The following is a 72,089-nucleotide window of genomic DNA, read 5'->3' as shown; positions in this document are numbered from 1 at the left end:
CACCACTTAGCATATCAACACTGCCACGGACTCTAGCCATTTCAGTTGAGTTCCGACCCTGAATCCACAGTACCCAATTATCCACACACACAGCAGCACTACAGCCAATGCACCTGCAATGCCCCTGCACAAGTTCTGATAGCAGCTACTCATTCTGAACCTGACTGCAAACATTAACGCCACCTTCTCGGATTCATACCTTGCAGCTCTGCAAATTCCATTTGAGCTCAAACTAAACCCACACATCTTCAGACTACCACTTGCTCAAGTCACTGAATTGCAATACCTGCACTTAAACTTAGACCAATACCAGCTACTCATTCATTCACAGAAAATCCATTCTCTGTCTCAGTTTCGTGTTCAAACTGCAAGCAACGCCAACAGCTCCTGCACTTCATCTCCCAGACATCCATCATCTTCAGTTGCAGCTGCAGAACCAATTTCAGTCCACCAGAATCTGAGCTGCAACTGCAACTCACTCTTGAATTCAACCAGTGCCATCAATCCCAAGCAACATCAACCACATCAATCTGTAGCATCATGTCTTCACAGCATAAGCAAACCATTGATTTCTCTTTCAAGCCAACACTTCCTGCATCCGGCTCAGGCCCCTCATACTCCAGTCTTCCATTTCGAGCTCCTCCACATCTCAGCGACAACACAACAAGTTCATCCTTAACGAGATAATCTCGTTTCCATGGAAACTCAGCTTGGCTCAGTTCAACCACCTGTAGTCACAAACAAGACCACCTGCAACAACATTTATCATTTATTGCCTCAGCAGCTCAGGCCTGTCCTGCACTTCTCTTCAAATTCACCGCAGCACCAACAACATCTGACTACCTTCTACAGCCTTGTAATCTCCATGGCATCATCAGCTTCTGCTCAAATTCATCACAGAACCAAAACCCTTTTCATCTCTATCAAAACTCATTATTTCCTCTCTGCACCAGAACCAATCTTCTCTTCCCTGTTTACAGAATCATCACAAACCCCATCATCTGCGCCTCTATACCACTGTAACTTCCTTGCTCAGCTCATTAATACCAGAACCTCACTGCAATCCAGCTGCACGGGCTCATTCTGCAATTTCCATATCTCAGCAGCTTCAACTCATCCCAACTAAGCACAAACCACCTTCAATTACATTGCTACTCCCACTGCAAAATAGATATTCTTCATCTCTGCCTCAACAACATCACATAGCAAATCCCATTTGGAGCTTCTCCTGTAATGAACCTGTCAGGCCAAATCAGCTACAGCTAGCACCGTAAATAGCAGCCACACACAGATTCTGCATCTTGTTCAACACAATCGACCCAATTTGTTACCAAATTCTCAATTCAGAAACCCAAATTCACCATCTCAACCACTCATTATTTCAGTTCAACTTGCCTGACTTCTCAAAACCCCAATTCGTCTCAGACCCATCTTCTATTCCTTAACAAACTCTCAAATAGTCATCAATCTCCTCACAAACCAACAGCAAACACAAACCCTAGATTTTCTTTTCTTCGTCTCTGAAATCGAGTTCAACCTCATCATCACAGCACCAGTTCATATTCTTCTCACCCTTGAAAAACAACCACAAGAACCCATCACCTAATTCTTCTTAATCATCTCTCAATTTTCAGTTCAGTGGAATCGCTCGACAACAGCAATGGAGCCGCCATTGGTTTCAGGGAGAGGAGATGAAATAAAAGCTAATCTCTCGGACTTTTGGGTTATGTGTAGGAAAATGAATTTATTATTGGCACCCCTCTTGATGATTAAGGGCTAACAAGCTCATACATGGCTTGTCAGTTTCAGAGAACCGACAGCCTAATTCCTTGTTCAATTGTGATTCTAAGAGACTGCCAGTTTAATTTCCTGCATAACTCCTCTTGCACCACCTATCTTGCTCCAAATAATGCCTGTGAATTGATCTTTTTGCTCTTTTCACTCCAAACGGCTAATTTCTCCTTCTTTTGCTCCATATGACTCCAAAGTACCTAATGAACTCAAAACCAAACATAATATACATATTTTACAACAAACTCGCAAAGAAAACATAAACAATAGATATAAAACTAGGTGTTTTACAACACCTATCACTTGATCTCATAGAATAGCAATAACTATATTATCTCATTACTCCGATTTCATGATCGAATCCACAACTGGTCTCATAAATGGTAATAGATAAATCTTAATTACTCCGATTCTATGGTCGAATCTATGATCCCATGGAATGGTAATGCTCACTTTATTATTCTGAATTCGTAGTCGAATCGTCAGCTGATCCTATGAATTAATAATAAACATCTTATTACTCAGTTTTGTGAATTATTCTCCACTGGATTCCACAACTAGTAATAAATAATCAACAACCGGGCGTCTGAGATACCTCTAAGTAAGCCCCGATTCAAATGGTGAAAGTGTATTCAACAACGATACACTAACAGTCACCGCACGAACGAGTATTTCAAAATACAACGAAACGATGAACCTATGCAAAATAGGGAAGAAAATAATAAATAATTAAAAATATTGACCAAGGTGCTGGGAACACGGACACACGACCTACCGACGTGCCGTGGTCAGTTCCACGCCAGTTTTATATTTTTAATACATTTTTATTATTTTCCATGATTTGATGAAAATTCTCTCATCTGATCAAATCTCCTTCGTCTCGAGGAAGTTCCTCGGTTTCATGGTACTTCCATAAATCCATAACAAATAATATAAAATTAAGGAAAGGAGTGTGGGGCGTGACCGTTGGCCAACCGACCATGCCTTGGTCCCAGCCGGCCCCACACCCCACGGTTCCCTATTATTTTATTATTATTATTATTTCTCTAATTTCATGAAAAAACTCCTTGATTTCATGGTATTTTTTGCACAAATCATCATATAATAATAAAATAAAATAAAATTATGAAAACTTGTGGGACCGGGCCACTAGCCGGCCGGCCATGCCCTAGCCAGTCCCACACTCCCTTTGTTTTATTATTTTATTATTATTTATCCTATTTTTCCTTGAATTCATCAAATTCCTTGATTTTATGGTATTTCTCTCAAATTAGGAAAAATTCCCTCAAATCATCAAAAATACCTAAAAAATATTAAAAAATTATGAAAAACTCATGGGACCAGTCCATAGCCGGCCGGCCATGCCTCCACGGTCCCACACGCCCGTGTTTTTATTATTTTAATAATTTGCTTCCATGAACTCATGAAAACTCCTTCAATTCATGGAAACTCCCTAAATTCATCAAATTTCTCAAAATTCATGAATTTTTCATAAAATCATCAAAATATTATAAAATTAAGGAAAAGGCACCACGGGACCGTGGTCACGACCGGCCGACCATGCCTTGACCACGGCGGTCCCACGCCTCCTCATTCCTTATTTTATAATTATTTTTCATCATCTCATGGTGTTTTCCTCAGTTTCGTCGAAACCCTAATTTTGGCATATTTTCTCGAATGGATGCTCAATTGCACGCCAGAAAATATCAAAATTCTCAGGACTGAGACGGGGACGCCTTGGAGACACGAGCACGCTATCTTGACTGACCAAGATTGGCTCTTTGGCTCACGGAAGCCGGTCCCATCAATTTTCACAGTTTTGACCTAATTTGCACAATTGCTCGTATTAGGTCCAAAAATCTTCCAAACACTTTGGATTTTCATGAAGTGATCGTCAGGCGGTCACGTGACAACCCAGGGCCAGTTTCATGACTCCATGGTCGGTCCCTCGCCTCGTCATAATTAATTAGGTTTTCTCACCTAAGGCTCAGACGAGCATTTTTGAATAAATGATTAAGCCAGCATTTAATCATTCTCCCACCAACAAATCGTCAACTCTTCAGGAGTTCTTCGTATTTGCTCACGTGAGCATATGGACACTACATGCTTGATCCACGGTCCCATATAGTCGCTCCCTCCTTCGTCATATGGTTAAACTTCTGACGAACCATGAATTGATCATCAATTGATCAAATTAGGGTTTTTGAATCCAAGGATCATCATTCCAGATTCCAACCTTAATAATTTTACGACGACCTCACGGTCATTAAATTTATTAATTATGCTCGGTTCAACGACCAGTATTCTAATTAATATTTTTGGTACGCTGCCAATAATCCATCAGATGAGCAACACATGCTCAGACGATCAAATATTCAAAAATTCATCACATGAGCAACACTTGCTCAGATGATAAATATTTTCTCAAGCCAAAGAATATTGGTTCAACAACCAATATTCAACGATCCGTCGAATGAGCAATACTTGCTCTCTTCATCGTAAGAACTATAACTCTGTCTCATGACATGTTCAACTCATGAGTTTCTGAACATCATGTTCAACTCAGCAACTACATGGACTCATCGTCCCATCAAACCACGAAGTCATCAATTGACTAACATACCACGAGAGGTCAATCGTGTCACTTTGGGGGATATCACTTAGGGTTTTGGTCTGGCGGTCTACGGCACGTGTTTCAAACACACGATGGAATGTGAGCAAGTTGTGCAATCAGTTGAAGGAACTCACGAGGTAGTGGGTGGAAAATCGACCAAGTCTCCACACGTTGAGCAACTGGTTTCAAACACGATCTCCACTTCCCCACTTCTTGATTCCATCAACTGTCACACTTCATGGGATCATGGTGTAAAAATTCCAGCAATATAAATAAGTCTCTGAATCATGATTGATTCATCATCAGTATCATCAATCTCACGTCAAACTGACAACACGAGATCATCAGCTCATCAATTGAGCAACTACTCTCAATTGAGAAATTTCAATCATTCAGAGCTTATCATATTCAGAATTCACACACCCACAATCTTTGATTACCATTGATTCCACGCATTTCTCAGCTTCCCTCATACAGATCAACCCATCCTCTCTTGTGAGCGAATTTACTCTGGAACGGTCATTGTCTTGATTTAGGCGGAGTACTACAGATTGATCTCTCGAATCTAAAGCACCCCCTTTGCAGCGGTGCATCTGTGTGAGGTTTAACATTTCGCTCGGTTCGAGGAGTCTCCTCCGTACGGTCGTCTCCTTAATTCCTTAAAAACCAGCAAATCGTTTTTCCGCATCTACAGATTGGAGACCACAGTGGGAGACTAATCTCTCGGTTGCAATCTAACAATCTCACAAGATGGTTGGTTTTAGGACTAATTCAACTAATTCAGATCAGAATATTTCAAACGACAACATTCCTCATGTTACACCTGGTGGCATGGAAGGCAGAGGGATCCCGACTTTGGCAGAGTTGGCTCAAATTCTAGAGGTCCATACCAGGAACATGGACCTGATGAAGTAGACGATAAACCACATCCTCGACTTTCTCATCAGATTAACATCCGAGTTAGGCGGTATCTCCGCTCCAGAAGCCTCAACACCGGGGATTGGAGCGTCATCTGACCCTCAAATCAATAGCTTCACCACATACGAGAAGCCGGTGGAACAAGAGGTCACACATTTGATTGAAAATCTATCTGAACTCCTGCACTTCTCCAGGGATCATCGCACAGACACATTTTCAGCACTCAACCAGATATCATCCTGCGTGCAAATAATGCCACCAACACCATCAGTTGAAGAAGTCTCCCTAGTGCCTGGGCATTCGATCGACAACATCTCTTTTGGAGAAGAAGATCGCATGACGGATGAAGGACACAACCGAGTATTGTATGTCACTGGTTTCATCAAAGGCACCGAATTTAGAAGAGCTCTTGTCGACACCGGCGCTTCCACCAACATTATCACTATGATGACTCTCAGGATGGCCAGTTTCCCACAAGGTAAAATCGTTTGCTATCTCATCCTAATGACAGGATTTGAAGGAAGTCAAAGCCATACATATGGATATGCATACATAGATTTGAGGGTGGGGCCGATTCGATCGAAAGCAAAGTTTCATGTGATCGAGCAAGAACCTGACTACCACATAATACTGGGACGCCCATGACTCCATGATAACAAAGTGGTTCCTTCAACATATCATCAATGCATGAAGGCTCTGCTCGACAACAAGATCGTTCTCATCCCGGCTTCATCATCTCCTTATGCTCCCGTCTATGATACTGAGTTCCTTGAATCTCAAAAAGGCATCCCGGAACCTCCAAGCAGGATTCGCAGTGCTCCACTTCCAAGCTGGAAGACTATCGAGAAGGCTGATAACGATCCGTCATCCTCAGCTGCTAAAATGATCAAGTCACCTACTACACCGACTAAACGCCATAATGATCAAGTCTTAACTCCAGGGTCAAACTTCACGACCGATCGAGACGTAGAGGGGAGAGTCATTTATCGCCGACGGAAAGATTAGCAATTAATCGGGGAGAACGATGAAAAGTCTCCCCACCATGAGGAATCGTGTTAGAGTGAGCTATCACTTGAAGGAGAAGTCCAGGACGCCCCACGACAACTGCAGGACGACACTGACTCTACCACTGATGATCTTGAAACAATCAACATTGGGACTGAAGACGACCCAAGGCCAATCCTGATCAGTTCAGCACTATCACCAGAGGAGCGGACCGAGCTGATAAAATTATTGAAAGAATATCAAGATGTCTTCGCCTGGACGTACGAAGAAATTCCAGGTCTGGATAACAAACTCGTCACCCATCACCTGCACATCGTTTCTGGTTCCAAAGCTGTCAAACAATCGCCCAGAAAATTTAGACACGAAGTCGATGAGCAAATCAAGGTCGAAATCCAGAAATTGTTGGCAGCAGGGTTCATCAAGCCTATTCTTCATCCAACGTGGCTAGAAAATGTGGTACCTGTTAAGAAGACAAATGGTCAAATCAGATGATGTGTCGACTTCAGGAACTTGAATAAATGTTGTCCAAAGGATGATTTTCCTCTACCCAACATTGACATGCTCGTCGATGTAACCAGTGGTCACGGTATGTTCTCATTCATGGATGGCTATAGTGGGTACAACCAGATCAAGATATATGAACATGACGCAAACAAGACTGCGTTCCGTACTCCCATTGGGAATTTTCACTACACTGTGATGCCCTTTGGATTAAAGAATGCTGGTGCCACCTATCAACGAGCCATGACTGCCATATTCCACGACATGATGCACAAGCAAGTAGAAGACTATGTTGATGATGTAGTGGTAAAATCGAAGACTCGAGCATCTCATCTCGAAGTTCTAAGGCAGGTATTTGAAAGATGTAGAGAATACAAACTAAAAATGAATCCTTTAAAGTGCGCATTCGAAGTTTCTTCCGGAAAATTCTTAGGATTCCTGGTCACGGCTGAAGGGATCAAATTCGACCCAGACAAGGCAAAAGATATTACCACCATGCCTCCTCCACGAACTGTGAAGGAACTACAGAGCTTTATGGGCAAGGTAAATTATATTCGACGCTTCATTCCTGGATTAGCTCAACTCATTGCTTGGTTCACACCTCTGCTGAAAAAAGGAGCAAGCTTCACATTGACAGTTGTTCAACAAGAAGCTTTCCATAAAATACAACAGATATTATTGTCGCTGGCCGTCATGAGGTCTCCAGTGCAGGGACGAACTCTGATTCTTTACACAATCTCCAGTGACGTCGCCATCGGTGCACTCCTCGCTCAGGAAGACGACGAAGGCGTCGAACGACCGATTTACTACTTCAGCCGCACAATGAGAGATGCTCAACTCCGATATCCAAAGGCTGAAATGGCATGCCTGGCATTGGTACATGCAATCCAGAAGTTCAGACATTACTTACTATCTAATAGGGTCGTACTCATCTCCAAAGTTGATCCCATAAAGTTCTTGCTATCAAAGCCAACCTTGATAGGGAGACCAGCGAAGTGGCTACTCCAGATGTCAGAATTTGACATAGCTTGCACGCCACCTAAAGCCATCAAAGGTCAAGCGGTCGCAGACTTGCTCGCTGCTTTTCCAGGGGAAGACACAATAACACTACATGAAGAAGTGCCCGGCGAATTCCCAGACATCTTGGTCATCAAGGAAGAAACATGGCTTCTATACTTTGATGGATCTGCCACCCCTAGTAGTGATACCGGAGGAGCGGGCATAGTGCTGGTGTCTCCATCTGGTGAAGTTTTCTCACATTCGTTCAAGTTGGATTTCCACTGCACCAACAACTCAGCGGAATATGAAGCCTTCTTATTAGGATTATCCTTGGCCAAGCAAGCAGGAGCAATACACCTCGAGATAAGGGGAGATTCAAAATTATTGGTCAACCAGATGAATGGAACGTATTCTCTCAAAGAAATTACACTTGCTCCATTCAGAACCGAAGCTCAGCGACTGTTGACCTATTTTGCTGACGCAACGATCGTCCATACTGGACGGACTAACAATAGGCATGCTGATTGCCTAACAACTCTCGCCTCCAAGCTGCAATTCGAAGGAGCACAGAAAACGATCACTGTACAGAGGCGTACGGTATCTTCAACTTGGCTCACTCAGATCGAAGACATTCCAACGAACGATTGGCGAGCACCCATCATTCATAAATTGAGCAGCTCTATTTCAGAAGGACAAGTCAGCCTCAAGGAATTGAAGAACTACTTCTTGCTTCATGGACGACTATACTATCGAAACCCTGATGGATCTCTATCACGATGTCTAGGGAGCGACGAAGCGGAAGAACATCTCAAGCGCATACATGAAGAAGTCTATGGGCAAACGTTAGTGGTAACACTTTACATAAATCTTCAAAGAATGGGGTACTACTGGCCATCCATGGAGACTCAGTCAAGAGCTTTACAAGGATCTTGTCCTGATTGCCAAACACCTCCTCATCACTTGGAGGTTTTGACGGTCCACCACACTGGGGACTGGAGGGATCCTTACATCAAATACCTCCGGGACAATGAACTACCACTGGAAAAGAAGCAAGCAGTCAAACTCATTCAGAAAGCTAAGAGATTCGTCTATCTCGATGGGATCCTATGCCGCAAAAGCTTTGGTGGAAATTTACTGAGGTGCTTGGCCGAACATGAAATCCCTACAATCCTGAAGGAAGTACATGATGGAGAACATCAAGGAAAGAGGAAACTATTTCTTCAAATTCATGAGAAGTATTATTTGCCGACCATGGAAGATGATGCAGCCGCACACGTTCAGAGGTGTCACCAATGCCAAACCCATGGTAATCTCATCCACACTCCTTGTCTCCCGTTGAATTCAGTGAATAGTCTGTGGCCTTTCTACAGCTGGGGACTAGATATCATTGGGAAGATCAATCCAGCATCTTCAAAACAACATGAATACATCATCACTGCAACAAAATACTTCACCAAGTGGGTCGAAGCTATCCCTCTTCGAAGCACCACTGGAGTTACGATTGCTGCCTTCATCAAAGAGCACATAATATGCAGATTCGGAGTTCCTAAGCACATCATCACAGATAACGGAAATCCTTTTGCCAATCAAGATGTTGAGAAGCTGCTCAATAAATATGGGAGCAAACAAATCTTCTCTACGCCTTACTATCCACAAGGAAATGGTCAAGCAGAAAGTACCAACAAGACTTTGATCAGGATTATCAGTCGGACAATTCATGACCATCCTCGATCGTGGCATGAGAAATTACCCATGGCTCTGTGGGCTTACAGAACTGCACCAAGGAGCTCGATCGGTACTTCACCATATTCCCTCGTCTACGGAGCTGACGCCATACTTCCAGCAGAAATCAAAATTTCCTCAGCCAGGATTGCAGCATCCAGTGGCGTACAATGGGATGAGGCTGAAACCTCCAAATCAAGAATCGCTGAATTTGATATGCTTGAATCAAGGAGAGCCAAGGTGGAAAAATATGTGGAATCTTACAAACATAGGATCTCCAGAGCCTACAACAAAATGGTAAGACCTCGAACATTTCAAGTAGGAGATTTGGTATTAAAGACGGCAAAGCACATTCAACAAGACATGTATACTCCTAAGTTCTCACCTAAATGGGAAGGGACATATGTTATTATCAAAGCAGTGTCTAGAGGATACTACAAAATTTTAGCAAACAATGGAGGAAAGGAAGGAAACATCATCAATGGCAAATGGCTCAAAGCTTATTATGCCTGATCCATGAAACACACTACCTCTTCGTCATTTCAAGCATTTTCAAAATGTAATTTCATTCCTCCAAAGAGCATGTGAATGCTCCTTTGTTCATTAAACATTTCATAAATGAGCAAAATTCGTTCACACCATGATCAATTGTTTCACCTAACTAGAAATTCAGATTTATTCAAAAACAACAACTACAAATGCTCACTCAGAGCAAACCATCCAGCAACGGATAGTTCCTGTAAGAAGCCTCGTCAAGCTTCTTATGAAAAATCTTGGTCTTTGCCTTCAAGTCTTCGACCGCTTTCTCAACCCTTGCTGACTCCAGAGCCAGTATCCTCTCCTCATCCAGTAAAGCGGCATTCATGGAAATTGCATCGGCAGCCTCTGCCGCCTTATGAACCTTGATTATCTCAAAACGACGACGGAGCCAACTTACATTGAATCGCAATATTTCACAATTCGAGATCATTTCATCTCATTTGTGCAGTTCATGGTTTTTGACGTCTCGCAAATGCATCTGGTTCATTTCCTCGATGATCGGCAATAGCCCCGCTACCGTGGTTAAAAGAGTTGGAAGAAAACCTTTCCACAATTATGTCGTAGCAATGTGACCATACCTCTTCCAAATCTTGGTGTACAGAGGCGCATGACATTTGGGAATCACGAATCCACCGACCACTTTATTGTTTGGGAAGGTATTAATCAATCGAGCTTCGAATAAGAGTCCAGCGGTTGGGTATTCACGAACATGGACACTGTCTCCAGTCTCCATGGATCCTGCAGAATCTTCACGTGCCTGGTTGCTGCTTTCCTCAACCTCAACCACGGTCACGGACTTTCCACTCTTTCTTCTTCTAGCATCGACGACGACACGGACATCCGCCTACGATGAGACGAAGGAGTGTTAATCCCGGGACTCAGTACAATCTCAAGAGTCATAGGTTTACTTACAGACGATCCAGCTTCAGCACGAGCCGATCCATACTGGGCAGGAGATTTAACAGTCCGCTTAGGACTTGCATTATGAGCAGTAGCATTCTTCTTACAGTCCTACGACAAATCATTCTCTTATGATCAACAATCTCGATCGAACAGAGACAAGAAAGGATAAGAAGAAGAAGTGTACAACTTACCGAGATAGACGTTGCTATTTCACGCTTCGACTGAAGATCATCTTGAGAAGAAATGCTATTGCTCGACATGACGGCAAGGAGGTAAGATCAAAACTTCTCTGCACGATGAAACTGACTCAGGAATGGAAGAAATATTTGCGTGGATCATAGATTTGGAATCTTGAAGATATATATATCATGCGATAGGCATCACTCCCGGATATTCAACTCAGTTACGAGTTTCACTAAAACCCTAGGATTCAAAGATCGATACTGAAGGCGCGGAGGAAAATAACGCACTGGGGACTGAACATCACGGGTCAAAGGATAGGACACGTGGCCTTGTACACGTCATGAATTCTCAGCCGTGTGTTATGTTACTTCTCATGAAAATCAACAAGTCATGATGGATTTGGATGTATGGACATTGGTCCATGTCATGGATTAGAAGAAATCGACGTTAACAAAATGTTCATCATCATTCAGAAGAAAAGTCTAATTGAAGTAAAGTCATTTAAACAGTCAAAAGAAAGATATCCATTATGAAGACTAAAAGGGAATGCTCTAACGTTTAAAGAAGATGGAAGTAAAACTACTCGTCGGACTCATTCGAATTGTCAGATTCATCGTCACTATCCTTCTCGGAATCATCTTCTTCAGAGTCACTGTCAGAATCATTGGTGGAGTCTGGTGCACGGAAGATAATATCATCATCATCTGAATCCAAGTCATCTTCTGCTGCAGCTTCAGCTTCAATTTTCTTCATCATCCTCTGATGCTCTCTTTCATATCGATCAGGATTAATGTAACGCTCGGATGGTTCCCATGTGATCTCTTCTTCAGAAGCATCAGCATCAGAATCAGAAGGCACTCCATCCAAGAATCGACGCTTCTCCTCAACCCTCTGTCTCTTACGCCGGGTGCGATCTTTCTCACGTTAACGGGCAACCTCCTTTTTGTCTTCAACTCCTCTTTTCTTGAGTTCAGCAAAAGAGATTCTTCTCTCACCCAAGGGAACATTAGGCTTTACCCCTTCATGGGGAACCCTAGCCTCTGATTTCTCTACAGGAGCATCAGAATCCTCATCAGAAGAGCCAGAGGAAGAAGAGGAATACCAGTAATCGTAATTGCTGTTGTTGTTGGTCGACATTTTCTGGAACCGGAAGATCAAGGATTACTACTATGTAAACAAACCAACATCAGCAAAAAAGGTAACTCTGAACTCTTACATCTTCACAATTCTACTAATGGTAGTAGTTATGTCGTAAGAGTTAACACCTCAAAATCGTTCGTCTCTTCGAAAACTGCAAAAACGAACGAAATTTTATTTAATTTCCGAAACTGATTTTCATGAAATCGCGAACACAATTTTCATAATCTGAACATTCACACAACTGACCTATGAAGTTCATAACAATAAAATATTTCATCATAAATATATTGTCTATCTTCGAAGGTTCCTCAAAACACACGTTTTGATTTTTTCAAAACAGTAATTAATGCAACTTGCATACATAAATTCTCAAGGATTTTTATCTAATGAAAACAAACTCATGAAAATAAAATATATCATCATATTTTGCACAATATATGTCACGCCTGCATATATATATATATATATAAAACTATTTTTCCTTCGTATCGTACTTATTTGTGTTTAAAACGAAGGTTTATTTCGAAATATTGTGAAAGCTCACATCTCATACATATGATAAAGTTTTGTATTTACATGAAAGCTCATAAGCAAAATTTTATCACTGGACACATGTTCATCATACATATTTTCCTTCTTGTCGTCGTTATTTGTCTTTAAAACGAAGGATTATTCCGATTTCATGAAAATTCACTTCTTTTATGATGAAACCTTGGTATACATGAAAGATCATACACTAAGTTTTATCACTGGACCTAGGTTCATATTTAAAAAAAAAATCTCTCTCAAAAATCAGGGATTATAGTTAGTTTTCAAAACTAACGATCGAACGAACGGACGTTTTCAAAAAACGAGGGTTTTTTCATAAAACTCAGACCAATTGTATACACATGTATATGATTTCAACATGATAACTTCATGAAATTCATGTAAACAACAACAAACATCAAAAAAAAAACAATCGCTCACCTGGTCGGCGTCGGACGGTGGCGGTGACGGTCGGCGGCGATCGGAACTCCGGCAAAAAACTCCTGATGCTAGGACGTGATGGAGCTCTGAGCGTGAAATAAAAAATAAAAAGGGGGATTAATTCCTTTTATACAATTTTTTATTGCCAAAATCTAATTTTCTAAGGATTTCCTTATTGGGCCCGGCTCGCGACCATGGACTCGTTGTCCAAACCAGCGGATCAACACCAATTTATGCTCATCAAACGATGCTCCAATCATGACATTGAAGCCTTCATCAAGTCGTGGTTTTCCAATGCTCTCTAAATCCGGTAACGTCTCAACTTACGACTAAGTTCAAATACTGGTATTATTATTTATGGTCGGAAAATCACCATTTAATGCTAACTGAGGAACACAGCTTTCCTTAGTAAGCAGGGGACTTAATGTAGATGGTAGATTTTCGACAAGGGATAAAATCGTAAACTCATAATTATACGAAGCTCTGATCCAGCAATCAGACATGAGTATCGAGACAAGGGTCTCTCATCGAATTCTCAACGGAGAGTACTTTCTCTCAGAGTACATGTAGATATGTAGTCTCACGACTGGACAACGGCATATCTCATGAATACTTAATACTTTCAGTGATTAATTCTATATAGTATCACGAGATGGACGGCTCCTAGACAGCTTGCTCTGCTAGTATAGAGCGATAACGTCTTCAGGAACAAACAACGAGTTTACCCTGACTATATAAAGGATATGACTTACCGACAAGCTCATATCGGGATAATTAATGCTCCTAGATAGCTTGCTCTGCTAGTATAGAGCCACAAAGTTAATTATTCCTAACTACAATTGCTCCTATTCCATGCTCGAATCCACGACTGGTCCCATGGAATGGCAATAACAATTGCTCCTATTCCATGGTCGAATCTGCGTTTGGTCCCACGGAATGGCAATAAACAATTGTTCTGATTCTATGATCGAATCCATGGCTTGATCTCATAGAATAACAATAAATATATTATCTCATTACTCTGATTTCATGATCGAATCCAAAACTGGTCTCATAAATGGTAATAGATAAATCTTAATTACTCCGATTCTATGGTCGAATCTACAATCCCATGGAATGGTAATGCTCACTTTATTATTCTGAATTCGTAATCGAATGCTCAGCTGATCCTATGAATTAATAATAAACATCTTATTACTCAGTTTTGTGAATTATTCTCCACTGGATTCCACAATTAGTAATAAATAATCTACAACCGGGCGTCTGAGCTACCTCTAAGTAAGCCCCAATTCAAATGGTGAAAGTGTATTTAACAATGATACACTAACAGTCACCGCACGAACGAGTATTTCAAAATACAACGAAACGATGAACCTATGCAGAATAGGGAAGAAAATAATAAATAATTAAAAATATTGACCAAGGTGCTGGGAACACGGACACACGACCTACCGACCGTGTCGTGGTCAGTTCCACGCCAGTTTTATATTTTTAATACATTTTTATTATTTTCCATGATTTGATGAAAATTCTCTCATCTGATCAAATCTCCTTCGTCTCGAGGAAGTTCCTCGGTTTCATGGTACTTCCATAAATCCATAACAAATAATATAAAATTAAGGAAAGGAGTGTGGGGCGTGACCATTGGCCAACCGGCCACGCCTTGGTCCCAGCCGGCCCCATACCCCACGGTTTCCTATTATTTTATTATTATTATTATTATTTCTCTAATTTCATGATAAAAACTCCTTGATTTCATGGTATTTTTTGCACAAACCATCATATAATAATAAAATAAAATAAAATTATGAAAACTTGTGGGACCAGGCCACTAGCCGGCCGACCATGCCCTAGCCGGTCCCACACGCCCTTTGCTTTATTATTTTATTATTATTTATCCTATTTTTCCTTGAATTCATCAAATTCCTTGATTTTATGGTATTTCTCTCAAATTAGGAAAAATTCCCTCAAATCATCAAAAATACCTAAAAAATATTAAAAAATTATGAAAAACTCGTGGGACCGGTCCATAGCCGGTCGGCCATGCCTCCATGGTCCCACACGCCCGTGTTTTTATTATTTTAATATTTTTCTTCCATGAACTCATGAAAACTCCTTCAATTCATGGAAACTCCCTGAATTCATCAAATTTCTCAAAATTCATGAATTTTTCATAAAATCATCAAAATATTATAAAATTAAGGAAAAGGCACCACTGGACCGTGGTCACGACCGGCCCACCATGCCTTGACCACGGCAGTCCCACGCCTCCTCATTCCTTATTTTATAATTATTTTTCATCATCTCATGGTGTTTTCCTCAGTTTCGTCGAAACCCTAATTTTGGCATATTTTCTCAAATGGATGCTCAATTGCATGCCAGAAAATGTCGAAATTCTCAGGACTGAGACAGGAACGCCTTGGAGACACGAGCACGCTATCTTGACCGACCAAGATTGGCTCTTTGGCTCACGGAAGCCGGTCCCATCAATTTTCACAGTTTTGACCTAATTTGCACAATTGCTCGTATTAGGTCCAAAACTCTTCCAAACACTTTGGATTTTCATGAAGTGATCGTCAGGAGGTCACGTGACAACCCAGGGCCGGTTTCATGACTCCATGGTCGGTCCCTCGCCTCGTCATAATTAATTAGGTTTTCTCACCTAAGGCTCAGACGAGCATTTTTAAATAAATGATTAAGCCAGCATTTAATCATTCTCCCACCAACAAATCGTCAACTCTTCAGGAGTTCTTCGTATTTGCTCACGTGAGCATATGGACACTACATGGTTGATCCACGGTCCCATATAGTCGCTCCCTCCTTTGTCCCATGGTTAAACTTCTGACGAACCATGAATTGATCATCAATTGATCAAATTAGGGTTTCTGAATCCAAGGATCATCATTCCAGATTCCAACCTTAATAATTTTACGACGACCTCATGGTCATTAATTTTATTAATTATGCTCGGTTCAACGACCAGTATTCTAATTAATATTTTTGGTACGCTGCCAATAATCCATCAGATGAGCAACACATGCTCAGACGATCAAATATTCAACAATTCATCACTTGAGCAACACTTGCTCAGATGATAAATATTTGCTCAAGCCAAAGAATATTGGTTTAACAACCAATATTCAACGATCCGTCGAATGAGCAATACTTGCTCGCTTCATCGTAAGAACTATACCTCTGTCTCATGACATGTTCAACTCATGAGTTTCAGAACATCATGTTCAACTCAGCAACTACATGGACTCATCGTCCCATCAAACCACGAAGTCATCAATTGACTAACATACCACGAGACGTCAATCTTATCACTTTGGGGGATATCACTTAGGGTTTTGGTCTGGCGGTCTATGGCACGTGTTTCAAACACACGATGGAATGTGAGCAAGTAGTGCAATCAGTTGAAGTAATTCACGAGGTAGTGGGTGGAAAATCGACCAAGTCTCCACACGTTGAGCAACTGGTTTCAATAACGATCTCCACTTCCCCACTCCTTGATTTCATCAACTGTCACACTTCATGGGATCATGGTGTCTAAAATTCCAGCAATATAAATAAGTCTCTGAATCATGATTGAATCATCATCATTATCATCAATCTCACGTCAAAATGACAACACGAGATCATCAACTCATCAATTGAGCAACTACTCTCAATTGAGCGATTTCAATCATTCATATCTTATCATATTCAGAATTCACACACCCACAATCTTTGATTACCATTGATTCCACGCATTTCTCAGCTTCCCTCCTACAGATCAACCCATCCTCTCTTGTGACCGAATTTACTCTGGAACGATCATTGTCTTGATTTAGGCGGAGTACTACAGATTGATCTCTCGAATCTAAAGCACCCCCTTTGCAGCGGTGCATCTGTGTGAGGTTTAACATTTCGTTCGGTTCGAGGAGTCTCCTCCGTACGGTCGTCTCCTTAATTCCTTAAAAACCAGCAAATCATTTTTCCCCATCTACAACAATAGATTTGGAAGAAGTAGATCTTTTCTTCAATCACGAGACTGTAATACATGGCTATTAGTCGTCGATGGTTATATTCGTCCAAAGATAAAAAATTCGGAAACTGAGTTTAAACGCTTAGAAGATTTTTTAAACGAAGAAAAGGCTCTTGCAAAGCAGAATTCGGATGGCTTGAATGCTATAATACATGCTGTAAGTCGTGATCTACAACATCATGTATCAACATGTCAAACTTCGAAAGAAGATTGGGATTATCTTCAGATCGTATTCGAAGGAAACACTTTAGAGAAAGAAGCTAGACTTCAAACTCTTACGTCCGATTGGGAAAACTTTCGAATGGATGACAACGACACTTTTGAAGAGTTTCATCTTAAAATATCTGAGATAATTAATGCTTCTTTCTCTCTTGGAAAGACTATCTCTGAAAAAGATATAGTGTGCAAAATTCTCATATCGTTTCCACCAAGATACGATTCTAAGAAGCATGCAATCATAAAAGCAAATGATCTCCCAACTCTCTAACGAAGCACACTCGTTGGAAAGTTAAATATCTTTGATCATGAATCACAGTCTATTCAAAGTAAAGGAATCGTTTTTAAAGCTGGAAAAATTCTGAAAGCTCCAATGGAGAGGAATAGACAGATGGATGAGTCAGATGAACATATTGCAGAAAATTCTGATGATGATATTGAGAAATCATTATCATTGATTACTAGACAGTTTCGAGATCTCTTAAAGAAGCGAAATAAGAGATTCATAAAGGATACTCATCGATCTTCTCGCCCACATGATCGAGTTCCTATTGAAAAAGAATCATGAAGAAGATGATGAATATCAGCCGCAGTGCTTTAAGTAGAAAGGGTTTGGTCATATTGCTAAAGACTGTCCCAATCTTAAGAAATACACTGGAAGCAAGGTTCTGGCTGTAACTCTAGATGAGAGCTCTGATTCATATGATTCTGAAGAAGAGGAAACAACTAATATTGCATTAGTTCTCAATCTTATTTCTTCCTCCTCCATTAGTGATTTACCCATTTAAAAAAAATGGACATGTCTTCCGATATTATTAAATCATCTAATGGTAAAGAGAAAAATAAGACAAGATGCAAAAACTGTCTCAAAAACAGAATTGCTAAAAGTTGCATAGGCAACCCAAGTCAATCTCAAGATATTTCGCTAGTTCGAGGTAACAAGAGGAGAATTTCTCATACGATACTAGATCAAGGACACTCTGGTTTTTCAAAATTCCATAATGAGAGAAAATATCATACTAATACCACCTGATCGGTATTAGAATTCTTCCTCACCATGTGTGCCGAATTTTGAGTGAGGAAGAAGAAAGATCAAGGCACTTTTGTGTAGACTATGGGAACAAAATCTAGTATTTGAAAATATTTGATATATTCGTATTTATAGGCATATTATATTTTCAGAAGTATGAAAATTATGAAAAGATCATTCTCCTTCTTTGGTCATTTCTTGTCCGAACCATGAGTCTGGATCCAACATCTTCTCTTGGTAAGATGCTAGATCATAAAGATCAACTTAAGATTAAGTCTACATCTTCTCTTGATATTAAGACCAAAATCAAAAAGAGAGATTGGCTTAGAAAGAAGGAAAGAGAGAATATGCTGAAGAAAGATCAGTGTATAGAAGCATTGACACATTTTTGTGTTCAATCAAAGACAGAATTACATGCTCTTGCAGAATCCTTCACGAAAATTTCTAACCTGCAAGAAATTCTGGTCAAGCAACAAGGTTATCTACTTGAAGAAATTCACAAGCTGAAGACTGAAAGTAATAATCCGCCTTCATTTAGCACTGATACGAAGGACTGAGTTGCAAAGAAAATAGACACCAGTTTTTGATTTCTTTCAATAATTGTATTAAGCACAGGTTATAAACCGATAAAAATTATAAAATTATCGGTTTATAATTTTTCTTGTGATAGTTTTTGATTTACATAACCTGTGCTTGAATGCTTTATATTGTTGCTATGTATGTTTATGGGATGTTTGATTTCGGTTTTCATAACCTTAATATTCGATCTCATATGTTGTGAACCCTTATGGTTTGAGTGACTTTTTGGTTTAGCATGATTAAGTTCTAGCCCATGTTGGTAGGCTTTATCAAAGTATCATGAGGGGTTCTGATTGAAACAATATGTGAAAAAGTCACAATATGTTAAATCGTTTGGTTTAGCATAAAAGCATATATGTTTCGGGGTTTCAACTTTTACTTGCAATAGCTAAAAACCGGTTTTCAACCTTTCTCTGGTAAAGGTTGGTTGTTGTTATTCTTTTTGTCTTGCATAAGGATGACAACATAATGATATTTTGGTATCAATTCTCCCTGGAAAGAAGTTGAAAACATTATTGGAGAAGAGGATGCAAAATTTGAGGTAACGACTTTGTTAGTTAAACGTTTTCCTGTTTAAGAAAAGCTTGATTTTATTGCATATATTTATTGCTTTTGCTTAACAAAATTTCGGTACAATTGAAGTTTTATTCCATTATTTGTGTACAAATGTATGTGTGATTCAATTTTTTCCGGTTAGGAAAAACTATTGTTATCTTGATTTATTGCTTGGTATCAATCGTTTAGGCTTACAAAATTTCGGTGCAATTACAGTGCTTTAATGTTTATGTTGTTTCAATTGCTTCCGGTTGAGGTAAATAATTATGCAAGTTGATTTATTTGGTTTGTATGAATTGTTTATGGCTTAACAAAAGAAAAGGTTTTCGGGATGAATTTTTTAGTCTAATTCGATTTCGGATAAGAGAAACTAAGTTAATTCTGATTTTAGTTAGACTTATCAAAGTGGAGGTTTCGGTTATTCAAGTCTAATCGAATGCCTTAACAAAAAATGCTAGTTAACTAACCTAGTACTTGTCTTGTTTAAAAGTGAAAGGTCTAAGTTATATGGATAATTAGAACCTGATGAGAAAAATAGAGTTATCTTTATTTTGGTCTTATCAAACAAGCGATTGTATTTGTACAATCGGTTTAGCAAAGGAACTAAGGTGCTTAGTCGATTTTTGGTTTGCTAAACTATTAGGGAAAATTGCTTCGGGCAATTGTTTCCTTGGTAACATATCAAAACAAAATTACTTTGTAGTTTCGGTTTTGATATTGGTTATCAAAAATGGTGTGTGGAACCCTCGTGCTTAACTCTATAGGTTTGCAAGTCTTGTGAGATTTGTAAGATCCTTTCGGTTTGTCCTTTATTTACTCGTATCTTTGTCATTTTGTGACAAAAAGGGGGAGAAATATATGGAGTAAACAAGTGATATTGGTATTGATTTATATTGATTGGTATCACTAAGGGAAAGGACATTGGTGCTTAAACTTTTTATCTAACGAAAGAGTAAATCATAGACTAAGGGGGAGTAGCATATCATATTGATACTTTTAGTTATATGGACTACAAAGGAATAACAAAGACGTGCGGATTGAAAATCTACTTATTTTACCTTTAGGGGGAGTATTAGCTTTGTTATTATAATGTCAACAACGACATTTATGGATTGAATGTATACAAGTTATTGTGTTGTTGAATTTGGGAATCAAGCGTATGTGTAATGAATTATTGTAATTTGTTTATCCATATGATGCAAGAGTTTTGTCACTAAAATTGACAAAGGGGGAGATTGTTAGAGCATAGCTCGGTTGAACCCACCAAGCGTTGGTATGTCAAGTTTGGTTGTCATATTTTAGTGAACCAAAACTCATTTAAAGAGTCGCTTGATTATGTACTAAAGTCAACTTCGTATAGGTTAGCTTGAAATTATTAGAATATGAGACATTACAAGTATTACGTGAAGACTTGAAGAAGTGAACAAGTAAGGATCTACAACGACAACATCATCCTTCCACTTGAGGTTATTGATATTTGACTTGAACTGTTTCATTCCCTAACGTATATTTCAAGTCGTGCATATTGAAAACATAACTGCGAAGCATGAATGATTATACTCTAGTTAGACGTAGTATTAAGGAATACAATACGAAGTATAACGCTTATCTTTTGAACTTCGTATATAAGACATCGACATAATCGCTTGAATGTTATTGTGATTATGTATGGGTATGAGGTGAAGATTTCATCCTAGGAAACAATGTTTTACATTCGTTTAAAGGAAGTAAATTCATGAAATTTTTTCGTGAATCGAAAGGGAAATCACTAGGCTTATTGGTATTGTTATTCATTGCATATATTTTGAACTACCAATATGTGTGAGTAGTATAACCGCTCATGACTTGTTTATGTTCTTCGTAAAACTATTCACAAGGCCTGAATTTTGTATTGGTATGACTTTTATTAGTGAAACCGATCTTAAGTAATCACCTGAGATGGTATGATCGATTTGTTGTAATTGGTATGACCAACTCTAGGCAAAGGGGAACCGATCCTAGTAAGAGGTGAAACCGATCACAAGAAGGGAATCGAACCTTGCATGAGGTGCAACAAGTTTCTAGTTATTGGGAACCGATCATATGAACATGTGCAACACGTTTTTAGAAATTGGGAACCGATCCTATGGACATGTGCAACAAATACAAGTTAGATACCATATATATGTGGGAACCGATCCTAGTACCAAGTCAACCGAATTTTAGAAAGCTAGTATGACTAATTCCAGTACCCACATGGAGGTAAAACCGAAACTTGTTTTGGTAGAACCGTGAAACCAATTTTTGGTGATTGAGTGTTCTTAATCAATCACATAGTTCTTGAAAGTCAGATGAACCAATTCTAAATTTTTTTGGAAGTGTGGCAAATCGGTTTCAAGATTGTAAGTATGAAAGAGGACTTACAAAGTAAAGATGTCGACATACTTTGAACATGTGCAGTAACGCTTATCTTTTATTGTTCAAAGATATTCCTTAATAGCTAAAGGAAAATCCCGAATCGAAAAATAAATTGAGAATCTTTTAATTAAGGTTTTTAATTTTATTTTTGGAAAATGAAAATTGATTATGTGCATTTACTAGTTGGAGATTTTCGGTCAATGTTTGGACAAAGCATTTCCAGGAATTATGGAAACCGAATTTGGAAATATATTGCATATCTTGAGAACATTTTCGGTTTTGGGAATTCCTTGGTGTCCAAACTTCCTTGGTCTATAAATATCAAAGTTTGAATTTCGAGCAAACTAATCCTCAGAGCCATCAAAACTACCTAGTTGTGTTGTTACTGGTGGAGCCGCCTATTCAGAGAGGAAAGTAACCTAATTAGGCGAAATCTCTTACGGCCGCTCGGTTTAAAGACTTCTTTGGGATTGAGAAGCTCTATTAGTACCGTTGGTGGGAAACTAGATAATTGCGGTTTATTATTAGTTTTCGATTGATTTGATTGACTAACGGTTGTTGAACTTTGATTGCATCTAGTTTGTTTATGCTTGAGAATCTTCTCTTCTGATATAAGATTCACTCAAACTAGATCGAAGTTTTGACGAGGATCTTTATACTGTTTGTAGATCTAAATATGTCTTGTGATAATCCATTGTTAACAGACTCCGTTCTGTGCGTGATTGATCACAAGAGATTCAAGTTTATTGTGTACAGGTATTTATTGAAGATCTAAGAAGATTTGAAGACGAAGAGATTTCTGATTTGGGTTCAAAATCTTTGGTGTGCACAATACTTGTTTCGGTTAAAGAAGATCCAACTATAATCGGTTTATCCTTGTGGTAGATTGGATTGATTAGTTGATTAGATCGGCTTCAATACAATTATTTGTGATTCAAAGTATTGATTGCAAAATCTTGATAATTACTTTGGTAGTTGTTATTAGATAGATCTAAGGACCTGACAAAGGAGTTTATTGGGATAAATGGAAGAGCCTTTTTTCAAACTCGCATCACTTGGTTGAAAAGAGTTGTTACCAAACCTATTTGTTGTTCCTTTACTATTTGGAATAGGAACCAAAGGAATTGTTCCAAGTACGTGACTTATTACAAGTTGGAGGCGTCGGAATACATACGGACTAGGTGAACTATAGGTTTAGTTGCTTGGTCTCAACTATACGAAGTTGGTTTGATTTTGTATAGCGGCTTAATCCTGAGAGTATTCAATTTTGGACAAGGTCCCGGGGTTTTTCTGCCTTTGCGGTTTCCTCGTTAAAAAAATCTTGTTGTACCATTTACTTTTAATTTCCGCATTATAATTGCTTTATTATAATTAAAGTAAATTGCACTTTGTACGTTAACAGGGCACTTGATATTGATCCCATTGGTTTCGGCTATTTCCGTACCTTTTATCAAGTGCTCACTTTGTTGTTGTATTGTCTCGATTCCATATCCATAGATAATCACACAAAGTGTATTGTTTTCTCCACTTGCCTTTGGTATTTAATTCACGAGTTAGGCCAGTCCGGACCAACCCTATATCAAGTTAACACTGTGCTGAAATATTCCTTGAGTGATTGTATCTCCAAGAGGTTTATACACAGTGGGTCTTGTACAGGTTGTGGTCAAAATAAAAGATTGTGGTGTATTTGGGTACCCTCGTCTTTTCATGATTGATACTTGAACATTGGTCTTTGGTACCGTTCAAGTTAATTTCTCTTGTATTCAATTAGACTCGCAGATTTCTATTTGCTTGAGTAAGTATTTAATCGAGAAGTTGAGATATAACTCCTTGATATACTTTTTATTAAGATTGAGTCTGACTGTCTAGTTGATTCTCTTAAAAGTATATTGGAGTTAGTCCATACAGATTGCTAAGCGAATTATTGGGTGAGGTTGTTAGACCCCCACTTTTTCAATTGGTATCAGAGCAGGAAAACACATTTGAAGACCTCATAAGTCTGTATTTGTAACGATTTGACTATATGGACGACAGTAATATCTCTGTCAAACGTGTCACCAGAAACAAAAACTCTATCTCGGCAATGTCTATCAAAGAGAAAGATTCGTCAATCTCAAATATAGAAGAACCCAGTGTTCTAACGAGACAGACAGACACTGACATGTGTTATTCCAATTATCATTCAAAAGAGTCTATCTCCGTTGATGAAAGGGAAACGGCTGAAGAGAGTGAACTGATCTAAATCTTGTTAGAATCCAAGCTGATAAATTTAATCGGTTGAAAAACAATGTCAATATTCTTCTTGGTATAGTAAGAGACTATGATTCCAAAAATGCTATAGTTCAGTCTTCACGTATCTTACTTGAGGCAAGCCTCAAAAAGAATGCTTTGGAAATTGAACATCACTTGATTAAACTCTTGATTCAAGGATGTTCCAAAAATTCCTCTATACCAACTACTTCTATTGCAACTGAGAGAGTTCCAGTCCCAGAAGTAAAATCGGAATTCCCTTCTGTTGGAAAAGATGTGCCTATAGCCTCTTCTAATCAAGGATGTTGCACGTCACATGGAAGGAAGAAATATCCAAATGAAAATGTTAAGACGGTACCTTCTAATCACCCTTATGATCAGAAAGTATGTCTCTTTTGTGATTCAAAAGGGACTGTTAAGCAAAAGAGAAACTTTAGGTTGAATAACAATTTCATTGTTCGACTTCAACACACCTTAGACTTAATACTCAAAGGTTTAACTGACATTCATATGTCTAAACCCATTGGTTTCAGTACTCGCCCTGTGTATTCTACCAGGAAAGTCAGTTCTATGAGTTCCTCAAATGCTCGGAAAGATAACAGACGTCTAAACAAAAATCGTCTAAGAAGAGATCCGGAATTCTTTTTTGAAAAAAAGGGAGATGAGACTACTTTTGATGTGAACAAAGTGTCAGGAGAATGGAGAAAAAAAATATGATGATATAAGAAATAACCTAAAGGTGATAATTGAAGGTTATAAAGAAACCGTCAACATGCTGTCAACCGCCTCTAGTCAAATTCTTCTGGTAAGAACTCCAACAATGTCTCATATTTTGATTACAGTAGGTTTTATGATAATTTTTCACAACAAAAGAGATTTTTTCCTAGACTTGAAAGGAAAAAGAGACTCAACCATGAACATCGTTCATTTAATGATTCGAGAGCTCATTCTTATGCTAATTAATCACAAGGGTTGAGAACTTACTCATAAAAATCCTGTTGAGTAAGTTGTGTTAATAATCAGGTATACTTCTGTCAAAATTGTTTTTTGTTCAGTTGAGCTATTTTCTTATCGTTTATAGCTAAACTATTGTCTGCAGACAACTTTGCTTAAGTATTGGTTGTGTCTTATGTTGTTCTTCTTTTGTTTTCGTTGCAACTATGTTGCCTGCTACTTGTGTGCTCAAAATTGTTTCTCTATGGATATATAAAATTTATTGAGCCAAAAATCTTGTGATAATTTTCACATAGCAGAAATTTTGTCTTGTCGTAAAAAATACGACCGGTTGCGTACCTTTGTTGTTGGGTCAAGTTGTGTTCCTACGGATACCCGTGTTACTGTCACGAATCAATTTTTAGAAACCCCAAAAGTTACCTTCCCTAAGAAACCATTTAAATACCAATTCCTTGAGTCACGTACGCATACTCTGGGTTGTTTTGTGATTTGTCAAGAATGTCTTCATCTTCTCGCTCTGGTGATTTTGCAAGAAGATTTCTTGATAAAGGTATTGGTTTCGAGTCCAAAGGGAGGAAGAAAAGAACCCTTGTAGAATATGATCATCCTAATGCCTCATGTTATTATGCCTAAACACATCAGGACATTGAGAATGAGGATATGGTTTCTGGTGAAGTGGTTCATGATTTTCTTAAATACTTTGAGTATGCAAAACTGCAACTCGTTGATACTTTGAAGAGTCTTCATGTGTTAAGAACTGAGTTGAAAAAGTTTACCTCTGACCTTGGTCTCATCAAGACACATTTTAAAGATCTTCTCAATGAGGATATGTTCTCTGAAGAAGCAGTAAATGTTGTCAATCACAAGCTCAAAGATCTCAAGGCACGTGAGGATTCCGAAACGTCTATTTGATTTCAGTTCGTGTTCGGTTTTGATGGTTTAGGAGTCTGTCTCTGTTCTTTATCTTGTTGACTTTATTTTATCTAGGAAATATGAGAATTTTATTCTTGTGTTTTTAGGAAGAATAACTAGAGTTTGGAATAGCCATTATTGTGATTACACATATCTATGTCCAACGATTTTCATCTTCAACGTTTTTAGATTTATTTGTTTAAATTCTAAAGTTTATTGGAAGATGATTTTTGTAGTATTAATATGGTATTATATATTGCAAATTTTTATGGGATATGTGTGTTTGCGTCCGTGAACTATGATTGTCCCATACATGGTCAAAAGTTAAGCCTGTCGTATGTCGATATGCAATTATTGATAAAAGGTTGAATGAACTTTTGACAGACAAAAGTTAAATCCTTTTATATCATTATACAAATATTGATGGAAGAAATGATGAACTTTTAATTACAAAGATTAAGTCTATTATATGTCATTGTGCAAATAGTGATAAAAGATAGAATGAATATTTGTTTATTCCGCAGTATTGATCTTCCCTGATCCATATTTTGATGTATATATTGTGTGGCTCCGTAAGTTTTCTTATGTTGAGCATTTCCGATTGAATTAATCATGGGTTCTCTTGTGGTTAATTTAATTGAGTATTTTGGATACAAATTCATATTCTTATGATATTTATTGTCCAAAGAAATCCTTATTTTCTTGTGAAAGTAAGGTTGCTCTTGTTGTTCTTTCGGGAATGACATTTTATGGGGGAGAATTCTTAATTGAACTTGTGCTTAATTGCCAAATCTTTGTGGGGAGTGCGGCTGTGGAATATTATAGGGGTTATCTTGTATCATTATAAACTCCTTGATGAATGCGTTTAGTTTCGGCTATATAATTGCATCTAAAAAGTTGATATGTGCTTTCTTTTGGTCATGAAATGTCTATATGAAGATTTCATTAGGATCCCACTAGTTTTCGTACCTTTGCCAATTTTATTGAAAAAAAGGGGAGAATTAATATGTAGTTCACACTACAAATACATATGGTTTTCGGATCATTATGTAAGGGGGAGTGGTTTCCATGTGAGATGGAGTATTAACTAAGGGGTAGTGATACATATCACCATAGTATTGTTGTCGAAGTTGTGATACAATTGAACTTTGATGCTGCGTAATGATACTATGACACTGTGTAATGATTGAGGGATTTTGTTTTCTCATTGTTATGGCTACGGATCTCTAACAACGATGATGATGCATTGAATATCTTCGGAATCATTGGAGTACTTGGAAGTGACGAAGATTTCGAGTAAAGTTGAAGAACCAAGGAGATCATGCATGTGGAAGAGAAGCTGCAAAGTTTATTTATTTTGTATTTCATATATATTGATAGTTTTGTCACTAACATTGACAAAGGGGGAGATTGTTAGAGCACTGCTGAGTCGAACTCGCAAGCGTTCCTATCTCAAGCTTGTTTGTCAAGTTTAGTTTCCAAAACTATAAGTCTTGGTTTCTAGTCTACTTATAGCTAAGTCTCGGACTAGAATAGAAAGTGTAGTTGAGCTTTAGACTCCACGACGTTCATTATACAAAGACGAAGAACTACTCAAGGAACTGGTGAAACTTCATCGACTAAAAGGTATGTGGATTCTTGAACTTATCTATCACTCAAACGTCTATCTACGCTATCTCCTATCTTGAGACAAAAGTTGTATTGCTATATAGACTTCGATTATACACATTTGCTATTTCGAGCCGAGTTTATCTCGCTTATCTATTTCTCGAAATATGTGTTGGTAAGCTTTCGCTTTGGCCAAGTTCATCTTTACAAGTGACGAAAGTCATGTTGATTGTTTCAATCTTTTGAAAATCGCTTTGATGAAAAATAGTGGGTGAATAACCGCTATATAACATCCTCTAAGAATGTTTCGATGATTGAAATAGAGAGTTTAGAATATGTAACCATCTTTGGATATAAGCATATAGTGTGTTCGCACATTAGTTTATAAGTCCAAAACCGGGAGCCAAATGTATGCATACTTGTGTGTGTACTAAATGGTTGATGGAGACTGGGTAAGTATGCGTACCCGTACGCATACTGGCGGAAGTTCACGACCGTGAATTTATGTTGAGTTTGGAAATAAAAACCAAATCAATCCGGTTACCTAAGTATGTGTACCCCTACATATACTGGCGGAAAGTTCACGTCCGTGAATTTCTGGTGAGTTTGAAAACCAAAACAAACTCAAATCCGGTTACTTCCATACGCATACTTAAGTGTGTTACTTTCTAAAATTGGTTTGTTCTGAACTAAAAGATTTATATAATAAGGAATTCAATTTGAAAACCGTGGCTATAATGTTCATGAATCTATTCGAGTAAATCAAAACCGATTTTTCTTCGATTGTGTCTTGTATACTTCTATAAGATCTAAGCAATTGAACAACTCTCTAACTAGTTCATTTGAGTCATTTGGACTAGTTATGGTGAAGATGAATATGGTTGATATGAAAGTGCTCATATGGCTAACCATTTGGTTAACTACTGTTGAACCAACTAGGTGCACACGTTTAGGTACGGTTACACAAACCTAAATGAACGTGCATTTCATTTGTGTATAACAAGCTAAGATTCGATCTAACGGTTGAAAGATATTAGCTTGAATCTAATCAGGTTTTCATCTAACGGTGAATATTGTGCTTTGTTATCAAGGTAGCATTGATTGCAAACCTTGATTTGAAGACTATATAAAGGAGAACTCTAACAACTGGGAAACCTAATCCCCACACCTTCTGTGTGATACTAGTTGTATAAGTTAGATTCGATCCTCCTTTAACCTTAGGTTTCTATCGATACCCTGTAGGTTAACGACTTGAAGACTTCATTGGGATTGTGAAGCCAACCCCAACTATTTTCTCTGTAGTTGCGTGATCTGATCTTGTTGTTTCTATCGTATTGAGTACAATTGTAAAATTGTCTCGAGATTAATTTCTCCGATAGGCAAGATAGAAAAGTAGTCACAAACATCTTCGTCTCATCGTTTGTGATTCCGCAATATCTTGTTTCGCTAGTCGATTAAGATTACTGTGAGGTGATTGATAATTCTAGGCTGTTCTTCGGGAATATAAGTCCGGGTTATCGATTGGTTCCTGTTCACCTTGATTTATCAAAAGACAGAACAAAAATCGGAGGTATTTTTGTGGGAGACAGATTTATCTATTCCTGTAGACTTTTCTGCGTGATACAGATTTGTTTATTAAAGTTTTCGACTTTGGGTCGTAACAACTCTTAGTTGTGGGTGAGATCAGCTAAGGGAATCAAGTGCGTAGTATTATGCTGGGATCAAAGACATAATGAGCGCAACTGTACCTAGGATCAGTGTGAGATTGATTGGGGTTCAACTACAGTCTGTAGCGGCTTAACACAGTGTGTGTTCAATCTGGACTAGGTCCCGGGGTTTTTCTGCATTTGCAGTTTCCTCGTTAACAAAACTTCTGGTGTCTGTGTTATTTCTTTTCCGCATTATATTTTGTTATATAATTGAAATATCACAAGTTGTGCGTTGAATCGATCAATTGGTACATCCAACCTTTGGTTGTTGATTGAAATTGATTGATACTTGAACATTGGTCTTTGGTACCGTTCAAGTTAATTTCTCTTGTATTGAATTAGACTCGCAGATTTCTATTTGCTTGAGTAAGTATTGAATCGAGAAATTGAGATATAACTCCTTGATATACTTTTTATTAAGATTGAGTCTGACTGTCTAGTTGATTCTCTCAAAAGTATATTGGAGTAGTCCATACAGATTGCTAAGCGAATTATTGGGTGAGATTGTTAGACCCCCACTTTTTCAACCTTCATTAAAAACGATTCAAAACTCGTCGATTCGAAAATTCCATCGTCGATTAATCTTCAAAAATGCATAAGCCGAAGCGTATGAAAAAAACTTGTAGAAGGCCTAATGACCCTAGATTTGGAAAGTAATTCAATATAAACGGAATAAAAAACAGTTGACGAAGAAGAAATCACAGTAACCGAAAAAAATGACGCGATTTAGAAAGTAAGTGCCTACTTAAACTAACTCCAGTATTTCAATTTGTTGTTTGCATGTCAAATTAGGGCAGAAAGAACGCATTTCTGAATTTGCAGTTATGTAGCCGGCAGAGTTTTTGTTCCATAACTATGCCAACTTTTCATGTTTAGATGTAGTCGTTGTCTTCCTAGGTTGAATATCATGCCGACTTTTCATCCCCTGGAAGTGATATATACAGGGTCGTCACTCTATTCAACCTAATATTTTGCCGACTAGTAATGTTGCATTGCTAATCGGCATTGTTAAAAAAAAAATGTCGACTAATGTTGTGAAAATACGCGTGTCTCCTGAGTTCCATTTTGTTATTAGCCGGCATGTTACGTGACTACTACCCTGCCGACTATATATTAGTCGTCATTATATAGGTTATCGGCAATGCTGACTAAATGCAGACCAAAAACTATTTTCTTTTAGAGGAATTTCCGTAACTCCTAAAATTTCTTTTATTCTATGTCTTATACTAGTGTCTGTTTTCGCGTTGAAGAGGACCCCTGATTTTCTTAAGTTAATAAGTTGTCCAGAAGAAAGAACAAAATTTTTAAACAGTTTAACCATGTTATGGAAAGTTTTTTCATTCACTTTGCAAATAGCAGACAGTCCCCAGCAAACAATAAGTGGCTTATAGAGGGGGCGTTGTGAACAATTTTTATTCCTTTTATCAAACCAGTATTTTTGGCATGGGTAATTGTTCTTGACAATGCCTCCATGCAAAACAAGAACAAGTAAGGCGAGATTGGGTCTCCCTATCTCATCCACTCGTAGGTTTTAAAATTTTAGTGGGAGACCCGTTTAATAGTACATAAAGAGTGGTAGTGGAAATACATTGATTCACTAGATTACACCATTTGTTATCAAATCCCATTTTAGTCTTTATTTGTAACATGAAGTCCCGTTCGACTCTATCGAATGCTTTGAACATAACTACCTTAAGTCCATGAAGCCCTTTTTTTTATTTGGAATTTTCCATCTTATGTATAATCTTATGTGCCAAAATAATATCTTTTGAAATCTTCCTTCTAGGTATGAAGGAAGATTGGTATGCCGAAATAATTTTTTTCTAGTAAGCTTTTCATTCTCCCTGCCATAAGTTTTAATGTTATTTTGTATGAAGTGATTGCTAATGTTATTGGTCTGAACCTGGCTGGGGTAATCGCGTTCAAAGTGTTCAGAATTAGAGAAATGAATGAAGCATTCATTTCTATAGAGATGTTTTAAGTTTTAAGAAATGTCTGAACCATAATGACCAAATCATTCCCTATGGTTTCTCAATGTTGTTGAATTTTTTTGGGGGGAAACCATCCGGGCCTGGACTTTTGTATGGTTCCATAGCAAACACCGTTTCCTTAATTTCAATTTCAGTGTAGGGGTATTACAAAGCATTTCATTATCCAACTAAGTTATGCAACTTGATATAAGATCAATCATATTTTGGTCATGAAATTTTATTCGGTAACGAAACCTTCAGTAATAAGATAACACTCTCTCTCTCTTCACAAATAATTGTACGACTCCATCTCTCTCTTCCCAAATAATTCAATCTAATACCACCCTTAGGGGTCGGTAATCCCATTATCGGGACTGGAAAACAACCTCTGAAACCAAAAATAGAGCCGTTGGTGCACTGCAAAACAAATCTGATTACCTGAATCTGACAGGAAATCAACAAACTCTCTAGATATGCAACATATTTAATACCCAATCTCCCCTGTGAAAATTAGTATGATAAAACAACCAAGTTAATGCTTTATTCTCGCTGCAATCTGCTTAGGATCAATAAGTTCTCAAATCCGGCAAGTTCATCTGCTTTTTGTGAATGATTACAAGTACCTCAAGACCCTGAATACCACCATTTGCTAGAAGATACAAAGATTGAAAGTTCTGAGACTTCTTAAAAGACTCCAAGACTCCAAGACACCAAGTCACTCTCTATAATCTTCACACTTTAAACTCTAGTCTCTCTGTTTTCAAAAGTCTATTTACCAAGCTACACAGAACCCCCCATTTTCCGCTTCTTCACAACTTATTTCAAAGTTTCTGATATGGATAAGCCCATAAGTGGGTATAATTTAGCCACTTCAATCTCTAGAAGCAACTTTCTACTCCTCCTTCCATCCTGTTTATCAGAAGGATAAAGATATTGGATTTGGCCTGAAGAAAAATCAAGCGTATTCTTCCAGCTTCTCTAAGACTGTTGAGGAAAGATCCTACAAGTATCATGAGCACTTTAAGTTGGAATTGTCGTGGATTCGGAAAACCAGGGGCAAGCCGTGAGCTGAGGGAAATTATTAAGTTGAAATCACCAGACTTTGTATTTTTATGTGAAACCATGAGCAATGTTAATTCTATAGCCAGAAAGTTTGGATCGCTAGGCTATCATAACTCTTTCGTTCTCCCATCTACTGGAAGAAAAGGAGGTTTGGGTTTAGCCTGGAAAAATGGTTTTGATTTAGTGGTGAATGATTTTAGCCAGCAATGTCTTGCTTGCTCTTCTAATTCTGTTAAAGCTAACACCAAATGTAATATCTACTTTGTATATGGGGAGCCTAATAGAACTTTGAGGATTGATAGATGGGCAAAATTCAGAACCCGAGCTTATGATCTCACTAATCCCATTATGGTAGTAGGGGATCTGAATTGCGTTTTACTTCCTCAAGACAAATGGGGAAAAAGTCAAGTAATAGAAAGTGATACTAAGCACTTGGAGTACCTGATGAACGAATGGAACCTTAAAGACGTGCCGTTCTCAGGTCCTGATTTCACCTGCACAAATAAACATGAATGCGATAATTTAGTGCTGGAAAGACTTGATCGAGCAATTATAAATGATATGTGGGAAGTCGCTTTTCCTTTAACCCATACACTGCACTTTCCTCGCATCAACTCTGATCATGATCCAATTCTGTTGTTGCTAAGCCCAGGAATGGAGAACCTACACAATCCTTATCACTTCATGTCTATGTGGACCAAAGACGTTTCATGCAAAACAATGATTGAAAAGGCTTGGTTAACTGTTGATGGTGGATTTTCGACAAAGGTCAAAATCGTAAAATCATGATACTGCATGTTTCTGACCCGGCTTCAGGAAAGCATGTGACGATTCATATTTTACGATCCGTGAACCGTTTCACGATCTCTGATCGGGTTCCTCTCAGAGCCATGATGAATATGATTCTCGAAAGGCCTCCCACTAGCTGAGCGTTCGATGCTGCACATTGCATATGACCTTTATGTAGAATAATATAATTGGGCTGTCCTCTTACATAATTGTTTGTTGAGAGGGCTTAACTCCTTCAGGACGTCGGCGATACTCGTTGTTCCCTGACTACATAGAGAGACCGTGTATAGATTCATGCGGCTCTCCTACATAATTGTTTGTTGAGGGGGATAAACGCCTTCAGGACATTAACAACGCTGCACGTTGTTCCCTGACTATACACCTTTCAGAACGAGTATGATGCTTCACTATCTCAAATATCGATTCTATAATAGATTAATTTTATCGTGACATTCGCCACTGAATTCCTAGAAAATAATCTATTATATCTCATTACTCTGTTCCATGAATCCCCGGCTGACTCCATGGATTAGTAATAGATAACCAATTCATCTCATTGCCCCGTTCCCTGAATTCCCCGGCTGGATTCATGGATTGGTAATAGATGTACAATTCATGATTATTGCTCTGTTTCATGAATCATTCTCCGCTGAATTTCATGAATTAGTAATAATTACTCAACAATCGGGCATCTAGACTATCACCGAGTAAGCCCCAATAAAATGGTGCAAGTGTACTCAACAATGACGCACGAACGAGCATTCAAAAATATGGACAAACGAGGAATCCTACACAAAATAGGAGAGAGAAAATAATAATAAAAAATAAAAAAAGGCGCCTAGGGACCGGGCACACCGGCCGGCAGGCCATGCCGCCGTGGCCGGTCCCTCACGCCTCTTATTTTATTTTTCTTATTTTATTTATTTTCATGAACTCATGAAAACTCCTTCATTCAAGCAACTTTCCTTATTTGAGCAAAACTCACGGTTTCTCCATATTTCTACGGTTTCATGAAAAATAATAAAATAGGGAAAGGTGTTGCGGGACCGGGCTACCTAGACGGCCGACTATGCCCTAGCCGTGGCCGGTCCCACTCCTTGAAATCCCTTGTTTTCATAATTATTATTTCCCTAATTTCATGAAACTCCTCGGTTTGAACAAAAATCATGGTTTCTTCATATTTTCTCAAATATTGCTCAAACCATGAAAAAGCCAAAAAGTCAAATGGTCACATGACCGACTAGGTTATTCGCGAAAAATATTAAAATATTATTATTATTTTAATATTCTCGAAATATTGATCGAACGAGCAAAGTCCTACTTGCTCATTCGAGCAAAATCAGGAATTTCAGTCAAAGATCGAACTCTTCTGAAAATCCAAAATATTGCTCAAACGCACACCAGAAAATACCGAAACTCTCAGGGCTGAGACACGGAAAATATGGTGACACAGGCATGCTTCCTTGACCGACAAAGGCAGGCCCTAAGGCTTGCAAGGAGCCAGTCCCATACATTCTTATAATTTTTACCTAATTTACTCAATTGCTCATATTGGGTCCAAACTCTTTCCAACCAACTTGGAATTTGCTCAATCGACCATCAGCTGGTCCCAAACCACCAAGGGCCGGTCTTATGCCCCCTTAGTCGGTCCCTCACTTCTCCATAATTAGGTTTTATCACCTAACGTTCACACGGGCATTATTCTAATAAATGGTCAACACCAGCATTTGATCATTCTTTCACCAACCGGTCAACTAAGGATCCTGGTGCACGCTCACTCGAGCACTTGGGCACCACATGGTCGTCCATCATCCCATGTGGTCGGTCCCTCCCTTACTCATGACCTATTTTCAGCAATTCATCAATTGACGAACAATTGATCAAAATTAGGGTTTCGAACAAACGCTCCACAAATCATCATTCTGAGCAAGTTCAAACACTAATAAATTTATGTTAATCCACCAATCAACATCTGGATTAATTATATAATATTTGGTAGTCTACCAATATTTTAATTAATATTTTATTGGGTCACGTCACCAATAAATAATTCGTCGAATTGAGCAATACTTGCTTAGTTGCTCGAATATTGATCCAACTATCAATATTCAGTAATTCGTCAAATTGAACAATATTTGCTCAGTTGCTCGAATATTGATCCAACTACCAATATTCAATAATTTATCAGTAATTCGTCGAATTGAACAGTACTTGCTCAGTTGCTCGAATATTGATCTAGCTATCAATATTCAGCAATTCATCGAATTAATGCTCAGTTGCTCGAATTTACAATATTTGCTCAGACGAGCAATATCTAACAACTGTACGTCTAACATGTTCAATCCATGAATCATTGAGCATTCGTCACTCATGCTCGATTCAACAAAAGTTAGACTCTAATAAGTCACGACTGACTAATCAAATACACGTCTTCCTTGCAGACTCCACGTTCGTGAGGCATCAATCACGTCACATGGGAGGATATCAATTAGGGTTTTGGTCTGGCGGCCTACGACACGTTGTTCATCCACGATGAGAAATGTGAGTAAGTCGTGCAAACGGTTGAAGGAGTTAGCAAAGTGGTGAGTGCATGATCAATTAAGTCTCTGCACGACATGGAACTGATTTTACCACGATCTCCCACTTTCCCACTCTTTCACTCCAGAAACCGTCACACTTACTGGGATCAATGTGTTCACTATTCTGACAATATAAATAAGTCTATGAATCCATGATTGAACAAGACACATAAAACCTACGAGATACTGAACAGACAATCAATCGTCTAACCAAGAATCATCCTGTGAGCAACACTCTCTCAATCATTCGAACTTACTCATTATTTGCGGAAACCTACAATACATCCACAATCCTTGATCATCATTGATCCCACACAATTCTCAGCTTCCCTCCTATAGATCAACCCATCTCCCTTTTTGTGACCGAAATGACTCTGGAACGGCCATTGACTTGGTTTAGGCCGGAGTCCTACAGATTGATCTCTCGAACTCAAAGCACTCCCGTGCAGTGTGCCTGTGTGAGGTTAAGCAGTTTGCTCGGTTGAGGAGTCTTCAATCGCTCGATCTTCTCTTCATTCCCTAGAAAACCAGCGAATTGTTTTTCCCCATCTACATTAACTCAGGTGAGTGGCTCTAAAGCTTTCCAACTGAAACAAAAGCTAAATCATGTAAAGAAAATTCTAAGCAGATGGAATAAACAGTCTTTCGGGAATGTTAGCCACTCCATCTCTGAGAAAAAAATATTGATCAACGAAACTCAAACAAACTCTCCTGGCAACTCAAGAAAGATTTCAGAACTAAACGATAAACTAACTTACCTGTACTCTTTGGAGGAAATTTTGTGGAAATACAAATCAAGAGAGATATGGCTAAACGAAGGAGATAGAAACATGCCATATTTCCATAATTCTAAAATGTTTAGGATAAGAAGAAATCATATATCTTGGATTAAGGCTAGAGATGGCACTTGGTTAACTACTAGAGAAGCAAGCGGAGAGGAATTTATCTCTTACTTCCAACAACTATATAGTACTGCCGGGTCTAACGACCAAGATACTATAATCGATACTATAAATTCAAAGCTAAATGTGGGCGGCAATGAAGCTCTTCTTGCCCTTGGTTCTGAAGAAGAGATAAAGGCAACAACTTTCCAAATGGGGGAAAAAAAGGCCCCAGGCCCTGACGGGTTTACAGGTCACTTCCATCAGACTTACTGGGATGTAGTAGGGGTAAATGTTATTCAAATGGTGCAACAATTCTTCGAGAAAGGTTTCCTTTTAACTCAATTTAACCATACTATTGCACTAATACCGAAAAACCAAATGGCAGACTCAGTCGACCAATTTAGACCGATAGGGTTATGTAATTTTGTGTATAAAGTCATATCAAAGACTCTAGCAAACAGGATGAAGCCTCTGATGGATAGAGTGATTTCACCTAATCAGAGTGTTTTCGTCCCTAAGAGACAAATTGTAGAAATATGATTTTGGCTCATGAGCTCATACACACAATCAAAAAAACTAAAAGGAAAAAGGGTTATGCTGCTATCAAACTCGATATGTCTAAGGCATATGACTGAGTGGAGTCGTCTTTCCTATCGAAAGTCATGGTTAAGCTGGGATTTCATGGAAACTGGATAAAACTTATAATGAACTGTCTAAGCACAGTCTCTTGATCTATTCTGCTTAGTGGGAGTCCTATGGGTCACTTCAAACCAGAAAGAAGTCTTAGGCATGGGGTCCTATGCCCCCTACCTATACATTATATGTGCTACGGCTTTCTCTGCCTATATGAACCACTTGGTAGAGACTAACCTGGTTAACGGAATCAAGTGTGCCAATACATCCCCAACCATCATTCATCGGCTCTTTGCGGACGACAGCCTCCTCTCACCAATGCCACCATACCTGATTTCCACGCTGTCAAAACTTTCCTGCAAGTTTATTGTAATGCAAGTGGTCAGGAAATCAATTATAACAAGTCAGGTGTGTTATTTAGCGGGAAGGTTCATCCGAAACATAAAAAACTTCTAGCCAAAGTGCTGAATATCCCTGATTTGAGCCTTGGAGAGAAATATCTCGGTGCTCCAATTACAATTCTAAAGTCCAAGACCCAAACTCACATTTCTCTATTTAGCTCTGTAGAGAAAAGAGTAAAAGGGTGGTTAACACAGTTTCTAGCACAGTCAGGGAGGACTACCTTGGTGAAACATGTTAGACATGCAATGTCACTATATCAGATATCCACTTTCTTAATTCCGAAAATCTTATGTCATAAGATTGATACTCACCTCAATAGATATTAGTAGGGAGAAGATCCAAATACAAAAAAAAAGGAAGTTGCATCTGGTAGCTATAGAAAGTCTCTATAAAACAAAAGAAGAAGGAGGATTAGGTTTTCATAAAAAGTGAAACAAACAATTTGGCTATGATGTTTAGGAGTGTATGAAGGCTAGTAGAAAATCCAGATTCACTCCTATATATAGCAACAGTGCTAAAAGCAAAGTACTTTGAAAATGTGGATGTGGTAAACTCAAAGTGCCCTTGTACTGCTTCTTGGGTATGGAAATGCCTTCACCAAACCATGACCATGATAAAACCTTTCATTGCTTGGGTGGTGGGTGAAGGAAACTTCATAGACCCATGGTGCGACAATTGGATTCTTGGCAAAGGCAATGCTACTCCAAAGGCTAACATTGTGGCATACATTAATTTAAAAGTAAAAGACTTGATTAATCAGGAATCAAGAGCTTGAAATACAACAAAATTGAGTGTTGTATTTGATCAACGGTCAAAAATGTTGATCGAACAAATCCTCCTAACTCTGGAAACTTCTAGTGATAGAAGGATTTGGATACCATCAAAAGATGGAAACTTCTCTACAATATCTGCTTACAATGCCCTTAGTGTTAGGGATGATAACTCTAATGTTGATCTATGGACATGAGTTTGGAAACAAAACATACCTGCAAGGCTTCAACTTTTCGTTTGGAAAGCTTTAAAAGGTGCTTTACCAGTTGAATGTGATTCTACACTCCCACATACATTCTTCTGAATTCATTTGCCTTAAATGCAAGATGAAGTCAGAATCAACTATGCACTCGCTTGTGACTTGCAGGAAACTAAAAAGAATCTGGTTCATGATCAATATCAAAAACTAACAATTTCAAAATCATACCTTCATCGATGGATCAGATATTGGCTCCAATTAAGTCCCTATAAAGACTCTTATGGTAGATTTGAAAGCTTCCCCATGGTAGCTTGCCTTTTATGGTCCATATGGGCTAACAAAAACGAGATAGTTCACAATAACAACGCAGAAGAACCAACTGCCATTATGAAAAGAGCTCAATCGATGATGTTGATCCCTAATTTAGCTTCACCTCTTAATCGAATTGCAGCAACGGATAAATCTAGTCAAGAGATTTCAACCTGGGTGTCTCCGCCTGATAATTGGATAAAATTTAATACAGATGGAGCTTGGACTCTGAATTCTAGTAATGGAGGAATGGGTGTAATTATTAGGGATTCGAAGGAATCATTCATATATGTCGAATCAACAAACCTAATATGCTACTCAGCAGAAGAAGCAGAAGTGAAGACGATCACAGAAACACTAAAGATAGCATTGGTGAGGAAGGAGAAGAAGATTGTCGTGGAGAGTGATGCAGCCGGAATTATTGAACTGATTAACAAGAAGATCTTCCTTGGTGATTATCACACCCATTCAAGCTTTGAAGACACAAGAACCCTAAGTCAAAAAATTAGTTTCGTGCAATTTGTCTATATAAATCGTAGGTCAAACAAGGTAGCACACGAACTCGCCCAATGGGCTAAAAAAAGTGTAACTCATATGGTGTGGTACGTCCCTCCTGTATGGCTTGTACCGGCCCTCTGTGCCGATCACAAGAATGTGTAGTCCTTTGTTTGGTTTATTTGCCAAAAAACAAAAAAAAACGGGTACCTAGCTCAGCTGGTAATCCCCGTACCCCAAAGTTTCATGTGTTTCAGGAGGTCCCAGGTTCGAGCCCCCAATGGCGTAATATTGCAGAAATTAACATGGAAGTTAGAGTTAGTTTGCCCCCCTTATGACACAATCTCAGCCCCATCCGCTTCGGCTCTCTTGGTTAGGTTACCCATGAGGCTCGTTGGTAGGCTAGCACATCAACATGTTCAATTAATGTAGTAGTATCTTTCCAAAATTTCTCTTTAATGGCATACCACCTACCTAGATCTTTAAAAGATGTGATACGCATGCAATCCACACGAACAATTCACCTCTCCTTCTTCCCTGAATATCATAAACCCTAAAAACTTATGAGGCCTCATAACTGCATTATCCATCCAAGATCAACTTGATTAATAGACAAGCGTGATCTTCCAAAATTCCTGTTGATCATTTAGTGGCTAATTTAGGTGATTGATCACCCAAATTAGCCAATTTCAGTTGATGCTATGTATGTATATTTTTAGGGATTATTAGTTTCACCACTTCTGTCTCTCAACCAAAACTAAACCACATATCAAAACATTAACTTAAAAAGCCTAAAACAAATCTCTCTTGTTCTGCATGTCTTCCTCTCTTGCATGGCAGAACATCATCATTCTTTCATGTTCTTCCTCCTACGTCTATTATCGGTGATACAACTAGTAGCAGCGGCACAAGAACTAAAAGAACCGTCGACAAAGGAGGGTGGTAGTCATTTCGATTTGCTTACAAAGGTTTGCGAAAAGAAGGAGTTTGGAAACGTGACGAATTTTGTAGTGAATTTCAACGAAGCTAATAACATTCTTATAAGGGAGAACTTTTTTGCTCCAAAAGCAGGGCAAACATCGACTGGGAAAGAACCCTACAAAATATATGTAATGGCCGCATGTTATGAAGACCTCTCAGAGGATCAATGCAATAGTTGCTACATTCAAGCTCGTTACCATCTCCCAACCTGCTTCCCACGGGCAGGTGGCCTTGTTCATCTAGGTGGTTGCTTCCTTAGAGCTGCTAATTACAATTTCTTCCATGAATTTCTGTCTCCCATGGATGTAACGGTACATATACGACCTACTGCTTAAATCCATCACATTTTAATTTTAAATCATGTCCTGTAATATATGCATATCCCCAGGTAACTCCATGCGCTTATAGTCCTTATTCCTTGGATCACTAGGCTTGAATGCATCAAGGCTAGACAAAACCCCTAGGTCTTGCTGTAAACTAAGTACATCTAAATAACCTATGCTTTTAACACTCAGGATTGATTGTTTAGTTGTCTTAAACCGGCTACAATCTTATGTTCTTAGGACAGATATATAAGTGATGTATTAAAACGATTACCTAATACATTTACTAGGTTATTATTATTAATAACAAATAGATTAACGATCTTGGTTTGGTTCTCCTTCATTTGGCATTGGACAAAAATAATAAAAGATTTGTGGACCGACACTGAAAGATGACAAATCCCGCAAAGAATCAATTAAAAGAATGGTGTATGACACGGTTAAGAATTTCAAGAAGGCAAATGGGGAAGCTTACACAGAAGATGAGTACACATGGCCACTGTTCTGGGGTTCACCCCTTTATGTCCAAGCTAACTGCTGGAAGACCTTGGACAAGTTTTCATGCGCCTCTTGCCTTGATAAGTCTGCCTCAACTATCGTTTCTTGTCTTCCTGCTACTGAAGCTTGGGATCTCAGAGCCGGTTGTATGATTCACTACTCTGACTATCCATTTTTTAGAGAAGGGAAATCATCAAGAAGCTCTGTTCGTAGTAAGTTATCTTAATTATAATCTGCTATCAAATTCCTGCAATCCTGCTAATGTCACTTTGTTTCCAAGAGACTCGGTCAATTTTGAAGTAACAATATACACTGACTAATTTCAATTTTAACTTGGCAAGTATGAAGAGCATAAGCTAAAAATCATGCATATCGTAAAGTCTACTTCCATGGAATATGCTGTCCTTCACACCCTATAGGAGGCACTCTGTCATTTCTTACTCTCAGGAACTAGTAAAACTGAAGATGTTTCATGGAGTTTGTTGCTTGTTTCTGGTTGATGACAGCTTAATTATGCTAGACTAATCTTCGTTAGTATTGGAGTTTGCTCCAGAAGTCAGAATATATTTTTTGCTACCTTATACAGCCTTCATTATATCACTTCCTCTAAAATTGGGGCAAAATGTATGGTTAACAAATCATCATGCATATTATTGCATCCTATAGTTTTACAATTTTTAATTAATGAAATTTTTTACTTCAAGTTAGAATTCTGACTTTGTTCGTCCTTTTTTTTTTCATGTTTCTTCGCGTAGATACGACTATAACGTATATCGAGATTGTTCTTGGTGCTACTATGGTTTGTGTATTCGCTATTTGTATTGGAATCTTCGCGGGGAAATTCATATATGATCGAAAAAACAGACAACAAGCTACAATGATAGCAGGAGCTGATGGAGATCAATCACTGTTCAAGAGGAGTTTGAAATTCAAGTACTCAACTATAGAGAAAGCAACTCACTACTTTAGTGAAGCAAACAAACTTGGTCAAGGAGGTTTTGGTGAAGTATTTAAGGTACATAAAGTGATTCATAAAACAAATCCAACCTATTTATTTATTTCTTAGGTATTTATACAGTTGTGTGTGTGTCAAGTAGGGAACTTTAGCTGATGGTAGAGAAATTGCCGTAAAACGTCTTTACGTAAGCCCTACTAACAGAAGTGAGGAGATATTCAATGAGATGAATGTGATCAGTCATTGTCACCACAAGAATTTGGTTCGGTTCCTTGGTTGCAGCATTACAACTCTCGATAGCATTCTTGTATACGAATTCGTTCCGAACAAAAGCCTCAACTTGTTCCTATTTGGTAATTTCAAAGTATTGTTCAAGCAACGCTCATGAAATTAGTACTTGACTCAAGATTAGTTAATCTATTTCCAACTCTCACTCGTACACTTTGCTTACACATCTCATTTGTGTGAGATGATCTGTATGAGCAAGCGTGTGCGAAGTGGGAGAATAATTGAGTTTTGTGACTGTAACCCCTCCCTTCTATTCATTATAATGCGAGGTTTTGGCAAATAGATAAGCTGATTAGTGTTACCTGACGTTTCTTTTCGTGTTAGTAAAACAGATAATGAAAAGAAGAAAGAATTAGATTGGAAGAAGAGGTTTGGAATCATAAAAGGAACTGCAGATGGCCTAGCATATCTTCATGAAGATTGTCAAATTGTTATTGTTCATAGAGATATTAAGGCGAGCAACATCTTATTAGACCTCCGATTTAGACCCAAAATTGCCGACTTCGGTCTAGCCAGATTTTGTGCAGATGATACAGGAAATCCCAAGGGTATAGTCATTGCCGGCACATTGTAAGTACCTAACTGTTAGCATGGTGTCAGAGCTTATGCAACTACATTCAACATGAGAACAATTGCATACATTATTGAATCATTGCTTGTTTCTGTTTTTTTTTTCCTTTTGACAAGTGGGTATATGTCCCCGGAGTACCTGACTCATGGACAATTAACAGAAAAGGTTGATGTTTATAGTTATGGAGTTATAGTCCTCGAAATAGTCACTGGTATCCAGAGTAACCATTTCACTGCGGATGAATCGCTCGAAACGTTAGTAACTTGGGTATGTCATTTCTCATTACTCTTAATCAGAAAACTAGGCAACTACATTCTGTCTCGCTAAATCATCATTATTAGCTATTCTCTTTTTATACAGACATGGAAGCATTACAAGACGAATAAACTGTCAGACATAATAGACGAAAGTATCGAAATAGTAGAACATCATGTGGAGGAGGAAGTGAAAAGAGTAGTACAAGTGGGTCTGTTGTGCACACAAGAAGCAGCAGCATTAAGGCCAACCATGAAAGAAGTAATACAAATGCTGAGGCAAACAGATCAACCACTTCCGGAACCTTCTAAACCTCCTTTCTTTGACGAAACTTTTGGAAGCGCCAAAAACGTCAACTTTTTATACGGGTCAAGTCACGGTCATAGTCATCATCACGAAAATGTTCCTGATTTTTGTAAATCTCATCATAGTAGTACCAAACATCGCCACTAGTTAAATTAGGTTCTTTTTTTCCCTTTCTTTTGGTATAAAACAGTCTCATTCGTGCATTAGACATTTCACAAATTTACGACTAGGTAAACATATCGCTACTAACCGCCCCATCAACAGCACCAGATGTTGATTGTCCATTGAAAACATTTTCTTTTTAGATCAAAATCAACATCATCCGCTATAAAGAAACTCACGAAAGTGAAGAAAGACTCATGTCCATTACAAGCTCATGCATTGTTGTCCCTCTTTATTTTTGCCTTTGTTTTTTCTTCATTCCATTTGAAGAAAGAATATGTCCAGTACAAGCTCGCACATTGTTCTCCCTCTTTACTTTTGCCTTTGTTTTTCTTCATTCCACGCAGAATTATAGCAACGATTCACGCTAAAAAAGATCTAGTCCTAGGAATTTATTTGGCGTCCCATTTTCGTAAATTAAATTTCCAGAAGTGAAAAATACTATTACTATATGGGTTCAATATATAGAAGCCCTACAAAATGAAATGGATCCTTCATTGTCAACTCCATATTTTAAGAAAATGCTACTACTAGGCCCAAAACATCAAATTTTCTTCAGATCTGGCCCATAATTAATTATTACGAATTTTAATAATGACAACACTACCCTTTAGAATATATACAGGAGGAATATCATCGGTTTTATTTTCATTTTCATTTTCACTTTCTCTCTCTAGTTTCTGTTCTGAATAATTTTAGGGTTTTCAGATCGTGTTTTACGAAGAAGAAGAAGACGACGATTTTAGCTTCATCCATCTTAGTTGATGATGTTTATGGATCTCTGCTGATGATGTTTAATCGATTTAACATATCAATCAAATAATCGATTTCAGTTGATTCAAAGATTTCTCATGTATTGATTTAATCGAGTTGTGTTTCAATCGATTTACAAATTCAACACAAGTTCATCAGCAAGCGTATAGATAAGTATCCTCTTCTACTAGTGATTATGCTTCGACTGAGAGATTTTAGTTTGTTTATTTCAGAAACAAATCTGAGAAAAACACTTTTCAAAACATAAATCTTCAGGCGTTTTTCAATTAACATAGATCTTAGATTTACATTCATCTAGTGTCTCTGGTTGTATCATGTAGTTATTTTGAAGAATCTTTAACAAAATTTTCAGATCTGTTCTTCGTCAAAATCATTGTAACTCTCAATTTCAAGTTGCGATCTAAAAATTGATTAGAGATTCGATCAACGACTCATCATCTTTATTACCCGTAGATTTGATTGAATTTTATTCGCCTTTAATTTTCAATTTCATATGTTCTTGGTAGATATGAAATGGAAGCTGTTTTTGAATGGTGCCGGGAATGGATTCAATGGATTGCAGAGCCTCTGTTAAGTCATTTCAAAGTTCAAAACCTAATTTCAACTTTCTTCTCTCTGTAAAATAATTCGTCTATACAAATTCATTGAAATCGATGTTTCTTTGTGATATTATGATCTCTATTCAGTATTAATTCTATTTCTCAATTCTGGTGGTGTTGATTTTGTTGGTTTTATTTGTTTGTGTAAGGCGAGGCATGAAACTCATCTTGGATGAAGTAGCTTCTGCAATGATTCAGCGATACCAAATAAATTTCACAAGGCAAGATGTTGCTTCACTATGGTTTCTATGCAAGCAGGTAATTACTATCTATGTTCATACTTCTCAATTAGCACTTCTTGTGCAGAATGTCTTTTGCTATTTTATATTAGCAGATTTTGTAATGAAATAGAACTGAAAGATAAGTCTAACCTCTGTTTTTTTTCTCTAATTCGATCACAGTTGTACGTTCTCTCTACCCAATTTTGGGGTGTCATTCAGTACTTTTCACTGCATCTATTTCTTTTTAGTATGTTTCAGTTCTTTTGGATTCTCAAGTTGTTGTTTATTATATTAAGCCTGGAAATCTTACAGTTAATGATTGCAGTGAGGATGCTATAGGTTAATCATTGTTAGATCAAACACATCAGAGGATGCTATAACAGGTAATTCAAATACAGATATGGATGTGTAACTCTCAGTTAGGTGTAAGACATTAGACATTTCTTTGCATTATATGGATGTGTAAGACATTAGACATTTCTTTGCATTATATGGATGTGTAACTCTCAGTTACACAAGCTAAGTGGATGTGTAACTTTTACTTACACATACTGATTGGATGTGTAACTCTCAGTTACACAAGCTAAATAGATGTGTAATTTCTAATTACACATGCTAATTAGATGTGTAACTTCTAGTTACACAAGCTAAATTGATGTGTAATTTCTAGTTACACATGCTAATTAGAATGTGTAACTTTTACTTGCACATATTGATTGAATGTGTAACTTCAGGTTACATAGATTTTACTTACATATAGTAATTAATTCAGGTTCTTGTGTTGGCGGAGTAGAAAGGGGGGACTTCAAATGCAATGATTTAGAACAAGAAGAGGATATCGAGGACGGAAGTAAGAAGCCAAAGATGATGTGAGTATCTTGTACATTCTTAATCTTGATTCATCCCATAATATGTTAAACTGATTTCTAGGTTCCAACTGTGCAGATGTAAAGTTACTTGTCAGCTAATGCCAATTTGAATGACCAGGTTTCAGTTAGTGATCCGGAATTTAGAGCGACCCTTTCTGAAACAACAGAAATGATCAACTTATTGTTAATGCTTATAAATGATGATCACAGTGATGAGCTAATGCTACTTCGATCAAATCCATATGCCCCTGTGTCTGCCTATATGTAAGTAATGGAAATGGTTTGTTGAAGTAAGTGTAGGAACAACTAGTGAAACTAGGCTAACTAGTTTAAGTCCATAGCAAAAGTAGTGTATGGACAACGTAATGAAATATCCACAAATGTATATTTTTGGTAGGGACTATTAGCTTTTAGTATGATGCCTTCAGGCTTTACGAGTATGCAATGATAATTGGATGTGTAGATACTAGTTACACATGCTAATTATATGTGTAACTGCGAGTTAGACATGTTAATTATATGTGTAACTCGCAGTTACACATGCTAATTATATGTGTAAAAGTTTGAGTGAACCCGAAATGATGAGAATTTTTGTTTATTAGTTGCATGCGAAAACTAAGTAGATTCTTTCGGATTGAGTTTGTGATTTTATGAGGTGAAATTGCAAAGTGTTGTAACTATCCTATTGAGTTTGTGATTTTAGGAGGTGTTGGTGGTGGAGGTGCATGTGCAGGTTTTAGAGGAGGATTTGGATCCAGTGGTGGTGCGTGACAATGTAACTATAGTCAATTTTTCTTTAACTTCCATTAAACCATGAACTGATAATTGCATACAGTTTAAATTCTAAGCTTGTGACTCTAAGTAAGGTTTTTGTTTAGGTTTCAAATGATTTTGGTAGATTTTGTATGCGCGTGCTTATACGTACAAGCTCTATTTAGAGTTGATTTCACTGGTTAGAGGGGAACTTGTTAATCGCCAGGTAACTTCGTCTTTTTCAGTATTATCTTGCTATGAATACGTCCGTTTTGTACCACTTTTTTATTTGACTTAGTTAGTTGATTCGATGGCCCTGCAACAAAAACTTGTACAGATTGTGAGTCTTCGTTTATATCTGTATAGGTACTTCCTTAGCCTTCTACAACTGAACTATCTAGTATTCATGTATTGGAGGTGATTTATATATGAGCATCTGTAACTTTTAGTTACACTAGGAAAATGCATGTGTAACTTTTAGTTACACTAGGAAAATGCACGTGTAACTAAAAGTTACACTAGGAAGATGCTGATGATTTTGCTAGATTCAGTCGTGAAATCTAATGTGATTGTGGTTAGAAAGGAATAAGAAGTCTGAATTCCAATATGAATGTCTAACTTCTAGTTACATTAGTCAGTTGCATGTGAAACTATACATTGTTGTATGTACTGTTCATTTAATCTTTATAAAAACTGATTGCTTGGTGTTATATTTCAGGTTTCCAATAACTTTATAAAAGCTAATTGCTTATTTGTGGTATTGGTCTTGCTGGAATTGGAGTTGACGCTGAATACACAAGTCAGATGCATGTGTAAATCTCAATCGCACTAGATAGGTGCATATGTAACTCCCAATTACACTAGACAGATGCGTGTGTAACTTTTAGTTACACATGCTAAGAAATTATTGTAAATAAATCTTAAAGTAATGCATGTTTTTTTTATGTTTTTTTTGATGTCTGTTTTTTTGATGTGTAATTTCTCATTACACATGCCATATGGATGTGTAACCTCTGCTTACACATGTCATATGCATGTGTAACTTCTGCTTACACATGTCGTACGCATGTGTAACCTTTTCATACCATACCCATGTGTAACTTCTGGATACACATGCACATTGCATATGTAACTTCGGATTACACATCCATATGTTATTGGTGGGAGGCGGTGGTCGGTGGTGATGGCCGGCGGTGGTGGCCGTCGCCGTCGGTTGGTAGTGGTGGTCGGAGGCGGTGGTGGCGGTGGTTTTGGGCGGTGGCGGTAGTTGGTGGTGGTTGTCGGTGATAAAGATGGGTGTGACATCATGTTTATTATATTTTAATAATTTTGGGCTTAGATTTTAAATTTTATTTAATTATGGGATTGACAAGATGGATAAGGGTATCAAAACCTTTTAATATTTCGGGACCTAGATTTAAACTTCTTTTAATTAAGTGCCTCATATTATGGGTTACCCATGGATGGACCCTGAACATAATTTTCCCTTGCTTGTTTGCCAGCTCCATAATGGGTGCAAAACTGGAATTGATTTGAACACCCATAGGAACCGGCCTAAGAATAATCCTGTTGACTGCCACGTACACTTCCATGTGTTTCTCCATTATACCTTCACTCCAACTATAAATACCCATGTTATACCCTTTGGAATGTACGAACAGAAACAAGTAAGAAGCAAGAAACAAGAAATACAGAAGGAAGTTTCGTTCCCATATTTTCCCTTTCCCCATTTCAATCTTCTCCTTTTACTTGGCTAGTTGTCTAATTTGTATACAACTTGAGTTAACGTTTCAGGTAATAAAACATTTCTGTTTAATTCTTTATTGATATATATTGTATTGTCCCCACATTTTGTCTATCGGTTTAGGTGTTTCTAAAATTTTGATTTTGCCTCCTTTTTTGTATGTGGATAATCTGTCTGAGAGATTAGCCTTAGGCTTTGATTTGTGTTAGATTCAGTGAAATCCGATATGTCTTGGGGATTTTTGATGAATCCGAGGATATGGTGGATTTGGCTAGTAGATTGATTTGTTCGTGATTGATGGATTTGGCTAGTGGATTTTTGATGAATTTGTTCATGATTGATTTTTTACGCACTGTTGCATTATCTGATTCGGGTATTAGTATGTGTGCATAGTAGATTTGGCTGATGTGTATATCTGTGTTTACCAGTTTCATTGTAGAGATAGAAATATGTATAGTTGAAAATGTGATTTGAACTAATTGAGACATAAGTGACCTAGGTTGTGAATTATATAGTACTTTTACGGATTAGTGCTCTTATAAGATAGATAACAATGTTGTCGTGCTTTCATAGTTTCATTATGGTTCCAATTTTTCTCTTGAAATGAACTAGTTCCATCAGAATATAAGCTGGCGATACCCGTGCTCCATTATTAGGATCATTCCCTGAACAATGATTTCATTTTCGTGATCCATCTAGAGCTTCGTTTGTCTTTAATTTACTACTTGTGAAGACTTTCATCATTTTGGCATTTTGAAGTGAGAAACAGCCGAGCTATCTGATGAATTGTTCCATTAGTGTTGTTGGTCGTTATTTTCAGTACTTCAAATGTGCAAGTATCCACTAACATCTAGCCTATGTCATGATTATTTTTTTTTGTAATCAGTTTGTAATCAGAACCTGGGCACCTATGAGTTAATTGGATGAATTGTTCCATTAGTGTGGTTGGTCATTATGTTCAATACTTCAAATGTGCTAGTATCCACTAACATCTAGTCCATGCCATGATCCTTTTTTTTTTTTTTTTTTGTAATCAGTTTGTAATCAGAACCTGGGAAATCCTACAGAGTGCCTATGAATTAATGTAGTATGTTCAGTTATTTTGATATTAGTTATACAAGCTAACCTGCAAGCCCGCAAGCTTTACCCGTATGACCCGTAACAAGCCAGCCACGGTCCGCCCGTTTGCCAACCCTAGGTCACTACTATACTGGTCCACAACCTTTGGTGAAATTTTCCTTGGAATTTTTGTAAATTTTATATTTTCATTTCTTGATTCCTGTCTTAATAACTGCGTTCGTGAAAGCTGGTGTTGTATTCTCAGATTTGGTGCACAATATCAATGCTTATATGCTGCAGACGAGCAACGCACGTGCAACCTACTTGTATAGATAGAGATGGATAGATAGATAAAGATATCTGACCCAATTTTCTGATTGCAGCTTGTTGTGGTATTGTTGTTGTTGGACAATGGTCAGGACTGCTATGAAATAACGCATCAAAGGAAGTTCAAACCCATGCGAGGCCAAAAGCTCGTAAGGAGAACATGTTTGTCACGGTACGAATGAGACCTTTGAGCAGAAAAGAACAAGGAGAAAATGAAGAGATTGCATGGCACTGTTCTGATGAGCATACCATTTTGCAGAAGCAATTGAAAAATAAACGGTCTATGGAGCCTTATACCTTTGGTATTACCTAAATGTAGAATAAAGAATACTTGTTATACTGTGTAAAGTAATGAAATCAGATTATAATTTTTTTTCCGGAATTCTGAATGCTGATATTTGGGTTTGCCTTTTTGTATCAATGCCAGATCGAGTATTTGATATGCATTGTTCAAATCAGAGGGTTTATGAGGGAGCCAGGGATGTTGCGTTATCTCCTCTTGCTGGAGTTAATGGTGAGAGATGTTCTTCTATTCACAGAATTGCCCCTACTTGTTTAGTGATTCAATAGTCTGCACATGTATGGATGCCTTAACTTTCAATCTGTTTCTTCCCGCAGCAACAATATTTACACAATGAAGGGAATTACTGAAAGTGCTGTCAATGATATAGAAGATCACATTAGAAAAGTAAATTTATTAGTACTTTGTTTTGCTGGAAGAAGCATTCCGATATTATTCAAACAGTTTTCACCGATTAACTTCAGTTTTTGGTTATGATTTTGTGTCTGAAGGCGTCATCACATATTTGTGATATGTGCAGTCCCCGGAAAGATATTTTGTACTAGAGATTTAGGGCTTGGAGATTTATAACGAGAAGGTCGGTGATTTGTTCAATCCAGGTTCTGCCAACCTTATACTTCAGGACCATCCGAAGGTATGTGCTTGCCATCATTTTACGAAGTTTTAAGGCTCCATTTGATTCATTTTTTGCCTTTTTAAAAAAAAAAACTTTTTGACGTATTGGATATTTGGATTTGTTCTGTATCCTGCCTGTTATCTGATTGCAGAAAGGGACAAGTGTTCGAGATCTAGTTGAAAGAGTAGCGAAGGATTGCAATGAGTTGAGGAGTTTAATAGGTCAATGCGAAGGTATGCAATATCAGCTGGTTCACTTGTAAGGTGGTGCTGTTTTAAATTTGGATGTTCAACGTCATGGTATTTACCAGGATTTTTGTTTGCAGCTCATAGGAAAGTCGGAGAAACTGCGCTAAATTGCCAGAGCTCAAGGTCGCATCAGATTGTAAAGCTGGTGAGTCTGATTCTTTAGTTCATTGATTTTTGTGGATTGTCGACAAGTCTGAATATTGATTGAATTTGCCATCTTCATTCCATGCAATATCATTAGTGAATGAGAGATAGAGCATGTGATTTTTTTTTGTTAATCATCAGCGAACAATGTATGTTGACTTTTAAGTGATTCTGATGAGGCTAATCGAACCTATTTCTTTCAGACCATAGAGAGTCGAAGCCGTGAGAATTCCACCCATGCAGAGTCATTCGTAGCAAGTCTGGTGTGTTACACTTCTTTTTCCTTCTATGAATGTGCGAGTTGGAGTTTATAAATGCTAATAGGGTTACTGGCTATGCTTGCAGAATCTTGTGGACCTCGCAGGAAGTGAGTTTGCAGAACAAGCAGAAACACGCCGTGTAAGACAGTTAAAGTCAGCGATAAGAGCACTCAGGTTTAAATGAAAACAGCTTTGATTCCTCTGAATGTGTTTCCGTTCTGACATACACAAATACTTAGTTTTTATCTGGGTTATACAGTGTTGGAGATCGTGTAAAATACCGAGATTCAAATCTTACACGATTGTTGAAACCTTCTCTCGGGGGGAATTCACGATCTGCTATTATATGTACCATAAGTCCTGCCTCGAGTCATTTGGAACAATCACGAAGCACACTCTCATTCGGGAGTAATGCAAAGAAAGTGAAAAACACTGCTGAAGTGAATGTGGTATGTATCCATCAACATGCAACAACCTACATCTGTTACATAACTTGTACCTCTGCCAGAGAAAAAATGAATCATGCTTGATTAAGTTTCGGGTGATAAAAACGCATGTGTTCTTTTCGTCCCGTTGCCTTTCATTTCTGTCGGGTTGTTTCAGAGAAGTAACAATTGAAGCAGTTGCAGGATAAAGTTGCTTTGCTTGAAGCGGATAACAGTGGTACTCAATCATTCAGTTCCAATTTTCCTCCAAGGCTAAAGGCCAATAGAAGTCAAGATCGTTATATATTTGCACGTAGTGCCTTAAATTCTAACATCGATTCTCTTCCTTGTACAGCTGACAACAGGGCTTGAATTAGAAAGAGCGAAGAAGAAAAAGAGAACTAGAAGGGCGTCTTTTGAACCTATTATTAGAAGTCCTGCAGTCTCCCCTGAAAATGAATCAGATTCTGAGGAGGATATCTGGTTGGAAAGAAAGAGAAGCGTACTGGCAAGGAATAGACAGTTCAAGAAGAAGAAGAGGAAGTGCAAATGCAATTGCTTTGCTAGTTCTAGATGTATGAACAAGAGGTGCTCATGTTTTATGGGAAATGATTCCTGTAGCACTGAATGTGTTATAGATTGTGCAAACTATTCTGATGGTGATTAGAATACCTTTATGTGGCATATAGAGAGTATGTGGCTGGTATTTTTTCTTTGTGGATGCGTTAAAGGGTAAGACCATAGACAGTTCTCAGATTGCGTGTGGAAACTTGTAAACGGGTATATGACTATCTCAACATTTCTATACGAATGAAATCAGGCTTATCAATGAAATATTTCTTTATGGGTTGAGATTAGAACATATTCACAGTTTTAGTTTTGCAATTTTAACCAAATTAGTGCTCAATTAGACTAATACGTTTATCCACCTAAGAAGTTGGCAAGGTGTGTTTTATTTTAGATCGCAAGGAACAAAATAAATGTTACAGAAGTTTGGGAAAAACAACATGTCTATCTACCCTGCGCCATATGTTTCACTTCATTGTAAATTGGTGCAGGTTTTTCCATATGATTATGCTTTGGTTTTTTGGTTTTTCTCTCAGTTCGATCTTCGAAGTCGAAGTCCACCTTAATTGACCGATGATCGCAATTTCAAAAGACATTGAAGACAAAGTTCAATGTTCATATATAAGTAGTTTTTTTAAGCAGAAAATGCAAATCCCAATTGGGTTGTTCACATTGTTGCTATTATCGAATATTTGCTTCTAACACATACAGTGTTTGTCCTATCGGTGAGTAAACTCAGTTCTATCTCCCATATCCTTATTATTTTAATACTTCCATGGTGCTGGTGCATCATACATTTTCGTAGTCAATATTCAGAATTCACAAAGCCATCAAAGAAATTTAAGTGGATAAGCATAATAATAACTCCTAGTAGATGATGGTGGTTCTGACTGCAGAAGGTGGAAGCTATGTGAATCGGGTGGAAGCAAAGTGACTATATACGTACACAAAGTGAATCATCATCATTACAGAAAAATACTACCTAGAGTTAAAAAAAAAAATTCTTCTTTTGGGTAGCTGTTGGACACCTTGAATATGTTGTAGGTGAAAGGATTTCGCCTGCCTGGTAGATGTATCATTGAATATGTTTCCAATGATCACATGCTACTTCAACGCAAGCATGCACATAAGTTTGGATGTTGTTGATGCCCAAGGAAAACTGGGCATGGGATTTTCCTAACACAGTGATGGATGTTGCAAGTGTTATGCGTGAAAGGTTTTTCAGAATTGGGAATTATTTTTTTTTGATGCAAAAAACCAATATATTAAACCAGCATATTACATGACTTCTTAATTATCTTCCTTTCTTCCCTTACTAGCTCAGCTATTTTTTTGGGAATATTACTAGCAAAATCAAAGGAAGACTTAAAAGTTCTAGCTTTGTTGGCTATTACATGAGCCACATTGTTTGCCGTTCTTTTTACATGATTAGCATTAAAGGAAGAAAAATCCGATAACAACTGCTTTATTTCATCTACATGACTCTGGTTCATCCAGTGAACTACAGAGTTAGCTTTGCTGGTGGAGCTAGTAACATTTATACAGTCTGCTTCAAAAAGTAAGTTGTTGAACTGAAGATTGAGTTCTTTGGCCCACATGATTGATGTTTCATGGCCAAACATTCTGACTGCTCTGGATCTACTCCTCCATGGTAGTACCTGCCTCTGATCCATTTGGCTGATCCTGCAGAGTCACGAATAATTAGACCTATTCCAATCTCCTTTGTATTATGATCGAAAGAAGCATCTATGTTTATTTTCAAATGACTAGTTGGTGGAGGAGTCCACTGCTGAGGTTGCATGTTATTTTTACCCTTAAGATACTGTGTTTCTTCTTTGAGACAAAAGTCAACAAGGTTTCTAATCTCATGACAGGCAAACCATGAACTGATTTTCTTATTATGAAACATTGTAATGCATCTATTCTTCCATATTTGCCAGGCTGTGCACATTAAAATAGTCTTCCATCTCAGGTTTTCATCATCTGTATCAGAGTCTGAGAACCAACTAGCTATCCAACTAGAAACACTAATCTGTTGACTATGTAAACTATGCACATTAATATTCATTCCTAGCCAAATTGCTTTCGCATAGTCACATTCAATTAAGAGATGTTGTAGAGTTTCCTCTTGTGATTCACATAAAGGGCATACCGCGCTTATGTTTCTCTTGTAAAGACTAATCTTTTCCCTTGTTGGAACAATATTTCTTAGACATTTCCACATGAATAATTTAATCTTATGCGGGGATCTAGTTTTCCACAAGTTCTTCCATATGCTATTTGAGATTGAGTTCTGGTTTCCTGGTTGACTATTGGAATTAGCCGACAGGACTTTGTATGCTGACTTAACTGAGAAATCTCCAGTTCTATTTGGCTCCCAAATCATTCTATCTTTTCCTTGCTGAGGTAAGTACATACTAAGGATCAACTGTGATACTTGGCTTGGGAAAACTTTTTTAATTAACTCTTCATTCCATCTTTTCGGATTGTAGAGCATGAGATCTGAAACATACACCAGCTGGACAGGTTCCCTGAAATCTTCTCTAGGACTTGGAGGATGATCTAATCTTGTTATCCACTTATCACTCCAAATGAGAGCTTTAGTGCCACATCTGATATCCCATCTATAAAACTTCCTAACAATATCTAATCCTTTTTCTATTCCTTTCCAAATCCAGGATGAGTTTTGATTAGACTGCTGCAAGTGTAAGAAATCAAAGTAAGGTGAATACTTTAGCTTCATGTTTTTAACCCACGCTGAATCAGTTTCTGTGCATAACCTCCATGCTAATTTTGTTAACAGAGCCAAGTTGAATTTTTCTAAATTCCTAAAAGCAAGGCCCCCATTTTCTTTGGAAACACAGAGAGAGTCCCAAGAAACAAAGTTAATTCCTTTATTGTTTTTATGCCCCCACCAAAAATTTATTTGAAGAGCATCCAACTCTTTTAAAGTGTTTTTTGGTATTTGAAAATTGCTCATGTAATGAGAAAGAATGGAATTTAAGACTGACTTCACCATTGTTGTTCTAGCTGCTTGGTTCATGGTCGACGAATTCCATCCTTGGAATCTGTTAACGTAAGATTCTTTTAAAGACACAAAGGAGGAAGTTTTAGACTTCCCTAGTAAAATTGGTAAACCCAAGTATTTATCTGTTGAGCATAATCTTCTAACTCCCAGCCTTCTAGTAATAGATAGTTTAACCTCTTGAGAAACATCTCCACAGATGAAAGCCGAAGATTTAGAATAATTAATAAGCTGACCGGAAATGTTACCAAAGTGATGCAGGAGATCAGTAATGTGTTGAAGACCTTTCTCAGTTGCTTGAAAGAACAACAGACAATCATCCGCAAACAAAAGATGATTTATGGGGACTGACTTAAGAGAAGTACTTATTCCTTGTATTTTCTTATTCAGCTGCGCATGTTCTAGAGCTTTAGAAAGATACTCCATAGACATAATAAAAAGATAGGGAGATAATGGATCTCCCTGTCTTAAGCCTCTAGATGGATGATATGACGGACAATTGCTACCATTCAGTCTTATAGAAACCGAAGTAGTCGAAATGCATTCCCGAATAATGTCCCTCCAATCTTCCCAAAATCCCAGATGAAATAACATTTTATCTATGAAGGTCCATTCTAGTCTGTCGAAGGCTTTCAACATGTCTAACTTAAGTGCAACCAAAGGAGTTTTCTTTTTTTACTTCTTCATCGAATGGATTAGTTCATGTGCTAAAATGATGTTATCATTTATTAGCCTTTTTGGAACATAAGCCACTTGAGAAGGTGAAATAATTTTGTTCATTAGGGTTTTCATTCTGACAACAATTAGTTTAGAAATTATCTTGTAAGAACAATTGCAAAGCCCAATGGGTCTAAAATCATTAGGTGTAGATGGTTGATTGGTTTTTGGGATGAGACAAGTGACAGTGTGGTTTAACTGAGGTGGTAATTTTTTGGTTCTGAAAAAAGCTTGCACCATAAAAGTGATGTCTTCCCCAACTACAGCCCATTGCGAAACATAAAAGCCCACCGGAAAACCATCTGGGCCCGGAGCACTCCAGCTAGACATACTTTTGAGGACCTCATAAATCTCTTCTTTAGTTGGTACTTCCATGAGTCTTTGATTATCTTCGACCTTGACTAATTTCTGCATAATGTGAAAGTGAGAGTCATCCAACTGAGGATTTGTGGTAGTGGCAATGGTGGAAAAATGAGAAGTTAGTAAGTTTACTAACTCTTTCCTTTTATGGTACCATCTACCACTAACATCTTTCAAAGCTGTGATGTTATTTCTAGCTCTCTTCCTATTAGCTCTGGAATGAAAATAAGCAGTGTTATTATCAGCATCCAGAATCCAGTGATCACCCGCTTTCTGTTGCCAATATTCAGCTTCTATTTTCTCCCAATGTGACAACCTATCTATGACAAACTGAATTTGCTCACTATTTGTATCACTAAAAGGGAGTGATTGTAAGTGAGAAAGCGAATTCTTGTAGTAGTTGACATGTTCACTAATATGACCAAACTCATGTCGGTTCCATCTTGCTAAAACTTTCCTAGTGTTAGTTAACTTATCTGTGAAGCTTTCTAGGCCTGTAGAAGCTTTCCAAGCATCTAGGATTATTTTGGGACATGAAGAATCTCTGAGCCAACATTTATAAAACTTCCAAGCTTTAGAAGGGCGAGAGCATTTTGGTAATGTTGAGAGAAGAATTGGGCAATGATCCGAGGCCCTAAATGGAAGATGATATACCCTAGAGTCTGGATATTGTTCTATCCATAAAGCATTATGGAGAGCCATATCAATTCGACGTCTTTTATATCCTCTACCATTTAACATGTTATTCCAAGTGTAATTGTGACCTATAAAACCTAAATCCATGAGACCAGCATAGTCAATTGCAGTTCTAACCCAGTTGTCCGAAGACAAGCTAGAAGCACTTTGACCTTTATTATGAATGTGAACGTTAAGACCTCCAAAAACGATCCACGGCTGGAAAACATTTTCACTAAGGTCTTTAATGAAGTTCCATTGCTTTTTCCTCTCTTTAGAATGAGTAGAGCCATACATGCAAATTAAGAGCCATTCCTCCTTGGATGGATTAGATTGAATGAGGACATGAATCATATTATCTGCACTACTAACTATATCACATGGAAAACCATTCTTCCATAGTAGAATCAACCCTCCAGATAGACCTACAGAGCTAACAAACTAAGTATTAGGATACGAAAATCGCTGGCATAAATTTTTTTCTCTATCAGCAATAATCTTAGTTTCAGAGAGAAAAAACACATCTGGGTCTTGTTCCTTAATAACAGCAGCTGGATAATCTCTAGTGTCTCTCGAGACAAATCCTTGAACATTCCATGCAATTACTTTCATGTTAACAGAATTGAAACACTCAGAACTAAACTTAGAATGAAAACTCAGATGAAGAAAAATAGAGCAATCGAAATAATTCTGAGAACAAGTATGACAGAAAAGCAGATCTAGATTAAGGAAAATGAGATTAGAGTATACCTGGTGGGAGGCACTTGGATTTCCTTCTTGAAGAGACTTCAAATGATTTTGCTCTGACACTGTTCCAGGGTAAGATTGACTGAAATTAGATTGAGCGTTATCATCCAAACTGACACGAGTATTATCTGCAGATTTCTCAAGAGGACTAGCTTCATATTGTCTTGACTGATTCATTTCAAAATGGCGGATTAAGAATTGGGAATTTATATTTGGCGATTAGCACCGGCAGCTATACGGAAGGAAGGAGTAAAAGGGCATTTGAATGGGCGGTCGTCAGGTCAAGCATGGTCATTCACGGTTGACCAAAAGACCTTTAATTCTGGAAGAATAGGGTACCAAACCTGGTCAAAATCTGGGTACCATGGGACAAGTAGCCTTTTATTTAATTTCCACAAACTAAAATGCCGATCTGTCTTTCTTTTCCACCAACCTCTTATTTAAAAAAGGACAGAGGAGAAGGATGATTAACGCCATGAGAAAATGACAAAGAAAAATTAATTAGATAATCCAATTAGATTAACAGATGTATACAACTTTTGCTCCAGTCCAACACTCTAACCCCATCCCCATGTATTAGGATTTTGAGTTTTCACTTTTCAACATCATCTACTTCATAATCAAAATAAGAAAACCTGATAAACTAAAAATCATACTGTATAAAGGGTTTCAAATTCAGTCAAACATTTCTGTAGAAACATGGTTAACATATTCTCTCCTTTGTTTCATTTTCTTCTGGTTGTTCTGTTTGCAAGTGAAGTGAAGACATCTTTCTCTCAAGCTTCTTTTTTGTTGGTTGAGTTGAGTTGGTTGGTGCACCCCATTGTCAAACGTCAAATCTATTTTCCTAAATTAATACTACTAATAAGTATTATTCTAAATAAACAAACTAGCCACCTTTTCAAACAAACATAAAGAAGGAAAAAAAAACTTAGCCACCAATATAAGCATTTTAATAGATTTATGCATCACATTTCATTTCTTAGAAAATCATGTTTTTAAATTACTAGATTTTTTCTTAATTTCTTTCTCTTTCTCTCTTTCCATGCATGAGAGAAAGAGAAAAAGAAAAAGGAAGAAAGATCATCCCATCAACAACTCCCATTATTACCCCATTCAAACAAACAAGCACAAAAAGGTTGAAAAGAAAATAAGAGAGAAATGGGTTAAAGAAGAATATTAGGAGGAAATTCAACCGACAATATCCTTCAATTACTCCATTCTTAATTTCTCTTCATTGAAATCAACAGAGAAGCAGAAGAAGAATTTGGGTTTGGGTTTGGGTTTCGAAAACATATTCAATCAAGAAGAAGAAGAAATTGGTTTCGGAGGAAAAAAAGTCACACAGGTATTAAATTCATCAATATGTATAATTTAGCCTCATCATCAAATACCCGCCAGTTTCTTCTCATCATCATATTATTCCCATTTTTCATCTCTATATCATACTCAGACTCAAGAATTCAAGAAGCTAGTTTAAATTGTAGTGCAGCAAAGTATCCACCAGCATTAACCAATACATTGATAACAACTTTTACTGCAGTAATGGAAGGATTATTAGGACAAGTAACTAATCAGAACTGGGGTTCATATCATCAAGGAAACAATCCACCCATATATGCATTAGCCAATTGTATGAAAGATCTTTCAAATACTGAATGTCTTCTTTGTTTTGCTGAGAGTCGAACAAGGCTACCCCGTTGTATACCTTCAGTATCAGGACGAGTTTATTTAGATGGTTGTTTCTTACGTTATGATAATTATAGTTTCTTTGGAGAAGCTGTGGACAAGAAGCATGATAAGGCTGTTTGCGGGAAACCATTTGCGAGTATAGTGAAACAAGACTACTCAAAACTGGAGTTTACGCAAAGCGTTATTCAACTTATTCATAATGTAACCAGAATTGCAATTGAGAACGACCGGTTTGGTGTTTCTGATATTAAAAGTGGTCTTGCAACCGTGTATTCAATGGCACAGTGTTGGACACCATTGTCGAGTCATAAGTGTAAGGAATGTTTAGATGAAGCGGCGCATGAAATTAGAAATTGTACGCCCAGCATTGAAGGGAGAAGTTTGAATGCTGGGTGTTATTTGAGGTACTCAACAACTAAGTTTTACAGCACCGTCGCCGAAAATATGAACGATACAGGTAATTTTTACGGTTTTATGTTGTTCTTCTTGATAATGTCAGAAATGATAACGCCATGTCTTTCCACAAGGTTGTTTTTTAGCTTATTTTTATCTTTCCAGGGTTTTCACATATAGGAGTTGCCGTTGCGATTGCGTTAGCAGCTTCAGCCTTTTCTTTGCTATGTCTATTTGGTGCTTGTCTAGGCTACAAAAGACTAGAGGTTTTGAGAATAGGTAGATTTCCTAATGTAGCAACATTCTTACTTCATTCCTATGATAAAATTGGTTTTCTAGTTGCTTCCATTCACAAATGTTCTTTTTCCTTGTTCTGATAAGACCGATGTTCCTTTGTCATGTTATAGAACGTAACAATCTCGGGCGGCTTTCATCTGCTGTTAGCAAGTCTAATCTGAATTTCAAATATGAAACACTTGAAAAGGCAACAGAGTTTTTCGATCCATCGAGGAAACTAGGACAAGGTGGAGCTGGTTCAGTGTTCAGGGTACTTGAGCATTACTGTTGTCACTTTTGTTTTCTCTATTTCATCTTCTTCATAGCATATTTGTGAATCAGGGGACTCTGCCGGATGGGAGGATTGTTGCTGTGAAGAGATTGTTTTTTAATACTCGACAATGGGTTGATGAGTTTTTCAATGAGGTCAACTTGATAAGCGGAATTCGACACAAGAACCTTGTACAGCTATTGGGATGTAGTATTGAAGGACCTGAAAGTCTTTTGGTCTATGAATATGTAGCAAACAAAAGTCTTGATCAAGTCATTTTTGGTAAGTCATTAATTGAATGCACATTTCATTACCTCCAGTTGTACATTCCTTCTCCACCCAGTTTTTGACATCAAATCAATGGAGGAAATTTGGTAGACTGGCAAATTTCTGATAAAATCAAATTAGATGTTCAGTCTTGCATTTGATGCGATCTTTTCATGTTAGCTGAAAGTATGTGAATATTTGTGCAAAACATCTATACGCCTCTGTACTATATTCCTCTCATACTTTCACCTTTAAAGAAATGGATCCTTGTATTCAGATAAGAACGCAACCCAAACTTTAACATGGCAGCAGCGGTTTGATATTGTCGTCGGTACTGCCGAGGGGTTAGCATATCTTCACGGAGGTACTCAAACTAGGATAATACACAGGGATATCAAATGCAGCAACATTCTCCTCGATGAGAATTTAACAGCAAAGATAGCAGACTTCGGACTTGCTCGATGCTTCGCAGCCGACAAAACACATCTCAGTACAGGAATCGCTGGAACACTGTAAGGGAGTTTATTCATTTAGTTTGTCTGTCATGTTGAATTACTAGTCTCGCGAGTTGTCTTTACGTAACCTGGTCATTTTTTCTTGTGGTTCGAGGTATAATAACAATTCATTCACCGTGGCCAACTTTTGCTTAGTTTTTGTTAATTGTAACTTGCTTTGGTTGCAGTGGCTACATGGCTCCTGAGTATCTTGTTCGAGGACAACTAACAGAGAAAGCAGACGTATATAGTTTCGGTGTTCTGGTTCTTGAGATTATATGTGGAAAGAAGAACAACGTTTTCATGCAGGAGTCGGGTTCCATCTTACAGAAAGTAAGCCTATATCTCTCTTCCTCATTAAGTTCGGATGAGGATTCGAAGCAATCCTAACTTGTACTTTTTGTTCATTTACAAATGTTAGGTTTACAAACATTACAAGGGCAACACATTGACCAATTCGGTAGACCCTTCCCTTGAAGGTAATTTTCCTGAAAAAGAAGCATCCGACGTACTTCAAGTTGGCCTATTATGTACACAAGCTTCTGTTGCGTTAAGACCATCCATGTCTGATGTGGTTAAAATGCTTACTGATAAAGACTTTCCTGTTCCTCTGCCGAAACAACCTCCATTTTTAAACGCTAGTGTGATGGATCCAGATGCCTCTCCTATTTCCTTTGGTATGTCTAGTAAGTCTTCTACTCTTACTAATTCAACATCCTTCAAATCTTCTAGCTCATCAACTGCATTTGCCCTTCATGATCCTGCATCAATGGGAACATCTACTTCGCAATGGAGAAAGATTTAGTTGAGCAACCAATAATATAAAGAGAATCGCAGAAATCTTTCCTATCCATTTTTCGCCTTCCTGTTTTAGTAATTCATTTTTGAGGTTTGAGAGATGGGTTACAAATCCTTGAGACATGTAATTGTACGCTCAATTCTCATCCTTGGATCGATATTGTAAGATTGCATAATATTAGAATCTGGGCGTAGAAATTAGAAAAGATGACAGAGATAGAGACTGCTAGGCAAACTTACAATTTCAAAAGAGAAAAATGTGGTTGACATTCTGTATACCACATTGTGACATTGGATTCATGTCTCCCTTTATTGTAGATATATACTGTAATGCTTCTTTGAATATCAATAGTCAACTAACTTAACTGAATGTCACGTGTCCCCATCTATGTTCTCTTCATTGTTCAATATATATGGAAATGTGTTTGGGGTAAGTAAATGAACTGATTCTTGCTGATCAGAGACTGATTCGTTGTAAACTGGATTAGTGGTGGTATTTTAAGCATACCATTGTTTCAATAAGACTGCCAATTCATAACTATGTTAATGCTAATCTATCAGATTCATTTCAGCAAGGACCAAATGGCCTTTGTTGTATAATATGTACTGTTCATCAAACTCAACTACATACAATAAATGCACAACCAGCCTAGTAATAATATCACTCCCGTCCTCGCATGACTTGTGCTATGTGCAATTTCTCCATCAGCACATGCTGAGCTTTAAAAGGATTTCTCGTTGAAGCTTCAACATTGTTGACATACTTCCACATAATGAAACCCATCAAGATCAGGAAAGCTCGGGAATTGAATAAATATTGCATGGATAATGACCAGAATCCCGAGTCAACCAAAAACCAACCTAGTGACTTGATGAGTATGCATTATAAGTCTATGGATTAGGACCATTAGGTAACAAAAAAGTTGAAGATGTTTTAGAGCAGGTCATCTGGCTTCAACTAAGCTGTGTGTCGCGTCATTCCCAGAAGATCCAGTGTAGGAATTGGCCTGGGATTTGTAAGTCTCACTTGGAGTGAATGACTTTGGTAAGCTACTAGAACTGAGAAATGGTGGCTGTGTTGGCTGAGGTATGTCATAGTTTTCAGTGAGCATTTTCACCACCATTGACATTACTGGACGCAATTCTGCAGAGGCTTGTGTACAGAGAAGCCCTATTTGGAGTACCCTAGAAACCTGATCAGCTAGAAACCTACCATCCAGAGCTGAATCAACTTCGTCGCATAATTTCCCTGTACCATAATTGTTCCAAACCTGAACACAAGAAAGTTGTCAGACAAGTTTAAAAGCTGATTTTTAGCTTTCAAATGATAAAAGTGCAATGTCTATAGCAAGAAAATAACTCATTACCATCTGTAAAATGGAATACGAATCTTCAGAGAACGAATTGCTTCTCCTCCCGCAGACAACTTCGATAACAAGCACACCAAAACTATAAACATCTGCTTTCTCAGTTAACTTCCCGCAGACAACATACTCAGGAGCCATGTAACCTCTGCCAAGTGTGAAATTACTCAGAAAACATGTAAGCATTTGGAACACTGAATTCAAATGAAGTATGACGGGTCAATTTTGGTGAAGAGGTGAGAATGAACTCAACGTGGAAACTTCACTCTCACAATGATCTGAAATTTCCTAAGTAGTGCGGATTTCTTCCACACAGGCCTAGCTAAAACAGGCATAGACAATAATCTAAATAGCACATAAATGAAATGAAGCCTGAACTCACAATGTTCCTGCTATGACAGTGCTGACGTGAGTCTTATCTTCTGGGAAAAGTCTAGCAAGCCCAAAATCAGCAATTTTTGCCACAAAATTGTCATCTAGCAATACATTGCTCAACTTAATGTCTATGTGTATAATCCTCAAAGTTGACTCTTCATGTAGATAAGCTAGACCCTGCGCTGTTCCCACAATAACATTGTATCTTTCCTCCCAGCTTAGCGGCCGACTGTTATGTCTACCTGCATCAAAGGTAGAATTTCTAACCAAATGATCATACCAAGAAAAAATTTATTTGATGAGAAAATGGATTCACAAAAGGCTTTAACATAGGGGATATCTTTTACCAAAAATGTGTTCCTGGAGACTTTTGTTTGGAACGTATTCATAAACAAGAAGGCTTTCGGGGCCAGTTATGCTGCAACCCAGCAGCTTAACAAGGTTTTTGTGATGGACCTCGCTGATCAAATTAACTTCATTAAAGAACTGATCCACCCATTGCCTCGTGTTAAAGAATAACCTCTTTACAGCAACAACCTTCCCATCTGGCAATGTTCCCTATTCACAACGGAAAGAAAGCCATCCAGTTGAGACTCTATTGATAACCAAGAAATAGAACAGTCCCTATGAATGACAGACTGACTGGGTAAGTATAACTTACTTTAAACACTGAACCGGATCCTCCCTGACCAAGTTTATTAGAGCTGTTAAAGTAATTTGTGGCTCGTTCAAGTGTCTCGTATTTGAAGTTGAGTTCAGATCTATATATAGTGGCTGCTAGGACGCCAAGTTGCTTTCTCTCTGAAAGTAGATGTCGGCATAAATGACAAGAATTGTGGAAATACATGAAAGACATAGAAAATTTGAGTGTATCGTGGATTTGAATGAAAGTACTCTTCTACCTCTCCTCCTCTTTGCAAGTTTGCTCTTGCCAAAGAAAACACCAGCTGCAGCGATCATCAGAAACGCCAAAACAGAAGAAATGCCTGCTAGTATAACAGCTAAACGACGCCTTCCTAATCACCATTTGAGAATTACTTTTCATCAGGTTCAGATTCAGAAATTATGTTATATGAATCTAAGAATCAGAACTTGGTAACACTGTAGCCCTCAACTAACAAATCAATACAACAACGTCAATGGATAATTGACTACTTGACATATTAGTTTTCAAGCAATACACGTTGATATAGATCGTTGATGGAAAGAGAAATTCAAATAAAAAGTTGTGCTAAACACAACTCAAGGTACAATAAAACCGAAAAACGCCAACATTTTCACATCAACTACATTATCAAGTATCTTTCAATCTAAAAGATCCAAGGACCTAATTAACCTCAAATATTCCAGATTAATGAAAATCCCCAAACACACTTCATATCTTCCTTGATTATTTCATCTCCAGAGACTAGGGATGTGACGTTTGACAAACTACAATACCTACATTATGCCGGATAAAACTCCATCGTTGAGGAGAAAGAAACACAAAAGGAACACACACAGAGATCAATTATCATTACCTTTTCTTGACCATGAGGACTCAAACTAGTGACCTCAACTATCAATCACCATTGCTTCAATACCAAATTTTAATGCTTTAGATATCGAAACATAATTATCTCTAAACACATTAAGAAGTTACAAAATAAGTGATATATAGAATTTACCTCCACTTCCACTTGCGGATGGGGACGCCGTTGAATTGTTATAAAACTTCTGTGGCGAATAGAGCAAATAACATCCAGCATTCAAGACCCTTCCTTCCTCCTTAGGAAGACATGAAGTTATAGCCACGGTAGCATTTTCCAAACACTTTCTACAAGAAGTTTCATTCACAAATGTCCAACACTGCACTAATCCATAGACACTAACATTCCCTCTCTTGACAACCCCTACAGAATAGCCATTGTTGTTTTGAGCTTCAACACTCAAATTCCTGATCAATTCGACAGTATTCTCCTTGTAAACACTCAAATTCCCACCACCATAATCATTTATAGCACAAACAGTTTTATCTCCAAGACTCATAGCTTCGCCAAAGAAACTATAATCATCGTATCTCAAATAACACCCATCATAATAATTTCTACCACCTCTAGTTGCCAACTGAAAAGGGAGACATCTAAGTATCTGCGTTTTACATTGAGCAAAACACATATCACAATCATTTTGTGATAAGTCTTTCATACATTCACCAAATGCATATACTGTATTGTCTCCTGTACCATTAATAGTTCTTGCATATCTTTGAGATGCTATTTGAGGTGTAACTGAATCCATAGCTGATAAGAAGTTGGAAATGAATATTTGCCTGTTAGGATTTGTAGCTGTTCGGTTAGTGCAAATGAGAGCTGCTGGTGTAGCTCTTGGATCTGAATATGATGAGTTTGTATAGAAACATAGCAAGTAGAACATAACAAAGAATAGAAAATCAACAAGTGAAGAAGAAGACATGTTTTATAAACAAAGAAAGAGATGATATTTTGACAAGAGATTAAATGGGGTTTACAGAAAATTCTCACTTGAGTTTTCCATACATTAATTGTGGGTTGAAAAATGAGAAAGAATGAAGAAATGATGATGATGGTGGTGGAGGAGATAATAAGATAAAAATCAGAGTCTTGTCGTCTGATGATGAGGATGTTTGCTTTACTTGTTTCGTTTCTCCTCCTCTTGGTGTTGTTTGCTTTCAAAGAGGGGGTCGATCAAAAGTGGGGTAGGTGTAAACAGACACTAACAAGTCAATGGAAGAATTTGGTGTGAGAAGAAAATAAGGAGGATATCAGAAAATATGAGAAGAAAGAAACAAGGTGATCATTTTGAGAGTTGAATCGTCTTTACAAAGAGTGTACCTTTCTTCGAGTTGGCTGATATTTGACGGTGTTAATACATTTTCTCTTCTAGACAACGTTAGTTAGATCTAGACCGTGTCATCATATGCTGGGAAACGAGAAGGGAGAGAGAGACTTGCTTTGGAGAATATCGGATGAGGTTGAGTTTAAGAAGAAAGAAGACAAAACAAACGGCTGATATATTTATATCTCAATCAACCTCTGGAATTAGGGTAGAAGTTGAAAATTGAAAAAAGATCTAAACTGCAATTCGCATTTATTGTAACTCAACAACATAGATCCATGAAAGACAAGTGTTTTGATTGATGTTGGAAAATGGCCACTGTGTAACTTTTTTTTCAGGGCTGCACAAGACCCGGTCCGTTTTACCTGTACCGATCCGGAACCGGAAAAACCGGACTCGTACCGAACCGGAACTGGAGTAGACGGGACAGGTACCGGTTCTTAAAACTGAGAACCGGAGTAGGCCGGTACTGGTTCTGGGGTGAGTCCCGACCTGTCCCGGCCCATATGTCCCGGTTAATGGTAGTCGTAGATTTTTTTGGGGATCTTACATCCTGACCGTCCGTCATAGGTATAAGTTATACCGTATAACCCTATCTCTAATTCTATCGACTTTCATTTCAGTTTTCTTTTTTTTCTTCCCTGAAGAGCAGCAGTCGTGACTCGTTCTTCACTACCATTCATGATTCACCAGTGACCAGTCACCACCATCATCGATTCATTAAGGTATAAACTAGGATACTTGCTCTTCTTCTTCTTCTTCTTCTTCTTCTTAGATTTGTAAGTTACTTGTAACTCTCATGGGATTTGAAATCGATTATGGAATAAACTAGGGTTTGAAACTTTGAATCGTGTAATACTAATACTGGATTTGAAATCGATTTAAACTAGGAGTAACAATTGTTTTGTTACTATTAAGAATCTAAGATTGAAATAGGGTTTGATTTGAAATTGAATTAGGGTTTGATTTGAGATTGAATTAGGGTTTTTATTTTGTGTTGACTGATTTATGTGATTCCGTATACCCATGTTGAGATTTGATAAGCAGTAGACAACTAGACATGGATATATGTTAGTTTTTGTTTTTATCAATTCCATTCCCAAAATCTGTGATGTTGAGTTGAGTTATTGTATAGTTAAAATTACTTAAGCTAATTGTGTTCAGTGTCTCTGTTTCTGCCTAGTTGAATTGAGTGTCCTGGTAGTTACAAGATTTGAAGCTAGTGAAATGTTATTGTTTGTATCATGTTTTTTCTGTTGCTGTGCATCCCATACCTAGGTGAATCCATGTAAAAAAGTTCATGGATTAATTTTGTTAGTTCTGTTTAATTGTTTTCATTGAAAATATGCAAGTGTGTATTTAGTATGCAATTGTGTGTTGTCGTTTTTAATTGTTTTCATTGAAAGTCAGATATGATGTTTTGATGTAGTTGTATGTGGTTAATTTTGTTAGTTCTGTTTACTTACTGCATATAATGTTCTTTACTTATCTTGCAGGCCTTTGAGGTGCTAAATGGGGAAGCGCAAAGCACCAGATGATTCCAGTAATAGCATTGTTGCTGTTCCTACACCAAGTTCAACTCAAACTCCAAATACAACTGAAGTTGGATCATCCTCTCAAGCTGCATCTAACACTGATGATGGAACTGAACCTACGCCAACAAGTACAACTGAAGTTGGTGACAGCAAAAAGAAGCATGGTAAAGTGAGATCTAAAGTTTGGTTGGAGATGACCAGGATAAGTGACGTTCAAGATGAATTTCATCATTGCAAGGGATTGTATGCTGCTGACAATGACGTACATGGAACTTCTGGATTACATAAGCATTTGAAGAGATGCCTTAAAAATCCAAACAGGAAGGTAGAGAAAGACAAGGGACAACAAACTCTGTTGATGCCACCCCCAAAACCAGGTGAAGATGGTAAACTTGTTGCTCATTCTTACAGCTATGAAAAGTTAAGAAGGGCTCTTGTTGAGTGGATAATCAGGGATGAAATAGCTTTTAGAGCAGTAGAAGGTTCAGGTTTTGTGGCAATGATGCAGGTGGCAGAGCCTAGATTCAAGGTTCCAGGGCGTATGACAATTTATAGGGATGTATTGAAGATGTATGTACAAGAGAAGAATAGCCTAAAAACTTATTTCTTGACATCTAAGCAGAGGGTATCTTTGACAACGGACACATGGACATCACCAAATAATTATAACTATATTTGTGTAACCGTTCATTATGTTGATCAGAACTGGAAGCTACAAAAGAGAATACTCATGTTCTGCCAAGTTGAAGGTCATACTGGTAATGCAATCGGTGAGAAGCTGGTGGATTGTTTGAAGGATTGGGGTCTACAAGATGTATTTGGTGTCACTCTAGACAATGTCAGCGCAAACAAAGTGGCTATTGAGCATTTGAAGAATGTTGTCATTAAATGGACAGGGTCACCAATTAGAGCCAAATATTTACATGTAAGTCCATGTTCTTGCTCTTGTCAAATATTTCTTTTTTTGATGCATTTTTAAGCATTGAATTTGACAGTATACTTTTTGTTTTGTTCTTCTCTAGGTGAGGTGTGCAGTCCATGTTCTTTCTCTTGTCATAAAAGATGCAGTAAGGCTCTTTAATGTATCAGTTAGAAGAATAAGGTCAGTTGTAAAATACGTTCTTAGTTCTCCTTCTAGGCACGAAAAATTTAAACAATGTGCTTCTCTAGCAAAGGTAGATTGTAAGAAATCTCTGATTTTAGATGTGTATACTAGATGGAATAGCACTTACTTGATGTTAGATGCTGCTGAAAAATATGAAACAGTTTTTGCAATGTTAGCACAGATTGATAAGGACTTTCAACAGAGGTTTATCTTTGATCAAGAAAAAGAATCTGTTTACCTACTGATGCTGATATTGAAGAAGCTATAGCTAGTAATGTTGTCATAGAAGACGTGTTTGAGGATACTGAAGAAGAGGAAGAGGTTGAGGTTATGGAAGATGAGGTTGAGGAGTTGGATCCAACAAGCAAGATCAAGGCAAAGCAGAATAAGAAGAAAAAGATTCCTCGTCAACATGCTCCTTATCAAGAAGATTGGAAATATGCTAGAGGTCTTGTGAAGTGTCTAAAGGTATTCTTCGATGCTACTGTCAACTTTTCTGCATCTATACAAGTCACTACTCATATGTTCTTATGGCAATTGTTACTCATCAATGAACAATTAGTAGAATTTAGAAACAATGTAGCATCAGATCCTTTTATTGCTCGTATGTCTCGTCTAATGTGTGCTAAGTACCATAAGTATTGGGGTGTGTATGAATCAATGAATTCTGTAATGTTTATTGCTCATTTGTTAGATCCAAGAGAGAAACAAAAGGGTTTGGAATTTACTCTTAATTGTTTGTATGAGAATAATACATGGGAGGTTCAAAGAGTTATGAGAAAGGTGAAATTAGAATTTGAGGAACTCTTTGAAGATTATAAGTCCTTGTATTCATTTCATGAGGAGGGGTCAAGTAGTGATGCTCATACTGTTGCTTATCCAGTTAGTGTGCAATCTGTTGGTCTGTTTGCTAGAATTCAATCAAGGAGGAAACAACATTGGGACACCCCAAGTTGTGTTGAAGAGGCAAGAACAACTGAGCTCGACAGGTATTTGACAGATGTGATTGAAGGTGGAATGTGTGAAATAGGTCAACCTGACCATTTTGACATATTGGCTTGGTGGCAGGCTAATGCAAGCAGGTATAAGATACTTTCATACATGGCAAGAGATATATTAGCCATGCCTGTGTCTTCAGTGGCCTCTGAATCAGCTTTTAGCACCGGGAAGCGCGTGCTGACTCCATGGAGAGCTTCTATGTCTACAAGGACAGTCGAAGCATTGCTCTGTACACAAAGCTTTCTTCAAAAGCCCATTGTTCTTGATCTTCTATGTGACTATATACCTGATGATGCTGTTGAAGATGAGGCAGGTAATATATTAGGGTTTCTTCTATTTAATAGAACTTACTTTTCAAGTTTTCTTGTATTGCTTGCTTACTTTCTTATTTTACTTTTTTGTTCCATGTTGCAGCCATATGGGATTCTCTGCTAAAAGAAGCTTGATGTAAACTTCGTGTCAGTGACTCAGTGCAGCCAGTGCCATTGTTCGAGAAGTCCCCCATCCTTTGCATGGATTTCTTTTCATTTCTTTTCGCAGACTTATGGAAATGTTGTTTTTAGTACTATGTTTTAATTTTGAACTTAAAGTGTGATACACTTATTATTCTGTGATGTTTTAAACCTTTGTTATTTTGAACTTTGTAATGTTGAACTTAGTCTTAGACTCTTAGTCTTAGGTTGTTACTTTACTGTCTCTGTGTGTGTTAAAATTCAGGTAAAAAACCGGTACCGGAGTGGAACCGGACCGGTCTTACCGGGACAGGTACAAGTCCAGGTACAGGTACATGTCCTCAAATTGAAGAACCGGTCAACTCCGTGTACAGGTACCGGTTCCAACAGAAAACCGGACTGTACCGGCTCATGTGCAGCTCTAGTTTCTACACCTTCGTGGTGTTGAACCGTTTTTTCAATCTATTGCCCTTTTTGGGTAAAAAAAAAATGGCCACAGAAGTAGCGAATTCGGAAGAAATATGATATGCAAGATCGCCGAAGCCGGTACAGACCCCCAAAGATACCCCCAAATTACTCCCCCAATCGGTGGCATCGTTTTGGACCATGGATTTAAGGAGGGTGGGTATTTGTGGGCAGCGACCATACAAGGTGGGTCCCGTGAAGGTGTGTCCCGTGATCTGCATCGTGAAGAAATCCAAGGACTGTTAGGGCATCCCTGGGAGAGATTTGCATGGAAGTGGGGTAAAAGGTGGGTCCACCATCTTTTTTTCTCTAACACCAAAATCACGGTGCACATCACGGTGCTCCTTTTCGGTACACCAAAC

General features: G+C 37.8%; 4 protein-coding genes across 4 annotated transcripts; 3 read left to right on the top strand and 1 right to left on the bottom strand.

Moving 5' to 3' along the window:
• Positions 1-40,187: 40,187 nt before the first annotated feature.
• Positions 40,188-43,998, top strand: LOC113300129 (putative cysteine-rich receptor-like protein kinase 43). Its single transcript, XM_026549314.1, has 7 exons — positions 40,188-40,907; positions 41,290-41,629; positions 42,173-42,432; positions 42,515-42,725; positions 42,993-43,230; positions 43,348-43,498; positions 43,592-43,998. The coding sequence occupies exons 1-7, from the start codon at positions 40,449-40,451 to the stop codon at positions 43,937-43,939; spliced, it is 2,007 nt and encodes a 668-aa protein (XP_026405099.1). The 5' UTR covers positions 40,188-40,448; the 3' UTR covers positions 43,940-43,998.
• Positions 43,999-45,483: 1,485 nt separating this feature from the next.
• Positions 45,484-53,156, top strand: LOC113296330 (kinesin-like protein NACK1). The gene is made up of 12 exons (XM_026544637.1): positions 45,484-45,585; positions 45,797-45,887; positions 46,321-46,417; positions 46,502-46,681; positions 50,919-50,988; positions 51,155-51,235; positions 51,369-51,450; positions 51,543-51,610; positions 51,813-51,872; positions 51,955-52,043; positions 52,129-52,318; positions 52,650-53,156. The coding sequence occupies exons 1-12, from the start codon at positions 45,484-45,486 to the stop codon at positions 52,959-52,961; spliced, it is 1,422 nt and encodes a 473-aa protein (XP_026400422.1). The 3' UTR covers positions 52,962-53,156.
• A 6,195-nt stretch (positions 53,157-59,351) lies between these two features.
• On the top strand, positions 59,352-62,946 carry LOC113300127 (cysteine-rich receptor-like protein kinase 42). Its single transcript, XM_026549312.1, has 7 exons — positions 59,352-60,534; positions 60,636-60,749; positions 60,878-61,017; positions 61,089-61,299; positions 61,562-61,796; positions 61,967-62,111; positions 62,200-62,946. Exons 1-7 carry the CDS (start codon positions 59,751-59,753, stop codon positions 62,581-62,583), a joined length of 2,013 nt encoding a protein of 670 aa, XP_026405097.1. The 5' UTR covers positions 59,352-59,750; the 3' UTR covers positions 62,584-62,946.
• A 173-nt stretch (positions 62,947-63,119) lies between these two features.
• LOC113300128 (cysteine-rich receptor-like protein kinase 3) lies at positions 63,120-67,268 on the bottom strand. Its single transcript, XM_026549313.1, has 7 exons — positions 65,983-67,268; positions 65,218-65,331; positions 64,977-65,116; positions 64,663-64,873; positions 64,323-64,557; positions 63,944-64,088; positions 63,120-63,847 (listed from the first exon to the last, which is right to left on the bottom strand). Exons 1-7 carry the CDS (start codon positions 66,767-66,769, stop codon positions 63,521-63,523), a joined length of 1,959 nt encoding a protein of 652 aa, XP_026405098.1. The 5' UTR covers positions 66,770-67,268; the 3' UTR covers positions 63,120-63,520.
• Between the last annotated feature and the right edge of the window lie 4,821 nt (positions 67,269-72,089).

This window comes from Papaver somniferum, chromosome 7, assembly GCF_003573695.1.
Source record: "Papaver somniferum cultivar HN1 chromosome 7, ASM357369v1, whole genome shotgun sequence".
Lineage (NCBI taxonomy): Eukaryota > Viridiplantae > Streptophyta > Magnoliopsida > Ranunculales > Papaveraceae > Papaver > Papaver somniferum.
Note: the sequence above shows the minus strand (reverse complement) of the source record. Positions and strands in the feature narration are given on the sequence as shown.

Excerpts from the sequence above, each read along its gene's own strand:
- LOC113300129 (XM_026549314.1), top strand. The coding sequence starts at position 40,449 with ATGGCAGAACATCATCATTCTTTCATGTTCTTCCTCCTACGTCTATTA. Across the intron at positions 41,630-42,172 it reads ATCAAGAAGCTCTGTTCGTA|ATACGACTATAACGTATATC; the intron begins GTAAGTTATCTT and ends TTCTTCGCGTAG. Across the intron at positions 42,433-42,514 it reads GTTTTGGTGAAGTATTTAAG|GGAACTTTAGCTGATGGTAG; the intron begins GTACATAAAGTG and ends TGTGTCAAGTAG.
- LOC113296330 (XM_026544637.1), top strand. The coding sequence starts at position 45,484 with ATGAAACTCATCTTGGATGAAGTAGCTTCTGCAATGATTCAGCGATAC. Across the intron at positions 45,586-45,796 it reads TATGGTTTCTATGCAAGCAG|TATGTTTCAGTTCTTTTGGA; the intron begins GTAATTACTATC and ends ATTTCTTTTTAG. Across the intron at positions 46,682-50,918 it reads GCCCCTGTGTCTGCCTATAT|CAACAATATTTACACAATGA; the intron begins GTAAGTAATGGA and ends TTCTTCCCGCAG.
- LOC113300127 (XM_026549312.1), top strand. The coding sequence starts at position 59,751 with ATGTATAATTTAGCCTCATCATCAAATACCCGCCAGTTTCTTCTCATC. Across the intron at positions 60,750-60,877 it reads ACTAGAGGTTTTGAGAATAG|AACGTAACAATCTCGGGCGG; the intron begins GTAGATTTCCTA and ends GTCATGTTATAG. Across the intron at positions 61,300-61,561 it reads TCTTGATCAAGTCATTTTTG|ATAAGAACGCAACCCAAACT; the intron begins GTAAGTCATTAA and ends CCTTGTATTCAG.
- LOC113300128 (XM_026549313.1), bottom strand. The coding sequence starts at position 66,769 with ATGTCTTCTTCTTCACTTGTTGATTTTCTATTCTTTGTTATGTTCTAC. Across the intron at positions 65,332-65,982 it reads ATCCGCAAGTGGAAGTGGAG|GAAGGCGTCGTTTAGCTGTT; the intron begins GTAAATTCTATA and ends AATGGTGATTAG. Across the intron at positions 64,089-64,322 it reads ACTGTCATAGCAGGAACATT|AGGTTACATGGCTCCTGAGT; the intron begins GTGAGTTCAGGC and ends CACACTTGGCAG.